The 52444-nt window shown below is 31.3% G+C and overlaps 4 protein-coding genes and 2 pseudogenes across 7 annotated transcripts; 2 read left to right on the forward strand and 4 right to left on the reverse strand.

Annotated features, from left to right (window-relative positions):
• The first annotated feature begins 1318 nt into the window (after positions 1-1318).
• Positions 1319-2361, forward strand: LOC111625060 (annotated as a pseudogene).
• Positions 2362-6533: 4172 nt separating this feature from the next.
• LOC111625069 lies at positions 6534-13184 on the reverse strand. The gene is made up of 6 exons (XM_023368100.1): positions 13175-13184; positions 12854-13081; positions 12511-12777; positions 12286-12402; positions 11834-12202; positions 6534-6643 (listed from the first exon to the last, which is right to left on the reverse strand). The coding sequence occupies exons 1-6, from the start codon at positions 13182-13184 to the stop codon at positions 6534-6536; spliced, it is 1101 nt and encodes a 366-aa protein (XP_023223868.1).
• Positions 7811-20655, forward strand: LOC111625061 (homeobox protein Nkx-2.2a-like). 4 transcript variants are annotated; one of them, XM_023368092.1, is made up of 6 exons: positions 7811-7937; positions 13169-13304; positions 14702-14906; positions 18465-18549; positions 19250-19383; positions 19721-20655. In XM_023368092.1, exons 5-6 carry the CDS (start codon positions 19335-19337, stop codon positions 20371-20373), a joined length of 702 nt encoding a protein of 233 aa, XP_023223860.1. In that variant the 5' UTR covers positions 7811-7937; positions 13169-13304; positions 14702-14906; positions 18465-18549; positions 19250-19334; the 3' UTR covers positions 20374-20655. The 4 variants fall into 4 exon arrangements, with proteins under 4 accessions (XP_023223860.1, XP_023223861.1, XP_023223859.1 ...); XM_023368093.1 differs by lacking the exon at positions 13169-13304 and having other exon boundaries at positions 7820-7937; XM_023368091.1 differs by lacking the exons at positions 7811-7937; positions 13169-13304; positions 14702-14906; positions 18465-18549 and adding an exon at positions 17540-17795.
• A 6390-nt stretch (positions 20656-27045) lies between these two features.
• Positions 27046-29849, reverse strand: LOC111625057 (homeobox protein MSX-1-like). Its single transcript, XM_023368088.1, has 3 exons — positions 29513-29849; positions 28679-28842; positions 27046-27207 (listed from the first exon to the last, which is right to left on the reverse strand). The coding sequence occupies exons 1-3, from the start codon at positions 29706-29708 to the stop codon at positions 27046-27048; spliced, it is 522 nt and encodes a 173-aa protein (XP_023223856.1). The 5' UTR covers positions 29709-29849.
• Positions 29850-30176: 327 nt separating this feature from the next.
• On the reverse strand, positions 30177-45804 carry LOC111625047 (cyclic nucleotide-gated cation channel alpha-3-like). Its single transcript, XM_023368071.1, has 27 exons — positions 45769-45804; positions 36011-36075; positions 35775-35887; positions 35367-35548; positions 35224-35264; positions 35063-35150; positions 34933-34995; positions 34783-34860; positions 34586-34681; positions 34401-34506; positions 34287-34334; positions 34146-34206; positions 33971-34070; positions 33844-33908; positions 33698-33776; positions 33494-33612; positions 32907-32999; positions 32733-32829; positions 32541-32649; positions 32313-32350; positions 32075-32184; positions 31945-32014; positions 31817-31872; positions 31633-31739; positions 31364-31422; positions 31250-31285; positions 30177-30789 (listed from the first exon to the last, which is right to left on the reverse strand). Exons 4-27 carry the CDS (start codon positions 35538-35540, stop codon positions 30271-30273), a joined length of 2412 nt encoding a protein of 803 aa, XP_023223839.1. The 5' UTR covers positions 35541-35548; positions 35775-35887; positions 36011-36075; positions 45769-45804; the 3' UTR covers positions 30177-30270.
• LOC111625048 lies at positions 45418-46477 on the reverse strand (annotated as a pseudogene).
• Positions 46478-52444: the final 5967 nt, after the last annotated feature.

Below are 52444 nucleotides of genomic sequence, written 5' to 3' on the forward strand. Positions count from 1 at the left end.
ACCCTGCCTCTATCATAGATCTATTCATCGCGCCAGAAGGGGGCGTTATTGCTTACTTTGAGAAACGCTGAGCTAAAATAAAAGTCAATGTGTTAGAAATATTCAAGTTGTGACCTTCAATAAAAAATAAAAAATATATAAAATGTCAACATTTTATATATATTCCGTCGAATTTTTATATATAGAATTTGTCTGCCGTCGCCCCTCTATATTTCCTTAACGCCCCCCAATTCTCTTTGAGCCTTCTACTGCCCCCCTGAAAGCCTCCAGCGCCCACAAGGGGGCGTTATTGCCCACTTTGAGAAACGCTGCATTAGATCATATCGAGAAATTGCTTTTGCTTTGGATAACTGAAAAACAGTGTGCCGGCGACAGCGTATCGGAAGAAATTATTTGCGAGAAAGTTAAAAGGATACATGCTGATCTCATTAAAATCAAGCAGAAACTAGCGAGGAAAGCGAGGTGTTTAAAACCAGCCATTTTTTTTACATGAGAACGGATTAATCATTTTTACGTTACTTCTTATGGAAAAGGTTGGTTTGGTATACGTCCTATTCGGTATAAGTCCAATATCCAGGAACGGATTAAGGTCGTATACCGAGGTTCCACAGTATAACTTTTTGGGCTGCAATTTGAAAACATTGTAGACCTATAAATTCTCACTATCCTTAATCTTGAAAAGGGTGTTAGATAAATGAAATTTAAGACCAGATATGGAAGGCTTACAGACAGGAAGCTTCGATTAACTACAGTATATAGGAACTTTCCATGCAAATCGAAAGTCACGTTTTAATTTAAAACTTTTCCCCTGAAAGGAGTTAGATAGATGACTGACACAACACTGCTAACGGAAAAGTATGATGTACAGTACAGAAGCAAGACACTACAGTACTAATTTGAGGTGGAGAACATATATTTTAAATTGAATAAATTAAAAATATGATTAAAAATTGCAGCTCGGCATTGTGACGATGACACAATAAATTATTGCTTGTTATATTTTTATTATATTTTTAATTATTATCGAATGGCAAAAGCTTAATTTTGAGGGTAGTGATGAGCTTTATTTTAAAAATTGTAAATATTAATAACAAATAACATTTTCATTGAGTCCGACCTCTCTGTGGGGATAGGACACATTAAACTCCTTTTAATTTGATAAAGAATTCTATAATATTCATGAATAGATATTTTAAAAAGTAGATATTTAACAATAAAAAAATAAATAAAATTATCTTTTTAAAATTGTTTTTTTAAAATCACATATTTTTAATTTAAAAAAACTGCTACGTCATCAGGCAAAGAAATCGAACACAATTTTTAAATTTAAGAATAGAACAAAATATTTAACGAACTTTTTAATTTACTCGGGTCGATATTACGGAAGTAAACGTTCCATTGTTAAAAAGTTTAAAAATTACTGACTTTTCGGACTTCTAAGTGTGTGAATTTCGTACGGAACTTCAAATTACGTGATATTTATAGAGATATAACGATATTTTCGGTATGGCCCGTAGACTTAAGTTGAAGAGGTTCTGCGAATGGGATCCATCGAACACAATTAATCGCAAACCAGCTAAAAGACGAAGACGTGGCTCCATGACATTATCGCCGGCCATTCCGCCGACAAGATTGCACGAAATCCAGCCATCACCGTTCGGAGATGTTTCTCCTAAACTTACATCTGAACAAATAGCCATAAATATTAGAGAAGAGATGAAAAGACTACAAAGACGAGAACGATTTTATTTTTCGTCCGGAGGATCTAATACACCGGAGAGTTCGTCAGACTCTCCCATCATGAATGTAGTAAGTCCTGGAAATGGCCTTTTAGCACCGACGAGACGCGATCAGCCGCTTTTTACTTTCCAACAAGTTGGCTTAATCTGCGAGCGTATGATGGAAGATCGTGAAAATCAGATCCGTGAAGAGTACGACCGCGTATTGACAACAAAATTAGCTGATCAATATGATACTTATGTTAAGTTCACATATGATCAAATTCAAAAAAAGTTTGGAAACAGTACACCTAATTATTTGTCTTAAACTACATTGGATAATTCAGTAGTGGAGCAGTAGAATGTTAAGAATTCAGTTGTACAACTTTTCCAATTCAGAAAACATGGACAACGTGAAAATAACAATAAAAAATAATAATAATAATAAACTTTTTTGTTGACCTTATTTCTAAGAAATATGCTGATTACAAATAAAGTAATAATTAAGGTCATAATTTTGAGAAAGAAATATTTTTTGGAAATACTGCTGTACGAGGTTAAAGATCTTTTATATCAAAAATACACAAAGAAAATTGTTGGGCAAACCTTCCAATAATGGCCAGTATAGGTAGTCTTGAATAAATTACTCGTATTTCATGTTGAGCGAGATTTTAGGTCACTCTCGCACCATTCATGTTTGCCGGTATTTCAGCCCGTCAAAACCGGATTCGACAGTTCGTGTGAATCCAACCTAACATTTTCTTATTTAAAATTAATATTAGCTCTTATAAATAGAACCCGTATATCGTAGTCACTTTGGGAGTAGCCCGTACTATGACAATAAGCGACAGATAACATGAAACGGGGTAAGTAAATAAAGCTTGTTTCATAATCGTGAAGAAAGCGGAATCCTTGAGATTCTAAAAGCGATATTTTGGCAGAATCGTCTGTACGATCATGTGCAGTTTTTACTTTCCGCTTCTGTTTCACAATCAACTATCAAGTTCCTTAAAAGGGTTCCTATTAGTTAAAGTCGATAGGGGAAATGGTGGCCGCCCATTATCGGAATGCTTCGCGATTTTCTCGTCCTCCGATTGGCTGAAATGTTTGGATTCGCTAGATTTCAAGCACGGTTTGACGTAGAAAATTCTCCCACAAACCGGTTGCGGAACCTTATCCAAACCAAGGTCTATGACCTTGGATCCTAACGCGATTTTATACGATTGAAACGAGTGCCAAAGCGAAAAACTTGCGATTGCAATGAGGATCCTCATACAGTGGCGTAGCGTAGTGGGGCGGCAGGGGCGGCCCGCACCGGGCGGCAAAATTTCACAATAAATAATAATATCTTGTAAACATTTGAACCATTTCATTTCATATTTTTGTCGTACCTACGATTAGGACCGATTGAAATGAGCACGGAATTTTTTATTACTTATTCTGTGACGAAACTGAATTTTAGTCTTTTAAATTGAGATACCTAAATAAGGGGGCGGCGAAATTTTCCTCCACTTCGGGCGGCTGACACCCACGCTACGCCACTGTCCTCATCCGCCTACTTTCCGCGTCAGAAAGAGTGATTGTGAAACAGGCTTAAGGGTCGAGTTATAAACTCCGTAACGTAACCGTATCCGTATTCGTAAATGTTTGCTACACTGGATATCTATAGCAATAGTTATAAACTACCGTAAGGGCTTATCCGTATCCGTAAGGGAACAAACTTTTCTTACGGTTTACGGAGCAGTCCATTGTGAGCATGCGCAAAATCATCTATAGTTATTGCCAGATCTAACACTATAATTATTTATTTATTTTATCATTTTTCTATTTTTTATGACCAAAGTAATTCTTATCTTAAAATTTTATATTATTTAGAAGTAGCATTGTCAGTCAAAAGTTACTTTTCAATCAATTTGTTATTTTTTTCTTTATCTGGCAACACTATCATCATCGACTACGATTAGCGCGTGCGCAGTTGGTCAATTTTCCGTATCGCCACCGTAAAAGTTTGATCGATCCAAACTTTTCTTACGGAATACGGTACGGCCATACGGATACGATACGGACTTTATAACCATGCTATACGGATTCGCTTACGGCTACGGATACGGTACGGTTACGGTTACGTTACGGAGTTTATAACTCGACCCTAAGGCTTCAATTACTGAAAATTCTGATTTTATTGACTCTGGTATTAAAATAATAATATATAGGCCTATATATATATGCTAATACAATATGTAACTTGAAGATTTATTAATTATAATTAATATGTTTACTTGCTGCTTTTTGCAGTATCTTTAGCAAGAGCAAGTGTATAATTGCAGTAAAAAATTCTATCCATTTAAATAAATTTATAAATGTTTTTTGCTTAAAAATGTATTATTAATTTTCATTAATTATTTAACATTTTTGTCATCATATTACATTATGTAACGTTTAATTTCATTTAAGTGCTTTTATAAATATTGATTACTAAAAATCATAAATTATAAAAATATTTATAAAAATAAATTTTTAAATCTAGTCTTAATATGTGTTTAAAGAATCTTATATATTTTATATATAGACAAGTAAATTAATAAAAAAATAAAAAATATAAAACAAGATGTCGAGAGTCACGGCAGTGTCTCCGTGCCAAGTAAAAAAGCACTGACTGACTATGTACAGGAATCAAAGTTGCCGATTTTCGGGATTCGATTTCTCCGCCCCCCAAACGCCTATAGTAATTCTGAATATCTCGTTCGAAAGATAATTGTTTTCTTAGATAATGTGCAAAATTTCAGATTTTTCTATAAAAGATTGCCGAAATATAAGCAATCGGAAAGTACAAAAAAGCTGTATTTTCTTTCTTCATCCGGCACTGCAGACGCTCTTACAGAAAAAACACTAATGAATCTAGAAAGCTCAAATTTTAAACTTAAGCTTCTCTCGTTATAAGTGAGATGCTGGCGAAACTTCTGAGCCGATAGGTCAAAGTTCCCCATAGAGTTATTTTACTTTTATCGCTTAATTTAATTCTTATGAGGATAAAATTGTATCGAGACGAATAATTTTCATTCAAAATGTTATCCAAAATAAGAATAGCTCAAATTTAAGCAAATTAAAACTATTTATAACGATTTTACTAAACGTCGTATTGAAAGCGTTCGGTCCATCGCCATTGCCGATCGCCGACCGAATCATAGTCATGGTCTTAGATCTTGATGTAATAACACAATCATTAACCAAATAACAATTGAAATCCAAACAAAAACATGAGATGTAAAAAATTGCTCCAAGTTAAAAATTATGACAATTTAGATGACAGTCAAATATTTTTTTTCTTAGGAGTTTTTCTTGATAAAGATAGATTTGGTGCTTGGAAGCGAAACGTAGAAAACATTAATACAGGAAATCTTGTGGATACCGTTTCGAAACGCCAAGCTTATCTTTACGAAAGAAAAACTCCTAAGAAAAAATTTGACTGTCATCTAAATTGTCATAATTTTTTACTTGGCGCAATTTTTTACATCTCACGTGTCAGATGTCCTTTTTGAATATTAATATTACATTATCTTTTAATGAAACTTCCCTTAGATGCCCTCTTTTTTTATGATTTGACTCTGTTAATTCTTATCCTTGCATAACATTTGGAATATTTCTTAACAAAAATTAATATCTTACAATAAGTAATCGTTTTATTATTTGCATATAAGTTACAATAATGTTATTAAATACGCAAATAACATACAGTATTTCAATTATGAACACATTTAATTACGGATAACTTTTTTTGGGTTCTTTCCGCCCAGTAGACACTAAGACGGTCTTTTCAAGCCCACAATGGAACATCCGGGTGGTGATATTACATTAGGACAATAAACAATAGTGATCATACAGAATACAGTGGTACCTCGGGATACGAAATTAATCCGTTCCAAAACTGAGATCGTATCATGAAAATGTCGTAAGGTGAGTCATTTTTCCCCATACGATTACATGTAAAACCAAATAATTTGTTCCAACACGAAAAACACACTCAAATTAAAGCTAAGTAGTACATTAAAAAAAATAATAATAACTATAGTAAGGAAAACACTGAAAAATGCGTTTTGTAGTTGTAAATGTATAAATAACCATAATAGAATAATAATTGATTAAAAAAAATGTAGTTTTATTTGCACTTTACCTTTGAGGATAGATGACGGTGGAGGTGTAAACTGGTGGCGGAAGAGAGGGAGAAGGGAAATGATACTAAAACTTAACTTATATAACATAATGTAACAATAACTTAAAAATAACTTAGAGAAGATAAAAAAAATTAGTGTTGTTTTATATATATTTTTTTAAATTTTTATTCACTGCTTTTTGCTTTCTTTCCTTCACTTCCACCAGCACTTTCACTGGATACAGGTCATTTGGTAAAATATCTATCCAAAGAGGTTTGGCTTTGCCTACTTTTTAAAGTGTTTCTAAAATGACTTAGGCAAATGTCATTACTCTGAGCAGCAATACAGCTAGTGTGAACCTTTTTGGAATGTTTCTTTTCAATAAAATCAGTCACTTTCTGATAATACCTCAAGATTTCCTTTATCGAGCAAGATACTTCCACGACGAAGCAAACACGGGACTGAGACCAATGAACAGAAGTGAATAAAAATTGGCGCTGCGAACTAATGTAACGACGTATGGTGAGTTATTGTTCGTATCGTGGAACAAAAATATGTTCGAATTTCATGTCGTATCCTGAAAATTTCGTATGTTGGGGCGTTCGTATCCTGAGGTACCACTATACCCTCAAAACACTCGAAAATATAAGGAGAGATAATATTATTAGTTATTCTGATTATTACATGGATGTTGTTGATATTTCAAACTGAATCCTCGTGCGTTGCGAGCTCCGTTTGATACAAAACGGACGATAAACGGTCCCGAAGTAGTATCTAAAACAAACACACATATATATACTTTTAATAAAATTTTAATACAAGAAAAATATTAAATCTTTATTTATTGAAATAATAAATATTTATAAAATATAGCGTAAATTTCAGAAATTATCACGTTAAAAATAATGAAAATAACATCGCTAGATGGCAGCAAATGACATTCAAGTGTAGTAATCTTTATAGAAATTCGAATAGAAAATTTATCACAGAAAAAAAAATTTATATCCATAATTATATTATCCGTAATAAATAATAAAAAAACTATTTTTAATATTTTAGCATAAAAATTTTTATATTTATTCATATAAAAAAGTATTGGTTACTTTTGTAAATGACTAAATTATATTAAATATAAGTTTTAAATTCTCTTAAAAACTTTTATATTAAGATTTTAAAGAGAAAATTTAAACATTTTATTTGAAAAATACTATAGTTTCTAAATAATTCGAAGAACTTAAATAAGATTTATCCATGAGATGTTCTTGCTATGTTTTTAAAAGTATTTAGATATTTTGTATACAATATACAGTTTTATACATAGTTTTAAATATTCTATAAATTGTTTCAGATACGTTTTTAAACAATGATATTATAAAACTAATGTAAGTGTATTTATTTTTATTTTGTAATATATTAGATCAAAATCTTTATATGATGCTTTAAATTTTAAAATGTATTTATTGTTAATCTTATTATTATTTAGATGTTAATATTAGGTTATTTTGTGGTTACAAAATTAAATTTATTTTTCTTCAATTTAATTGCTTTTAAAGAAATGACTTTTTCTTACTTTTTTAATGGACCAGGAACATGTTATTGATATTTAATGCTAATATATATTACATGTAAGAAGATATATACGAATGAAATTCAACAAAACTAGAGAATTAAAAAAAAAAAAAAATTATGAATCATTGGAATAAGAGTTTCTTAATTAATCAATAGCATTTTCAATGTTTCTAAATAGCGGCTTTTACAAACATATTGAATACTTATATCCTTGTTTCTTTGAAGACACCATTATAAACAATGTGATACAATACAGATTTTACAATATAGGAATATTATATTTGTTATATCACTTATAATTAAAAAAGCTGAATAAGAATGATATTGTTTAATAATAATCATAAACTGTTACATAAAGAAATATTTTAGATAATCATTCAATTATAAACAAAATATGCCAGAGCAATTGCAGAAGTGATAGAATGAACGTTCATTTCGCTCTATCAACTTTTTCCGGATGCGCGCTTCTTCTATTCTGTTTCTTAGCTTATACGTTTAGGTAAATAACAAATTATTTTCATATAAATTATTAAATGTATAATTTAATTAATATACCATCATCACCGTAGAGTAGCGCCAATTTTTTTTAAAAATATTTTTATTAATTTTAGCCGTTTATAGGTTACAACATTTTTCATTGTTTTTTGGATATTTTTTAATAAATATATTAAGCAGTTTTTAAAAAGTATAACTATAGATTAAATAAAAGAAGAGAATATTAAAATAGATAATAGGCTACGTGTTTACTCTGTGTTTAAGAATATTTGTTTTTACGTGTTTGTTCCCACACTGCTGGAAAAAATTTTTAACACTGGCCTAAATGTACAAATTTATACTTAAGTTCCAATAAATATATAATATAAAACATTTGGAATATATTTTATTTCATAAGTTTTAATATGTCTTTTTAAAGACGATTAGTGTATTTATTAACCTTAAAACAAATTCATAGTAAAAATCTACATTTGTCCTGATATCTCGTTTATTTTATCACTTATTATGAAAAGAATTAGAATACAGATAACGATTATATTAAGGATATTTTAATTTTGTCGTATGAAGTCACTATTTGAGCAGAATAAATATTAATACAGTATATGCTTTGGGAATTATGTTTTTAGTGCAATGACGGTAGTGTATTAAACTGTATACGAGACCGATAAGATGTTACTTCAGATATTTAAAAGCTTTATGAATTGCTACTTTTGATATAAATTATACAAATAAATTAAAAATTATATTATTTTAAAATGAATGTCGACGATAATTTATTAATAATTCAAATCATTGTAAGCAAGTGTAATATGATCAACAGACTAATTGTAGAATAACTTACTTGTAATTTAGGCATAAAAACTTTAAAATTCTGGCATAATAATCCAATGAAACTTGAACGAACACTTAGTTTATACCATTTGTTTTTGTACTATGATATACTTAAAACAGTTGTTTTTATAACAAATGATAATTTTTATACTTGTGTACTAATTTATATCTTTTATTTATATATTAATTTATTATTTTAATATAAAGTTAAAAGAGGATAAAAATTAAAAATAAATTATTGTAATATATAAAATGTAGACTAAATCATTAATAAATGTAATCATTTTAAGAGAGATGACAAAAGAAGCAAAAATTTAGTAAAAAATTTTCTGCTATAATTATTATTATTTGAATATATTAAAATTACATTTTAATATAAGCATAGAATTAAAGACATGAGCATTGCTGACGTTTGCCTTTTTTTATCTGCTAACATAGAATAAAAGGCCCAAAAGGCTTTTAAAGATTAGTTGGAGATACTCTTGCCTTACCGCCGACGGTTTTATGTAAAGATAGCCTAGATGTATCGCCGTCTTCTTTTACTTCTCCAGCCAATCTGCGTTCAGACAACCGTCACTCCATCTAATCTTTATTAAAATCTTTTAATCCTCTTATCTTCTAAATTTTACAGAGGAGTATTGATGTTCAGTGAAACTGTGACTAAATTTTCTCCCTCTGATTCTACTTCTTCCAAGGTTATTGTATTGATTAAGTGCATATTCTGCTTAATAGAGAATTTATTTTTAACTTTTAATTTTATTCAGATTTAGCGCAATATAAAATCAAAACTCATCTCAGTAGTCTAATTCCTAACACTGTTTTAATTGAAAATCACCTTCTATGCAAGTATAAGATTTAGTTCCTTACTCATTAGTCTAGTGGTAGTTAAATGTATTAAAAGCTAAACAATATATTTGACATTTTCAAGTATAAGTTTTTCTTAAAATTCTTAAAATATTTCAAATATACTCTATTTATATTGCAAATAATTCTATAGATTCTATGATGTATTTTTCTCAGATTTAAACTAACTTTTCTAATGAATGTGGTAAATATATTTTAGTTATAGCCTACATATAAAATTTTCCGAATTAATACTTATTCAAAAGAAAACTCACACAGGAATGACTCTAGAATTATAAAGAACTACGGCTAAACGACTAAGCATTTTCACATAATTACTAATAATGATAAAATTATATAATTTAAAAAAAAATTTCCAGATAAATCGGTAGTGTTTAACTTAAACTTAGGCCTATGTTCGTTGTGTCATCACATTATCCGTCTAAATAATCATAAGCAGTAGAGATGGCGTTGAGTAATATAAATGACCGCAAAAATTTCTCAGATTTTAGCTTCATCTAGGCCAGTGTTTCTCAACGGGGGCGGTATCGCCCCCATGTGGGCGTTTTTCCATGTTGAGGGGGCGATTAGTAACAATTTATATTTTGGGGGGCGAAAAACAATTTTCTGGGCGATATAGTAAAACATTATACTGTATTAAGAATAATTAGATATTTTATTCGTTATATCGTTCAATAATTAAACAAATAACATTATACTAGTCACTAGTCTATTCAATTCAGTACGAATTTGGCGTTAGCCTTGGCCCTCGACATCGGAATTTTGAAGTGAAGGGGGCGATACTACGTAACGGTTTTATTGAAGGGGACGATACTACGTTGAAGGGGGCGACGATTCGTTAGAGGTTGAGAAACACTGATCTAGGCCAATGTTTTCCAAACTTTTTCGGACTACCGCCCTCTTTTAGTGCACATATTTCACTGCCGTCACCATAAAATCAGTTAAAAATGATAAATTTAAAATTAATCGTAATAGTTAAGCGTGTCGAAATGGGAGAATAAGGTTCGCCTTGCCAGTGTTTCAGTTTTATTTAAATAATTAAAAGCGTAACAACACCATCTTATTTCATCTTCTCCTATATACAGTAGACTATTATTTGTAAGATCATGCTATCCCTGAGCTTAAATATGTGATAGTTATATGAGTTAATATCTTCGTAATAAGCTCTAATTTCTTCAATAATTAGTGTCAAAATTCTACAAAATTGAGGGAGAAAAAATATGCTTTTGAAATGTCTGGATGTAGATGAAGTAATAATACTGGTAATAAATAACAATACTTAATAAAACTAGGTATTGCTGATACTGAGACTTGATGAGCACCACAAAAATGTGTAATAGAAATAGTATAAGTACAGTACAGTACATGCACATCAAAGTGCAAGAAGGTCTGTGCACACAAAACCACGAAGGGCTAGCTAGTCTCATGAAAGTCTAGCTAGTCTCCTATATGATGAACAAGACTTATAGAACGTAGTAGCACTTGCCACGTCACGCAAACATTGGGCGTATTTTGTCCTGTTTAGTTCGCTCTATTCGTACGACTGCGACTTGCGTATTTCTTTATCATATTTTAAAAAAGAAGCGCTATTTCTATGCATCCTACGTCTAGTCAGATGTCTCAAAAATTGATTTTACAGTGTATCTGTTTAAAGTTCAATAGTAATATTTTTTGTTTTAAAGTGAATGTTTCCCCTTTGTCTTCCAGCGCCCCTACTGCTTCCTTGCCTCCCAGTGTCCTCCTTGAATCTCCTAATGCCCTCAGGGGGTAGTAGCGCCCACTTCGAGAATCACTAGTCCAGGCCAAAATCTGATATCTGCGGCTATTCGTTGATGATTTTTAAAATAAACCAAGTTAAAAAGTTTATATATAAGAGAAAAAACTATTTTAACATCTTAATCTGAAATTGGATTAAAATTTTTTTAAATATTTAAATTAGAGTTATTTTTAGATTAATTTTTGTTTAATTTATTTAAGTTTTCTATAATGCTTAAAGCTAAATTGACAATAGATCAGTAAAACGTATTCTTAAGAAAATAATACTCATATGTTATTTAAAATGTGGTATTAATTCTATTTTATGCTTATTTAATTTATATCATTACTAAATGAATCGAATACGTCAATAAAATCACAAGTTTCAGGACTATTTCATACCGATTCAATGGAAGTTAATTAACTAGATCAATCACCTGTTCAGCTTACCTGTGAGCAGTATGGGTGAAGACGCATTTACATTTCTTAAGGTTCTAGTAGGAGAAGGAGCCATTGCTGCACTACACAGTCTGGTGTCCCTTATGACTAAATAATCGTCTTTGCATTCAGCAGTCACAGGAGATGAAGAAAGAGCGGAGGAAGCCGCGGTTCCCACCGCAAACGGATAATGACCACCGTTTCTCCCCGTCGACAATTGATAAGTGACCGAACAATAACCGGGCATTTTTTTCAAACATATGGCATAATCCAAGTTATTAGGATAACCTTGCATCCTCATTGGTGCAGTATGCTCTTCGTAGTTAAAACTTTTAATTTCTCCTTGACTTTCGGTGTAATACTGTAGACAATGCGAAGGAGCTTCGAGAACAAAACAGTAACAAAAAAAAAAAAAAACTTATTTGGAGATCAAAATAAGAAATAAATCGAGATAAAATACAAACCTAAATCATCTCCGTAACAATATATTTGTGTGATTAATATGTTAAATTTTCTAGAATTATTTCCTATCATCATAATATGTAAGCCAAGTTCTCCGGACTCCCTGACATCGACGTAAACTAAATGAAATTTTTAAATTAATTTGATTATTTTTAATTCTATATATTTACAAAGATCAATAATTAATTATAAGAAAAAAAACTTGTGTAGAATGCTACATAACTCACTGTGCTGTCCATTATTTAATCCACAGATGCGCGGTATTCTATTATTTTCGTCGTGCCCAGTTATTATTAACACGTCGTTAGTACAGTTACCATCGACGGGACGAGCAATATCGAAATCTATATATTCCAGTTTGAATTGACATATGGTTGAATTTACTTTCTCAATTCTAATTTTACATATTTTTTCTTTATTATGCGATTGTGGATATCCCGGATTTCTAACATACACGGGACTTTGGCGTATAACGTCTCCACAACTGATCTGGACTAAGATAAAATAGAAAGAGTCAGGATAAAATTAAAATATTTTGGCCTATAATGTATATACTTATTGATTACTTACATATACAACAAACCAGATTCTGATTCTTGCATTGACCAATTGGTGTTCCTCTCCTTCTAACGCATTCGGAAGTATCATAACAGCTGCCTTTCTGACCGTCTGCCGCTACACAAGTCTCACCAATACTCAATATTAAATTATTTTCAAGTTTGTCATCGAAATTGGAATCGTTTGGAGTGTTAAAATAATATGTCGCCGCTAAAACTGGAGAATTTCGATTACGAGAATCTATAATTTATATATTGTGATATTTATTAATAAAGTTAATTAATATGTAAAGTTTAAAACGTATAAATAATTTTTCTTTGTACGCAGACTTACAAGGCGGCATTAAAGGTAGACCTATGTCGAATCCAAATAGATTTCGCTGATCTATATTCAATGACGATATTAAAGAGAACAAAGAGACCAAACGGAAAATTAATGACCACAAACTGATGCGGGACATTCTGTAAGACGCACAGTACAATACATTTATTATGAAACAATATAATAAATGTTTGTAACTTAACCTATAGTAATTGTATAAGTTTATTTCAAGACAAATTAGCTTGCCATTTAATTTATGTACGCGAAAACATTACTATTTAAATTGATTATCAGTTACTTAAACTGAGCAATTTTGTTCAGATTAAGAGTAACAGAAATACCTATATATATAGGTATTTCTGGGTTATTATATAGGTATAATAAAAGATATAATAATTAAAATCAATATATATATATATATATGTTAATTATTATATCTTTTATTTTCAATAAAAATGTACAGTACATTAGGCAATATAAATTGCCGTATATTTAATAGAAACATAGTATCATTAAAAGCAATCAATCAATTTGTGAATTTTTATACAAGAGATGTTGAATGGAAGCTTTAATTCAACTATATAATAACATATAATAAAATTTATAGGGCTTTTCCCGCCATTTGGAAACCTTGGTGAAAATTTAAGAACTTTAAAACTGTTATCAAAAATATTTTATTTGTTTATACATATTTATATCTAAACTCAATTGCAATATTTTTAAAAATAAAATTGATTTTTAATCTCTTAATTAACAAAATTTTATAAGTTAGAATTTAATAATAATCAGATATACTTAATACTTGATATAGACTTACCCGTCTATCAATGGTTGAGGTGTTATCAATAGGAAAGTTAGGCATTCAACTGACCCGCAGGCGAAAAAGAAACCAAAGAAACAATTTCGACCGCCCTCTCGTGGATGACCTGGTCAAACATGACATCAACTGACTCATTGTTGTCTGGATGGAGTACTTCCTGCGCTTCCAATTCATAACAGAGCTACTTTTACACAACTTTACAAAGTTTCGATCAAAATAATCGAGTTCAATTAGTTCGAATTAATATTTACTATTTTTTGTTGATTACCGTTATATTACTATTTATAGTCAAATGCGAACGGATGTCCTGACCACAAAACTGTTCCAAATTTCAGAATTGTGTTTTAAAAAATGTCTGATTACTAACGTTTTCTCATGCGAGTTAGCGATTTAAGATAAAATTACCATAGTTCGGTTCAATATTAAACCAGAAAAATTGCCAAAAAAATGAAAAAATATTCTTTAATAGTTTAAGAATTTTTAATCATTTCTATGTATTCATCTCTATTATAAATATGATTTAATTGTAAATAATTTTAATATTTATTTAAACAGTATATAATATTTTTTTAAAGTAATTTAAACAGATTATCTGATTGTGTATTATATGTGTATTATACAGATATCATCAATGATAATACAGCAAAGCAACGATAATCAATTTTTTAAATATTTTAAGCCTATATTAAATTGATATATTATTATTTAATATTGTTTAGATCCCGTATAGAATGCAAACCGATTTTAATACATAAAGATTAAAAAATAGATATTTTAAAATAAGGATATTCGGGACAAGTCTGGATACAGTTTAAAATTCGTGACATTAAGAGGAAGTTAGTTACTCAATACATCAAAGTAAAGGAAATAAATAATTGGACTCAACCCTTCCTACTAGAAATACGGATAGCCTATATACACACGGTAGCAAATATTTTTAATAATAGAATTTTTATAATAAAAATTTTAAAAAAAAGTCATATTCTGGCGTTTAAAATGAAAACTGTTACTTATTTAAACGTAAATTTTTATTTGTAGGATGAAGACATTAAAATTAAACTTATTTATATACTATATTTATGAATTTTAAACTATTTATGCATCAATATTTATTTGCAGAATAAATTTTTAAAAAATTAATTAAAATAAATTTAATTGAATAAAAGTTATTTTAATAATTTTATTTTTTCATATTCGGATGTGTTTCGAAGTTGTTAATATAAGTCAGGTTATTTATATTAAACTGATTATTTATTAAATTTTTATTTAATATGCTATAGAGCTTTAAGCTTATTTAATTAAAATAAATACGCTTAAAGTTAATTCAATTGCACAATATTATTTTTATTGAGGTTAGAACTTTTTTAAGCCGAGGACTATATTATTTACTTTAGTAATTTTATCAAGACGTGAAACTTACTCGTTATATTGTGTTGTTTATAATGTTAATAAATAAATTGCATTAATATAAAAAAATAATTCAGATCATTTATTCATTATACTCGTTTACGTTCAATAATTTTATAAAAATTTTAAGTTTGTATGAGCATACAGTATATTTATTTATTTTATACATCCCAAACCTAGATCTAATCATAGATTAGAAGAAATATTTATTATTTAAAATTTTCTATACGATTCTAAAAGATACATTACGTTTTAATCTTTGTATTGGTATATTTGATATTGAACTTTTAGATTTTAATAGAAATAACATAAAAAATTTTTAAATCATTTTTTTTTTTTTTGTTTTGGTCGGCCGGGTGGACGAGACAGTTAAGTCCTCTGAAGGATTCGGCCGGTCGAAAAACCTCAGGAATTTTTCGGGGAATCTGTCCCGGATATGTCGGGCCCTTACCCCACCATCTAGTTATCCCATTGTTGGCCCGGCCGAACCAATAATCAAAAGGCCCTTTCAGTGACTACAGGTTGAAAAGAGTTTAAAAAATTAATTAATTAATTAATTAATTAATTTAATAATCTAGAACAATATAATATGCAGGTTTAATTACATATATTTGGATATTTATATGTGTTAATCATTTTTATTTATAGTTTATTAAAACAAAAATTTTCAAGATATATTTATATTAAATTGAATTCAGATTTATATCTTATATCCACATTAAAAGATAAGATAAAAATTTTGTTAGAAGATATAAAACTAGATTTAAAAAAATAAATAAATAAATAAAATAAAATCCCTAGTTAAATGTTTTAAATAATAAGATTAATTTTAGAATATCGCTAATTAAATGTTAAAAAGAATCTTTTAATTACCTTTAGTACACATTTAATGGCTTCTAACATAGTTACTCCTTACATAAACGACACAAAACTATTTTGTATAAAATTATGTATTATTATTTTACAAGTGCATTTAGTCATATCAGCAGAAAAGTATCTTTAAAATTCGAAATTAATTAACAAAATAACTCAAATGCTAATTATGAAACTAGACAAAGATTATACGAAATAAAGAAACTGGAATTAGATAAATTTATTAAATTAGATCATTTATAAGCTATATGTAAACTATTTTCGTCTATGTTTATTTTTCATAATAGTTCAGATTTATTTAAACTCAGCAGGAGATAAAGAACGAAATAACTTCAAATTTTTGAAAATATCGTTACTATTATTATGTTTGTTGTGTAATTAAGTAAAGTGGATGATATCATTGACCTTTTGTAATTCTTAGCTTATTAAAATCAGATTTAGCTGAAGAACCACTCGGTTAAACAGTTGCTCCGAATGATTATTACTATAGTAGAAAGTGACATTACACAATTTCTCGTTCATTAAATAGCAATTGGTTTAGAGAAATTTAATTATTCCAACCGTACCTGTCATTCATTGGAGACGAGAAATCAAGCAACAACCAATAGATGGCCGTAAAAGCAAGCTGTGACCCGAGTGACGTCAACTAGCTGTTTATTTTGTAGCATTTCGGGTTCCCCGTGTTGTGTAATTTATGACATTCATCAGGGCAGTGGGGAGGTGCCATAAAGGCGTTTTAATGAAACGTCTGACTTTTAGTGTGGATGTAGTGTCTGTGTTTGTGGTCAACTTGGTGTGTTATAGCATCAGACTTTGGTGACAATATCCGTCTGCGTCGCTCCATTATTGGCAGGTCGAAAGGAAATTTGTCAGCCTGTTACCGACTAATTGATGACAGAAGGTTCCATAGACCTGATCCCATTTGTTACACATTGATAAAACCTAAAATCATCCTGGAAATTAAAAAAAGCCAACACGTAATAAACATTTTCGTGCAATCTTGGCGCAAAGATATATTACCGTCCGATAATAGTTAAATGCAGCGATTTTCTTTCGATACGTTTTAGTTAGACTTTATCTAAGACGATATTAAGTTTGATCAGAGAATTTCCGTTGGCATCTATGCGGTAGCAGATTGACTATGTATACAAAGACTAAAGATAGACTAACTCGATTACACGGAGAAATAACGGACAATCATATCTGCAGACTTTGTTCTACCCGCGAGCCAAACGGGGGGGTCAGGTGTCATTGATTATACAAGCATTCGCTATTATTTCTGCCTTGTTTCTAACAAAAATGCATTTATTATGAAAACGATTCTTCGGTAATTTAACTTCCAAACAGTTTAATTAATGGTCTAAGGAGAACAGATGGTTATCGGTTAGTGTAAAAAAAAGCTTTACCCGCATAAAATTAAACTGTCCCGTAGATAGTAACGTAGATACTGTTATCTCTTGGCGTTTCATATATCTAAAGAAAGGAAAACATGGACGGCTACTTCGTTCAGAACATCAGTTATGGCAATGATTGGTAATTAGGAATTTCTAAAAACTATATTCCAATTTCATTTTATAACAAATTAATTAAAATTGAAGAATTTTAATTAATAATATTGTAATTTATTAATATTCTAAGTGATTTTCTTAGAAAAATCTAGAGCATTTAGTTATTCTTAATTTATATTTGTTAATTCATTATTTAGAGTTATTGATTATATTATTTAAACAATAGTTTTTAGATTCTTCAGATTTTAGACGACTCGCTAAAGCGTTGTAATTTGGATTATAGCCGTAGGTTAATGAGAAAACAATAACTGTTAACCACACAGATTGGTTATAGCCAGAGATGATAATATCGAATCTTGCGAAGAAAAAGTTTCTACTTTGAGATTTTAGTAGTAAAATCTTAAAGAAATATTTGTTACTAATAAAAAGGTTATAGATTCTACTTAATACATTCGATTTCCATTTCTTCAAACGAGATTAAGAAAATAATTAAAAATTAATTAGATATTATTTATGTTTTAACGCTTAAATTCCATTAATTCAGGATTTCTTCTGATTCGTCTAACCTAACCTAACCCGAGTTAAATGACATTTTGTTTTAAACCTTGTTTAATAAATCTGTATTTCATTGTAAACAATACAGTAATTGAAATTAGCAAATTTTCAAAAGCGTATTATTTTTTATATTATGTAGCTATATTTTTCATCTATTCATCTTTACAAAATTAAAGCAATGAGGACAAATAACATAAGAACTACATACATTTAATTATTAGAAAGTAAGTCACTTTTATTTAATTTTATATTCTAGATTTATTTAAAAAAACAATTGCAGACCCTTTTTAATTTCCCAGATAAGCAAGGAACTTAAATAATCACTGTTTACATTTTTATTCTAGATAATCGTTTGCTTCCATTTAATATTTCTAACCAAGAATAACTGAAAATATGACTAGGGTTTATATTTTACGTTTATTTTTATTCATAGCCATTAATTACCTAATTAAAGGCATTCGGATGTACCTATCGAATACCGATGTTTTTAAAATGCCTAAAATTTAAGTGGGTGTAAATAAGGTGTTAAATATGGAAGCAATTTACAGGAAACGCCTCGATGAGTAAATCTAGTAAAAGTTCAACCCATCACATCCACTTCATCAGATGAAATGTCAAACTTCAAAGCAGACGATCCACTCAACGCAATTCCACTTGACCTACAGTTTGCAAAACCTAAATCTCAGATACAACTTTAAGTGGAGAGATTTCCCCAACTCCACCTTCGAGCTGTTGTCTCGTCCAATCAAACGAGGGCGGCTCCACCCTCTCCTTGATTCGTCTACCGAACCGCATGCGTCCGCGATCTTTCACCAAAGTGGGTCATGTTGGGTTCGAATTGGTTTGAATCACAGGCGTAATGAAGGGCGCGAGTTTCAGTGTAAGAGCCATTTTAGACTTACCAGACGTTTCTTCTGATTGCAGCACCCTCGAAAGCACTATACAAGAACATGTTTCTACTTATCAGCCAATTTATTACAATCCACTTACTTGCGAACCGACTTTTAACATGAGGTGGAATTCCTCCGATGCTTCCCCAACCGTATATCCTTCGTTTGGTAAGTTTTCGATTTAACTGTCTTATTATTTAATGTAATGTAATTTATAAAATATTTTTATTACGAATCGACTGCAAAATCAAGATTCTTTATGAATTGGGCAATCTATATTAAACGTAAGAGATATGACAATTGGGTTTTTAAATATTTTAATAGAAATTTACCATTAACAGGATCTTTAATATTCAGTGCTTTAATGTTATTTACCATGATGCTTAAGTATGTTATTACGTAGGCCTGTCGCTAAAATCATAAGTAACCCAAATGAAACTCGTGAAACCCGCGTTACTGACTTACGTAATTTCTCCTCAATATCGTTATTGTCCTATTTGTTTAGGTCAAGTAACAACGGATAATCCGGAATCATCTCTTCTGACCCCAGAACTGACCCTACCACCAATCCCTCCTAACTGTCATCTTCCGGACCACGATAGCTTCACATCCGACGATTTAGTACCAATGTCATCTGGCATTCAACTATCAAATCACGAAGACAGCGAACACTCTCTAGATGTAGATACAGGAGAGAAGCCAGTTGAATCGCCGACAACAATAAGAACAACCACATCGGATCAACCTCAGAAAAAACGCAAACGACGAGTTTTATTTTCGAAAGCTCAGACTTACGAGCTCGAAAGGCGTTTCCGTCAACAGCGTTACTTATCGGCTCCGGAGAGAGAACACCTTGCTAGTATTATCCGTCTAACGCCAACACAAGTAAAGATCTGGTTTCAAAATCATCGCTATAAAACCAAACGAGCAAGACAGGAGAAAGGAGTCGATTTAAATCCACTTCCTTCTCCTCGAAGAGTAGCGGTCCCCGTTTTAGTTAAAGATGGAAAACCTTGTATAGGAAACACTATTAAATCTCCCGACGGTGTTAATGACGCGTCGACTTGTGTAGCCGCAAACTGTATGACTAACTTCAATTTGGGTGTCCTGCCGACCACCTACAGTCCTACCCTGTTACCTCAACATCGATGGTGGTGACAATATAGACCAGAACTGTCCAGTGTGTGCCTTAGCCTACGGGATCCCCATTCCCTGTCGATAGTATCAGGTGCGGGAGTTTGTGGTGAATGTATTCATAGTGATCAATAGCACTGACATTTGACAAATGATTGCCTGATGGCATTGTCGCACTTAAGTGACAATGTTAACATTGCTCTCTTTGTCTTGTTTTTAGTTGTTTTTCTTCTGTGTAGAGTTAATAGTGTATATATATTAATAACTATGTAGATTAATAGAATAAACGTCTTTTAGTCAATATCATATGGAACGTCCGATCATTGCCACTCCAGACACGTGCTGATCAGTAACGAGTTTGTCCATGGGCCTATGGTCAGATCTGATTGACCAACTTTCTTAATTGTCTACATCGATACAACTTTGTTATAGCTAAATCTTTTGTTGAATAAGAAATAACGTGGACAAATTGATAATAAACTAAGTTGCCAATAGCATATTAATGGAGTAAAATCAAACTGTTTAAGTTAAACTAAATACAGTATTATAAATTTTATCCCGGTTTATAAATCTGCAACCATATAATAAATAATTTAAGAGAAATTTCACAGTTGAAAGAACTTTAATAAAGGAATTCCCCATACTAATTTATAGCAAGCATGGACTAAATCATTTAAATGTAGCGTATCGATTTTTCTAAATACTTGATTAGAGACGTTTCGATAAATCTAGGATGTCGACATGTTTAACAACTTTATTACCTTTAATAAATGTGCGCCACTTATATGAGCATGATCTCGTTTACTAGTAGGAGTGCTCTCATCGCATTGTCTGATAGATTCCATTACATGATAGACATTTCCTGTACATTAAACATTTCCGTGTCTGATAGATGGGCGCACAAATCACTTCGTAACTGTAGAAAGTCTTGTAAATCTATCGTCCCAGACAAGTAGATGGGACGAAGAGGTGTGCACAATCTACTGAGTGGATAGAGAAGAAGGCCGCTTTAAACAGATTACAGCACTTAATAAGTCTCAAATTAACTTAAATTAATCTAAAATTAAACAAAATTTATTTTTAGTAAAATCTGAAATTATTATAAATCGTCTATATTTTGTCAATTAATTATTATACATTTATTTTACAACACAGACTAACACAAATTATTAATTTATCAATATTTTATTGATTTAAAAGGAATGGATTCAAATACTCGAAGATGATTTAGAAAGTAAATATACAAATATGAAAATGTAGCTAGAAATAGACCTAAAAGTTTTAATTTCTTATTAGATGTTTATCGTGGATTTTAGAGAAATAGTCAGATCCTATAAATTTCAAGTTGCAATTCAAATTTTAAATTAGAAGTACTGTACATAATGCTTTCATCTTAATAATCCAAAGCTATAGATCAGTTTTTTGAGCCTAAAGTAGACCCCACCATCATCCGCATCATGAACAATATGGCCACAGGATGTGGAATACAGGAAACACGGACTTAGTTCCGATTCCGTGGTCGATTCTATCCCTAAGATACGAATCTGGAACCTTACAATAGACAGAAGCTATTGTCATGGTGTATAAGTCAGGACGGGATAGTGAATTCGACCGTGATAATCTCATTTGTTTCATAACTCCTTTGAATGAATAATCAGTTTCGTTTACACATGGATAATAATCAATAAGTAATAAGAATGAAACCAAAAAACTTTCCAACAGAATAATTTTATTTGTAAGACGTAAGAAAAAATATTATCCGACTTCCCGTATCAATAGTTAAATGTAAATATTTTAGAAAGTAAAGCAACTTTTACTTTTTACTCGACTAATTCGTGTTACTTGTTAGTCACAATCAAGTTGTGTAACGATAAATTTTTTTATAACATAAGTTAGAAGAAATGGATTACAGTTAAGACATAACTATATTGAAACATATAAAAATTTACCATTATTAAATAACTCGATAAAAGTTCAGGCTTTATCAATAATCTGCAACGATTTCATTTGTTTTAATGTTGAAATTCCTCACACCAAATAGGCCCTTCGTAGACTTAAACCTATCACAAAAAATGTATAAGATCTGTGGATTTATAGCTTAAAATCTTCTATTCGTTAATAATTTTAATAGTAAACGTATATAATCGATGGTAGATTTAAATCATAAAATATAAATTATGAATATATCTTGTAATCTTAGATTCACTTTAAAAAAATAAATCTCCATTTTAAAATTACAGATGTAAACATGTTGGTTTTTATAAGCTAAAAATTACATTAATTAAAAAAATATTAAATTTTTCTTGTTCTTATTTCCTAATATATACGTAACGTTTCTCGTAATTACATCTCAAATATTTAACAGGAAAATATTTGATCATATTAACATAGTAATTTCTGTTAAATAGGCAATCTTAACAAAATGCCAGGCAATAATGCTTTAGTTAATTGGCCTTTTAATTCAGTTAATTTACTTTTCAAAAATAAATTTAAATGTAGACTTAAATATTATAATCTATGTATTTAAAAATATCAAAAATTATTATTTTAAATATATTTTTATTTGGTTTTTTAAGTAGTGTCTCTCTCGATTATCAGATTAATTAAGAAAGATCTAACTTATTGTTAGAAATAATTAAATTTTTTATTAAATTTATATTAATCTTTATTACTTCTTTTTATTTAAAAGGATCTTCCTTTCACGAAGATACAGTTGGTATGTAATTTAATTTAGTAGGCCTATTCTGAAAGTCACTATTTTTTCAAACTAGGGAAGGTTAAATAATCAACTAGAGACTTCAGACGTCAAACTGTGATCTTCCATTATTGAAATTACTACGAATTTTCAATCAATTTAAAATGTTTCTATGGGAAAAAAATATCATATAGAGGTTTAAAAATTCAAAATTATTATTGTTAATAATATTAATTTACAGTTAATTAATTGGAATTGACTTCTAAAATAAATATGCTTAGCAAATTTTACAAAATTTCAAGTAAACTTAGCATACAGTTAAATAATAAAATTATGGTATTGTGATTCATAAACTATGAGCAATTTATAATTTTCTATGGCGTTTGATGATTATTTTTCAAAACTTAATGCTGTATATGTGAGAAGTTAGCCATGCGATCGCCAGTAAAAAGACCATTCCATTTTTAAAACGGGATGACATTTGTATTAAAAATTGAATNAAATTTAACATATGATAGAGTGAGATTTTATTCTTTGTTTAAAAGCTTACTTTAAACCCTTTACTTCATATTTTTTTTTTAATAAAATCAAGGTGTAATGTTTAGATAAAAAGCATATCAAGCATATTATACTTTATGAGTTTGAAAAAGGATTGGCAAATAGTAAAAAAAAAAGTTGTAATGTGTATGAGGAAGATGGTCCTAAACTTCCAACATACCAAATGTCATATAAAAAATTCCATTTGGAAAATTTTGAACTAAAGGATACAAAACAGAGGGCACACAAAAACTGTCAACAAAGAAAAATTGCAGAAGAAATTGTTAAAAATCAATAAATAACATACAATACAGTGTATTTAACTTATCATAAAAAATGCTTTGTGTTTTTATTACACATGCCTTTAATTAATGACAATTTATAGCGATTAAAGATGAATATCCGGAACCCTAAATTAACGTTAAACATGCATCGATTTTTTTTTTCTCTTTTGCTTTCTGTATCGGTTGATCAGAGCTCTCCTTGGATTTTACTGTTCTGGAATTCTCGAAACGGATGAAGATAAAAAAACAAAGGAAAAAGTCTCTTCGCACTCCGTCTGGAGAGGTTCGTTAGAGCATGATGTCTGACATTTGTCCATCCGGGTCGATGATTGAGTTTGACTAGGTCAAAGATGGACCGTGTCCACTGCGAATGTCACATAATTGAATCGTTGCCGTCTGTATCGAATTTCAATGGAGGTAGACGTAATCAAACTTGAGGTCTCGTGATTTGGTCAGGAGTGAAAAGGGTTAATCATGTGTGAAATGTTTGATTCGACCTTCGTTAAGATCTCCAACCTTACTGAATGAAAAATCATCTCCTTTAACCGTTGCTGAATTATAATTTTTTGGGGCAGTTAGCTGACGTTGGGTTCTATATGTGACTGGGTATCACTTTCATGCCGAATTAACCCGTGTCATACATCCGGTTAATCGACGCCCGCAGGAGTAACAACTTGCTGAGAACAATCAATTTGACAAACGACTACAAAGGTTATTAAATGCCTAACACTTCCCTTGCGGGAGTTACGAGAACTACTTGTCCGTTTCAACTACTAATCCGTTACAATTACCCGTTCTTTACGAGTGTCCGGTGTGCTTTACTAAGGTATATGTGATAACCCTGTGTGCCTGACTTTGTTTTTATGTCTCTCTCTATTTTCACCCTAATTAAATTTCGTAGCAAAATTGATCCATTAACAAGTCGTAAATTCTTAAGTATTTACATTGTAGAAAGCTGTTACAAGAGTACTTTTGTTGGCATTCTTACTGATAATGAGACCATTTTTCATTTTTTTTCCTAGGTAAAGAATTTGGCCGTTTTTAGATTCTTCAGATTTTAGACGACTCGCTAAAGCGTTGTAATTTGGATTATAGCCGTAGGTTAATGAGAAAACAATAACTGTTAACCACACAGATTGGTTATAGCCAGAGATGATAATATCGAATCTTGCGAAGAAAAAGTTTCTACTTTGAGATTTTAGTAGTAAAATCTTAAAGAAACATTTGTTACTAGTAGCAAATGTTCATTTATATACTTTCACTTTTCAATTTTTTTAATGATCATTGCTTTGTTATCTATTTATGAACAAATATTAAAAAAAATTTGTAAAATATATTATGCTATACATAACTAATAAATTCTCTAATATTAATTATAAACTTACTTTGGGATATGTAATTTATACGTTTTAAAAGTTTCCTATTTCTTAAAATATAACTAAAAAGAGTTTCCTTTACAGATAAATTAATTCAATAAAAAAAAATTAAATATTTTACAATTGGTAAATATAAATGTGAAAATTCTAAATAGAATCTTCACATTTCTGTCTCAGTATTACAGTTTTGGAGATGTTTCTAATCATTATAGTTTAAAATAAACTTGTGGTAAATTGTATTTTAGTAAGGCATTTAATTAATTTTCCGCTGTTAAATAAAATCACTGGTCGACCTTCTTCCCTTCGCTTAAAATTCAAAAAACGTCGCGACACTCAGACGACGACAAAATGCGATTTCAGTCGCCATATCGCTTGTGTTATGTGCGCTTAAATTCGCCGGCATTTCTGGTTTGCATCTAACATAAGTGAAGTGCATTAAGCTCTCTTAAAGAAAACCATTTACATAAGAGCGGAGAATACATCATCCGACTTTAAATCGAAAACTCAATAAGACGTGACGAAATTGTTACGATCTCGTGACCCTCTATTGTCGGGAATCAACTGACGCCGAAACAGATTTGTAAAAGGCATGACGTCACTGGCAATTAGATAGTTTTATGAGGTCCCGCTGTCCGGTTTTAGTAAATTCAGGAGCAAATGCGTGTGTGGAAATTTCCGAATTTCAGAATTGACAGGACTCATCTGTTCCCCAGACGATGAGACGTGACCGTTGTTGAGACCCCGCTGGACAGATTTGAGTTGACGTTTTGTCATCGAATGATTGTTCCGAGTTTCTAACTTGTTGGACTCTACTGGGAACAAATTTATAAATGACGCATTACAATGGCTTTTTCTGTATTCAGCACAACAAAAAGGAAAAATGTTTTTATATTAGCTGAAGGAGGGGAAAAAATAGACCTATGCGGAAGCCGAATCAGCTTAGAAGTCTTTTCGTTAAATATTTAAAACCGTATAATTGTTTTGAATATTTAAATAATGATAAAACAAATGCGCTTTTCAATATGTAAAGTCGACTTTCCTGCAATGGTTGTGTGAATTATTGAAAGTTCGCTTTACAGTATATGAGCTGAGGAGTTTGTAAAGTGATATTACCTGTTCGGATGCGATTTATAAAGAAAAGCGAATGTGTGAAATAGTTTATATCTCGGATAGGAAACACTTTACAGTTTTTAGCGCGAGATAAATGCGAAAATTTATCACATTTCGATTTTCTTTCTTAAAAATTTTTTAACGTCTACCTGGTCAATCGTTCTTTTTTCATAAAAAAGGATAAAAATATTTTCGCTTGAAAGAAATAAAATAGATGGCGTTTGCATCGACAGTTTGACGTCATCTCCTTGCCTCTATTGAAGCCGCAAAATCGGCTAGCCCGAGGCACACAACTGTTCAGGAAATCACTTGCACATAATCGAGTTGATAGAGAGTGGCTGAACACAATTCTTTTTTCTAGATTGATCATTCTTAGAAGCGAAAAAGGGACCGTCTCATTCACAAACCCCGTTATAAATGACGCGCGGTTTCGTCTCTCATCCGGCAGACCATAAAAAGCAACCAACACCGCTGCCTCCTGGTGATGGAAATCTGTTAATGCTCTGACGTTAGATTTTTTATATTTTACAACAAGACGATTCGACGTAAGAGTCGTTTTAATTAAAATCACTTACGATTTATTAATAATACGAAATCATAATTAAAAAAACACACACACAAAACGCTAAATTACTACTTTTTAAACGCTAAATGAAAAGTAAAGTAATGACAAAAAAACGTTAACCAATTTGGATTACAAGAGACGATTACAAGAGACACCGTTGAATGGGTGATATAACTTGGGTAACGATTCCTCGTAGAAGTTTATATTCATCTGCGACGACACCATTTGACGAATTGTTGTCTGTCTTTCTCTTCTTTGCCTAGCTCTTCTGTTCTGGAACCAAATCTTCACCTAAAAAACAAACAAATAAAAGAAATACACTCTTATAACCGCTTAACATTTCGGTTTATTCGTCCCAAAAAAAAAAAAAAAAAAAAGGTTTATGTCTTTCGAATCCGACGTTCACCCGAGTTCGAGAAGTGTTACGTCCTAAAAAAAAATAGTTGATGGAATTTATTAACTTCTCAAAAATCGAAAGACCCTTTTCAAACAGAAAATGTCACCTGATAGAAACAAGAGAAAAACGAAAACGCCTATTGTGCAGAGACGATCAAATTCCGTCTAAAACGACGCGTAACTTGCTTGGAAGTGACAGACATGTCTTCATTAGATAGTTTCAGATTACGTCTTACAGTTAACTTCGTCACTTCTTTAAGACTCTATTCGAAGGATCAGAATATACCCGCCAGCGGTATTTGGTTGATCTCATCGAGATAGACAACCACACCAACCGAAGCAATGGGATCGAATGACTACTTATAAAGATATTTCTTAATCGCATCATCAACTATGTCTAGGTAACCATTGCAGTGTTTATGTATGTAATAGTATTTTTATTTTTAAATATATTTTAAAACATAAGTAATATATAATAATCTCAAACATTTTTATCTTCCAAACTTTAATTTTCGAATCAATTAAATTAAATAAATGTTTACTATTTTATCCAAATTAAATTACGCAAAAATACTAAACGTATAGTTAAATATAGCTTGAATTTTTAAAATTTTTATATATTTAATTCTAATCCTTTTCTAAGTTTTTAGACCAACGAAAATCATTCTAAATAAACTTTAATTTTAAACTTATATATAGCCTATAAGTTAATTTTAGTTATAAATGTGTTTTCACATTACATTTCACATCAAAAATCTCCGAAATTAATATAAAAGAAGTAAAGAATTGAGGCTACAGGAAAAATTTAATTAAATTAATAAGAATATAAGTCATCTTTAGTATCTAAATCCTTTGTTACTGAGACAGTAGGAAAATTCACTTGAAATGTTTCAAACTCAGCATTTTAAAGTTTAACTATTAAACTGACGCTTAACAGAAAAGTATTTCTAAAATTAAATAATAGTTATGATAAATAAATAGTAAAAATTTTTATATTTTTAAAAAAAATTTATCAATAAATCGTATTTAATTATTTGAAATTTCTTGTTAGTACATAGGTTATGTCTTGTTGAAAATTACGGAACAAAGAATCTAGAATCGAGTCAACAAAAAGTCTTTGTTGATGTCTCAATGAAGATCACAGATGGTTGGATCCAGGTATATCAGCCTGACGTAACCTAACCTGATCGCTTTGATGAACCATCGGCCAGACAATGACAAAATGGTTCAACGAGCAATATTCATATAAATGAAGTTTTGTAGGTCACGTGCCTTTTGAGACAGGACCACAACGGAAAAGGTTTTTTCTTCCTTACAAAAAATATTCTTTTAAGAACTTCAAAAAGTGAAGATAAAATTATTTTACCCGAATTTCCGATATTCCCAAAAGATGACCGAGTTCTGTCACTTCGTAACTGCTTAAGTACTGTGTTAATCGGAATTTTTCTTCGAGAGCGGCTACTTGGTGACTGGAGAATGGTATTCTGGCACTTCTTCCCAAATGGCGCCTCTTGTATATTTCTTTCTTCCCTAATAAATACAAATTTGATTTTTATAGTAGACGATAACAAATGATAAAAAGTATCGAAATTTTAATGTACGTTTCAAATTTTATTCCATTAGAATAGAAGAGTTTGGTAGTTTTATTACTCCCTAACAACTCAAGATCTTTGTATAAGTTTGTAATTTGGATGGCATATTATATATGTCTTTTTCATACATCCGATTCAGTAAGAATGAAAATAAATATTATGAAAAAATTAGAAAATAATAACTTATACGAATTATAGAATTTGTATATATTTTATAATTACAAAAAATATGATACAAGCCTAATATTGCTGCTCTGAATCGATAGGATTTAGTTTAAATTTAATTTGAAGATTTAAGAGATTTTACAGTTATGAAATTTAAAGCAAAATTTATTAAGGATGCACTTCATTAATGAATTGGTATAGCATTAATATTTATAATCATTTTCATTTTTTCTAACTAATTTTGAAATATCAATAATATTTTATTTAAATACAATTTAAAATCCATAAATTATATTTGTTCGAAGTGCAAGAACTTATTTATTATAAATGAAATGTTCAATTAGAAAATTTTAGGCTTCCGATACCAAATTCATTTCTCCATTCGAGCTCTTATCATAACAACAATTTAATACAAGAAACTTTTAAACGAGATCTATACTTACTTGGTAATTTTGGTGGCTTATATCTTGAACATTTCAACCAAGCAAAACGAGAATCAAGTTCTTCAGAAGGTCCAACCTGATTATCGATCTTTTCGGACTCTGATTTTAGTATAGCATCGATAGAAAAATCAGTAAGTTTCTTAATTGACCCAGTTTGGTCATTGATTTTTGGCAAGTTGGACTCTTTAGCAGTCATGTTAAACGGACAGCCGTGGTTAAACTGAAGCCACAGACTCGGATATCTTGCTGTACCTGGTGTTCAATGGAGCGAGTTTAATCTAAACTGGCACCATGAACAGTCCCTTCTTGGGTCGCGTGGGTACTTTTGGATAAACCGCTTAAGAGACTGATTAGCTTCGGGGTAACGATTATGATCTTTTGTAAGATTTATCGAATTGTTAAATAATACAGCGAATCTATGCATAATCGGAAAATATCGGATTAATACGATATTTAATACGATACTGGTTAGTATTTAAGAACAAATGTTATTTACGTTTTATAAGTATTAAATCGGAGTAACGCATCTCCATTCTTCGTCATTTAAAGTTAATTTAAGAAATTTAATTTTTGATAAAGTCTATTGACAAGACAAAATATGTGATTATTATTAAATCAATAACAACAAACTTCAAAAACTATGTTAAAAAGAATAAATCACAAATTTATTTTGAAATAAAACATTGACCAAAACAACCATTTTCAAATTAATAAAAATAACAGCGAAATAAATGTTAAATAAGCGACATTGAATACTTTTAGTTTAATTCTTCGGGATCACTGTTTGTACAAGAACTTTGATAACTACTGCGCCTAGAATTTGATGTTTCCGATAAACTAGTTATAGAACTGCATCGACGACGACATTTCTCCACCATACAAAGACGAAGAGGGTCGCAAGAATCATCGTAATCTGCAAGAACATTATCATCGACCACAATTATTTTAGGAAGTTTATTTATATTCTCGTCCATTACATCGGCATCTTCAAAACAATCTTCGCTTCCAATTGTTTCGTACATGTTTTCATTTTCCTCCTTACATAATGCAATTATTTTCTTTTCTTCAATAGGATCACTTCTTTCTTCGCTGCTAGTCAGTTGACACATTTTTAATGGCTTAATACTTCGACGAGGTCGCCGAATAACATCGCTTCTTCTATAGATCCATTTATGGGAGGTGACTGAAGATTTCCTTGATTTTAAATGTCTTATATTCCATTTTAATCTAGTTATCAGTTGCTGCGCTTCTTTTACTTCTTTTTCCTTTGAAAAAATCTGATAGAGAAGACGTATCACATACTACACATTGACATGCTTTTTAATATAGCATGTTGTGAACTTAAAACAACATATTATTCAAATTACAACTAAGTATTAAGTCAACTTTACAATCAACGGCTTTAGCAGAATTTAATTTAGATGCATTTAGTTTTAATGTGAAAATAAAACCAGATTTTAAAAAATTAAAAATGTTTTCATTTGTGTTAAATCAAAATATAAATATTAAGAATTATGAATAGATTTAATAAAAAATGAAATTAAAAAAAATGTGTAGTATATTTTATCATTAATAATTACAAATTCGTAGTAAATTTGAATAATAATTTAACTAATTATTAAATTTTAAAAGAAGTAAAACGTTTTGATCTTATTAAAAATGTTAAATGATCTTATTAATTAATGTTTTAATTTAATTTTTTAAATAAAAAGCTAACTTAGATTTAATGATTTTTACCTTTTCGTTTAATTCGTTTAATCTTTGACCGGTAACCTAAAAATTAATCGGCGTTATTATTATAAAAATTCGTTAATTTAACAAAATAATCCACCATTTTATAAATTTAATTACCATTACTTGAAATTGTTTTAATTCATCTAATACAGCTCGAAGTTCAATAATCTCTTTTTCTAAACACACAAAAAGTTTTTTTAAATGAAAATCTCTTAGTAACTTTAAATATATAAATCTAATTTATTTTTCTGAAAATAAAATTTAAATTTCCATTTGTTAGATTCCTACTAAATAAAAATAAATATTTTGAATGTTTGGCTTAATATTTATACTCTATAATTATGTAAATCTGTTATTTACATATAAATAACTTTTTCTTTTTTTACTTTTATCGTCTCTATACATTCTTCCGTTAAATTTCTCTGTTTCTTCGCTCGATTCCATAAATGCATCTACACTAAATGTTCTTTTGGCTTGCATATTTGTTTTAATCCTTCATAAAAAAAACAACATATTTAATTATATAGGCCTATAACAAATATCATTGTTACAAGTAAATGAAATTTTAACCTTTCTCTAGCTTGCAATTCTAAAATAGTTTTGGCCTCTGGATATTCAACGAGAGCCTGAAAATAATTATCTTTTAAAATTAACACGTAACTAAATAACGTAACAAGGACGTGGATAAAATACTTTACAGCCATCAAATCTTTCCTAGAAAGACATAGAAGTTCTGAATAACCAACAGATCTGACATCAGCAGTCCTCCTGTAAGTAAAGATAAATAAATAATAGTTTTAAAAGTTCAAAATTTATTATTTTACTCACCGATTCTGCACTCCTTCTATCCGAAGTAGACTAATTTCACCAAAATAATTTCCTTCTGAAAGAAGAGCCACTACCACTTCTTCTCCAGAGGAAGTATTGGCAACCACAACCTAACAGGAAGGGGGGAGAAAAATGGAAAAACTTCTTCAAGTAGTTATTTTAAAAGTTTTACGTCTTAGAAGTGTTTTTAAAAAAATTTAATTAAAAACAATAAATTTAAGAAATAACTGGTACTAACTTCAACTTTTCCGTGATTGATGATGTACATTTCCCTACCTTAAAGTAAATATATATTATAATTAAATATATTTCAGCAATAAAGTATATTAAAATGATTTATGCTATTTAGCCCAAGTTAAAAACATATATAAAAAAGTTTTATATTCGTAACAAAAATTTAGGACGAAACTTTTAATTTGAATTGTTTCTAAAAGAAAAAGTTCTCGCACATACATAAAAAATGTACCTGTTTCTCCAGCCTTACAGATGTAATCTCCCGGAGAATAAATTTGAGACTTTAACTTCAGAACAAGTTCACAAAGAAAACCATGTTCACATTGTTCAAAAATTTTCACCTTTAGGAAAAAATTAAAAAATATATATATAATAAAATATATGGAAAAGTAAACATTCTATTATTGAGGGTAGAAAAGATCACCTTTCTCAAAGTATCCAAATGAACGTGAACTGCTATTTCAGCTCTTAATCTTTCTGGCAACATATGCAATAAACGTGATTCATCCGTAGCCTGAGTTCTAAAATTACAGCAAATATTACATTTCGATTATATTGATTAAATACAAATCGATTTGAAATTATAACATTGATTAACCTTGACCAGGAATATTCTGCCCATTTCTTAACTTTAATTTGAAGAGAGGGAGGAACTTTCTTATGAGTTAAGTAAATTTTAATTTGGTCCATCCTATTTTTAAAAAAAAAATTATCAATATCTTAAATTCATTATTATTTATAAATATACAAGGGAATTTTTATTAGCAAATCATATTTTCTTTGTCATATTTACTACTAAAAAGATGCATTCGTAAGAGATGACATCGAACTCTTAAGCGTTAAGCAGTAGAGAATCCAGAAGAATCTGGATTCTCTACTGCTTATCCAAAGGGAAATAACTCAAAAATTAAAAAAATATTTTAATAATTAATAAGGTCCTTTCATTTATTCGTGCACGTTTAAAGTGACGCAATTTGTGACACGGTTAAAGTGACGAGTTAAAAAGTTTAAAGTGAAAAGATTTATTAGTATGAATAGTAAAAAAAAACTAATTATATGGAGTATTTATAAATCTATTATCTGAAAGGAATGCCAAATACGAACGACGAATTTATATAAAATAAAACCGCGGGAAAATTAGAAACACGTTATTGTATAATTAGTTTTAAATGAAAATCTGCGTACTTAGCCTGGAATTCTTGCCTAGTAGCGTTAATATTTGCTATAACATCACCCACATTCCCAACAACAGTGGCAAAAATGAAAACACCGATTAAAAAAGTTAATCCAGTGAAAATATATTCCTAAAATAATAAAAATATATTAATAGAATTAAAATATTTCATGAAATATTTATAAGCCTGTATGACTGGAAGTATGCTTTCTTACAATATCTGTTTCCGGAGGATTACTTTCACCTATAGTTGTAAGAGTCATAGCCGACCAATACATACATACAATGTATTTTCTTTGTAAAAAAAAGCAGGGAAAGTTAGTAAGTTATATGACAAAATACTATAAAACAGAACATTTACCTCCAAAATCTTTGTTTATCAGCGAGATTTGTATAGACCCAGTTATTAATACCTAAACCTTCGTACTATAAGAATAAAAGTTGTAAGGTAAAAAATACAAAAACTGTTTCAACTTTTTACAACTTACCTCCGATATTATATAATATAAGCAGCCAATCCAATGTATGACGATGACTAAAGTTAAAGATAATCTAAAAGCTCGAAGACAATTGGGATTACTGGTTCGACTGGTTCAAGAAGTCAAGTAAAATCAAATATTTAATTTATAAATAAGATTATAAAGGAATTAATTTCTACATTACCTATCGGCCAAATCGTAGAATTTGTATAAAGTATGTAATTTCAATAACCTGTTAAAACGGGCTGAAAAAGTTAAAAACGCTTAACGCCATCTGCTTTCGGAAAATATTACTAAAAATGTTTTCAAATAAATAAATGCTCACTCATATCTATCTTAGAATAGACGACGAATATCGGAAAAACATTAAATCCTATAATAAAATAAAGAAATTGCTTATTTATAACCTTTATATGTTCAAAAAACATAATATTCAAACCTGAAAAAATCCTCGAAAGTGTATAAAAAGGCATAATCGCCATCACATCACGAATAAATACGTTTTGACTCATATAGTGTTGTCTTAATTTTACCACATCAAAAATCTAAAATAAATACGCAAGAAATTATAATAATAATAATAATGCTGACGTTTTCATCTTCTATAAAAATCTATTTTCTCACAGGAATTCCATCCATCAGGTATCCTGTTCTTAATTGAAAAGCAATGTCACTTAAGTAGATGACGTCGCAGACGGCATCTATATATCCTACAATTTCCTGAAAGAAGGGAAAAAGTATACAAGTAAAAATGTAAATATTAAGATACGTAGTCATAACAACAGATTCGTTTACATACAGTCTTCGAAAATATAACTCACTTGTTGACTGACATCCTGAAAAGCTACTCGAAGAATAATAATCCAGTAGTTGTATAAAACCGCTAAGGATGTCAAACACTAAAATATATTGTAAATTGAAATTAAATTCAAGACTATTACATACGATGTATAAAATACATTTATACGTACAGTCCAATAAAATACGGTACATCCATCTGGATCGAAAACAAATTTTGGTAATTGGTGAGACTTCTGAAAGAAGGATTTCTATGCTTTAATTTCGATTGCTTGTCGATTAATTCTCTGCAATACATCTCACCTTATTCGCCATGGATATCTGATGATAAAATCGAGCACGAGAAACGGACGAAGCATTTTCTGACGCTCTTCTCGATTTTAAATCTAAACTGAACAATTCATATTTTGAGTATCTCATAATTCAAATTACAGTCCATGTAAAATTCGAAAAAGAATACTTACTTCTTATCGCCGTTCTCCAAAATAGGAGGCAAGCGATTACTCTGTGATAATTCAAAAATTAAATTACTAAGAATCATCTTAATTACTATTTGCTAAGTTAAAATGATCCGATGTTTAAAATGAATCTCCAAAATTTCACTCACTTGTTCGTTATTTAATTCTATGACGTCATGGCCCGGATTTTTGCATCTGAACTCGGAGAAAGAAGCTCTTCTAGGTCTTTGGACGCAATTCGATGCAAATAAATCATCATCCTCTATACGAGGGAGACGAACCAACTTCTTACAGTTTCTGATTGGTTGACTTCTGTCTTCCATTGCAACGTCTACTTAACAAACAGAACACATTGAGAACCGTGTTGACTTACTTTTCATTCGATAAATATTTTTCTTTCAGATGTAGTTAAACAATATTTCACACGTATTAATTCGAAACTAAACGTAAATATTATTTTCTTTCAAATCGGTTAACAAAGATGGAAGTGAAAACCGGAAAGGCACGTTTCCGCAATGATTAAACTATTATAAATTAACAAAAAAAATGGTTATTACCTGTGTTGTTTGACTTGTTCTCAAAATTACAGATGATAAAATTAAATATTTGATAGAAAAATCTCTACTAAGATCCGGTTAATGGAAAATAGAAGCGAAGACAGTTTTCATACCTTTCCGATTTTAATAAAGAATGACGTGACATGACGAGTAGAGTTTAAAGCAAATATGGTTTAGTATCTAATTACGTAAATAGAGATAAACTTATTGAAAAAATTACATCTTTATAAACTTACCATGTCTTAATTTTCCGGTGACAGTGACGTTCGACTGACATTCTCTTCGTTTCAAAATTAAATATCTACAAGTACAAGAGTGTATTGTTTGATTATAATAGGCGTATCGATATTTACATCACAGCTGTATCTAACTCTTCCTTAATTCTCACTTAAGATATGCCTAAGGTTAATTTTAAAAAACCTATTAAAGCTTACTCATCAAAATCTTTAAAAATTTATAACGTAGCAATTACTTAAATATCAATTTATACTACGATGATAAATCATTCGAAAATTTGACATAATGGAAATTATTTATAAAGANATAATTTTTAACGATACAATAGCCATGGTTATTATTTTAAAAAGTATACGTTAGGCTTAACATCGACGAAAATTCAACGCGAAGCGACACGCAACGGAGAAAAATTTCAACACAGGATAGGTTAATATATTTTTACTACACAATCGGTTATCCGAAAAATAAGTTATCCGAACGACCTGTCCCCAATTGCTTCGGATAAACGACGCTCTATTGTATTTCGGCAATTCCTTTACAGAAAAATCTGAAATTTTGCACGTTATCTAAGAAAACAATTATCTTTCGAACGAGATAATCAGAATTACTATAGGAGTTTGGGGGGCGGAGAATCGAACCTCGAAAATCGGCAACTGTAATGTTTGTACTATACGTAGCCAGTCAGTGCTTTTCCACTTGACACGGAGACACTGCCGTGACTATCGACCTCTTGTTTTATATTTTATTTTGTTATTAATTTACTTGTTTATATATAAAGTATATAAGATTCTTTAAACACATAGTAAGACTAGCTGAAAAAATTTATTTTTATAAATGATGGAACAAAAAGTACTTTTAAAAACAGAAATAAACATCTTATTCATATTTTTAAAATATTTGTAAATGGCATCTTTAATATCAAATTAAAGAAACAAATAAGTTTGATACATATATTTTACTTTGCAGACTTTTCCTCATCTTAAAACAAAATAAAACGCGCAGTTATTTATTGTAACATCGTCACAATGCCGGGCTGCAATTTTTAATCATGTTTTTAATTAATTTAATTTAAAATATATGCTTTCCACCTCAAATTAGTAGTGGCTCGCCTCTGTACATCATACCTTTCCTCTAACAATAGAATCATGCTGGTCATCTATTAACTGCTTCCAGGAAAAAAGTTTTGTATTAAATAACGTGACTTCCGTTTTGCATCCGCAAGTTCTTTTATAGTTAATCGGGCCTCCTGATCCTAAGATTTCCATATCTGGCCTGTTCTTACATCTATGTAACTCCTTTCTAGAGATTAAGTAATGACAGACGGACGGCCGGACGGATTTTAAGATTTTGATAAAATATAAATCTTATATTCCGATGCCTGCTTTGAATATAATACCGAAATGGAGTAGATATTTATTTATTTATTAATAATTTCCAATTTTTTCCCTCCTGGTTGTTATATATAACAGAAGGAAAGTATGGCAATCGGCCAAACAATGATCTCCCCGAGATTTTTACATTTTTGAAATTAGGACACCTTAAAACGTCGAGAAATGCAAAAAAATTGGGGGTAATTTTATAGTGAAATTTGTTTATTAGGGGGATTGATACTATTAAATTTTGGTGGTTAAAGGTCGAGGGGGTGGGAGATAAAGAAGGTCATATGTATCTCCAGTAGGGTTGAACTTAATGACGATTTTACTCGTTATTAACATTTACAATTTTTCTATAAAACTCATACCTACCCTCAAAATAAAGCTTTTTGACATTTTATAATAGTTGAAAATATAAAACGTTTTTAAAACAAAATATAACAGATGGCGCCACCAAAATTTTAAATGTTACCAGGAAAGTTGAGCAACTCATTGCTGTTTTTTTTTTTTTTTTTTTTTAGATTTAGTTCATAGAATATTGTATACTAGTTAGACCATTCTGGCATATTCAAACTCGGTGTTATCTAGTATCATATACTGTAGAAGTGTAAAAATATAATAAAAAAATATTTTACGATTTTGATAAAATATAAATCTTATATTCCGATTTTTATAACAAAATCTCCTAACAGATGGCGCCCAACAACAAATTTATTTATTTATTATGATTAATAATATAAAAGTTATTTTTTATTTTTTGTTCATACAAAACTCCATAGACAATGGTGATTCAAACTCGGGCTCTAATTAATGCACTGACACTGTTTAATTTACGACTTCACCCCTGTTTTCAAACCTTAAAACTTGTGTGTAGTTCTCATAACTATATGCAGTATAATTCTATTGTTTGATGTTATTCAAACAATAGAATTATAGATTTTTCGACCCGTTTAGTAAGTAATATTTTACATACATATTAAAGAAAATATTATTTAATATTGCAGAATTTATTGTATATAATTAATAGATTATTTTTCAATACACAGTATTCTCGTATCAATGATTTTTATTTTTATTTGTTTTGTTTATCAAAGAAAAATTTTGTCTTATTAGTTAGGCCTCCTCGGACCCTATAACATCCGATATTTAAGCAGGACGAAGCCTTTGTACACTTGTAAACATCTAGGTTTTTTATCTAGGCCAAAAAAACCCGAGAAAATTAATTATTTCACAATTTTTGCGCTTTTTTTTCTTTATTTTTAATTAATGCACAAAGTACATTCCTAGCACAGCTGGGCTAGAAGGTACAATATATGAGTACAAGGTAGCGATAGAATAGACAAAATATACACATTGGTAAACGTATACAAATACAACCGATGCATGAAAAGTACAGTAGAGCGTCGTTTATCCGAAAGTCAGTTATCCGAAAGCATTCCAGTCGGCAAATTTAAATTTTCGCTAGTGCTGTGGCGCGGCAATCTTTGGCTATATCTTGGGCTACTCCAATATTATTTTTGTTGGTGTGTTTTTTTTAGCTGGCAGCCCTGGCACTTTTGTGTGGTGTTTTTCTGAAGACTGTGTGGTGCTGAATCGAACGTTTTTGATACTAGATCATCTTCTAAAGTATATATTTTTTGGTTTTTATATTTTTCAATATATTTATTTTTGTTTGTAAGAAATAAATAAATAATTTTTAACGATACAATAGCCATGGTTATTATTTTAAAAAGTATACGTTAGGCTTAACATCGACGAAAATTCAACGCGAAGCGACACGCAACGGAGAAAAATTTCAACACAGGATAGGTTAATATATTTTTACTACACAATCGGTTATCCGAAAAATAAGTTATCCGAACGACCTGTCCCCAATTGCTTCGGATAAACGACGCTCTATTGTATTTCGGCAATTCCTTTACAGAAAAATCTGAAATTTTGCACGTTATCTAAGAAAACAATTATCTTTCGAACGAGATAATCAGAATTACTATAGGAGTTTGGGGGGCGGAGAATCGAACCTCGAAAATCGGCAACTGTAATGTTTGTACTATACGTAGCCAGTCAGTGCTTTTCCACTTGACACGGAGACACTGCCGTGACTATCGACCTCTTGTTTTATATTTTATTTTGTTATTAATTTACTTGTTTATATATAAAGTATATAAGATTCTTTAAACACATAGTAAGACTAGATTTAAAAATTTATTTTTATAAATATTTTTATAATTTATGATTTTTAGTAATCAATATTTATAAAAGCACTTAAATGAAATTAAATGCTACATAATGTAATATGACGACAAAAATGTTAAATTAAATAATTAATCAATACTCATATTACATTTTTAAGCAAAATGCATTTATAAATTTGTTTAAATTAGTAGAATTATACACTTGATCTTGCTAATGATACTGCAAAAAGCAGCAAGCAAACATACTAATTATAATTAATTAATAAATCTTCGAGTTACATATGTATTATATATATAGCAAAAGAAAAAAATTACCATTTAATTACATTAATAATTGATGCATTTATAAAAATTAAATGTTATTTTACAAATAACTTATAAATATTTTGAAACATTCCTAAATGTATATTTTTATTAGTACAGTATTAAAACTTTTATATAGGCCTAAATAACTTTTGAATGTGTATTCTGTAGGCCTATAATTGCTAAATTGAATGTTTGCATAAACAGATTAAAAGGAATTCTAAGGATGTGAAGTACAGTACATTTAAAAACTGATTTTACTTCTGTATACTATTGTAACAATTTTTAGTCTAGATTCTAGAACTACAGGATACTACTGTATTCATATTTAATGGTGGAAAGATTCTAATATTTGAGACTTGTGTCAGAGATGGAGTAGTATTCCCAGTTTCTTCTAATACAAAATTATTCTAACCTGACTGTTAAAGGATTAACACGAATCCAAAGCGGCTCGTACCCGTGCTGTAGCACTCTTTTTGAGAGCTCCGTTGCAGGTCTGTTTGCGATGCCATCTTGACGCTTCTCAACACAAACTTGCAACATTCTAGCAGTAGTGACCCCACTGTACTGTACATTGTCATAGATATGTTAAAGAATGCTTCAAGGGAATTACATAAACCCCCGATTTTTCATATAAAGTAACACTGTCCCTGTCATTACACAACAACCTACGTAAAATGGGTTGAATAACAATTGATAAAAAAAGGTCATAAGTTCTAAAGACATGGGCTATGAGTAAAGATAAAGATCCCACAAAGGAAATTGGGGGATATGCAATGTGGCGATCATGTTTATTACAGAATGTCTGTGGAAATGTTGACTTCCTAACGCGATTAACGAAAAAATTAAACTTGGCTGGAGAATAATCTGCCACACGGGAGAGAGGGCGCTGGATCCTGAGAGATTGGTTGTGAATATTTTGCTCTTGTGTTTTTCAAAGTTTTTTGCTATAATTCTTATAATTTGTCAGGGTTGTTATATATTTTTGGAAAGCATTTTTTTCTTACTGATCAAGAATATATCAAGTTTGTTAAGATTGGATGATTTTCACGATTTCACACGTTTTTGAAAACCCCGATTTTTCCGGCTTGATTATCCGGACCATCTTAACCAATCAACCGGAATTTATTCAAGATTTTTTATTGCGCTAACAACGTCAGTACATTTTTAAAATTTCGAGGTTTTAGGTCCAGTAGTTAAGGAGTTATCTCTTACTTCCGGTTAAATTTCGGTGGGTTATAACTCGCCTCCGACTCGTTATTTCCAAAAAGTTTTTGGGCGTCTCTTAGAAGATACCAAATGTGACTTTTTCCAAAAATTTCATGCTAATATCTCCAATAGTTTTTAAATTATCGCTGTTCGACAAAATTTTGGAATTTCAACACTACTGTTCCATTTCCGGTAGTCATAGCAACGCTCAATGACTTCTACAGGAAACTTCTAGAACTTTTTCCGGAAGTTACATTTTCTCCGTTAATTTATTATTATTATTTTTTTAATTTTTAAACCTATTATTTTGATTGTATGGAATCTGAGGTCAAAACATTTCACGACACTGCCTATGGCATTATCGATGAAATTAAACAATATTTCAAGCATAACCCGAATGCCAAATTAGGAGTTGAATGTCACTTAACGTATGTACTGACACAATTCATCAGAGTAGTAGAACTGGCGGAAAGTACTTTTAAGAAAAATAATCTATATGATTATATCGAACAGACACTCTCAGGATTAGCTACTAAAGATGATTTAAAGAAATTCAAAGATGCTCACGTTGATGAAACTACAAAAATCCTAATGGATATTCTACAAACAGTACAAAATCAGAGGAAAACCTCTTTTGATGATCTAACTAGTAAAAAAGTTCCTAGCATTCCTAGCTATATATAGATATCTTACAAAAGGGAATAAAACAAATTAAAATTATAGACGAACCACCTCTACCTGCATATACTGTATTAATATATAGTGATAATAATAGAGCCACTTCTGATGAAACGAAAAGTACTTTAATAAGTTTAGACCTGTTAAGCTTGGTGTAGGCATACGTCGAATAAGGAAAATTAGGAATGGTGGAATTGCAGTAGTTTTAAACCATAAGAATGAGGTAAACTACTTTAAAGAGAATGTCGAACAAATTCCAGGTTTAGTATCACGTTTGCCAAAAAAGAGACTACCATTTGTCAAAATTGCTTCCGTTCCGAAAACCATTAATAAAGAGGATCTTGCATTAGACATTTTTGAGCAAAACCCGTACATTTTTCCCACCTATACTGAACACACTTTTGTTGAAAACGTTAACATAAGGTTTCCGCTTAATTAATTTAACCAAAAAAAATGAAAATCATATTTCCTGGATTCTTGAAGTATCTCCACAAATTAGAGAAAATATGATAAAAGCAGAAAAAATCCATCTTCTTTGGACAACCTGTCCTGTCTTTGACTTTCACAGTGCTATCGCTGTTTATCATTTGGACATTTTGCGAAAAATTGTTCTTTAAAAGAAAATGTGTGTAGCCATTGTAACGGAAATCATTTATATAAAGATTGTCAAAACAAACATGACTCACCGAAGTGTACTAACTGCTTAAGAGAAAACAGAGTACAGAATTGTCACAACACAATGGATAAAACTTGCCCAGTGTATCTAAGAGAAAAAACTAAATTCCAACAAAGAACTGACTACATAATACAGTGATCTGCGAGGCTACTTCACAACTCAAGGATTAACCGATGTCTGGAGATGGTGATCTGACATTTGTATTTTGGAACTGTAGAATGAATATCGCCGTATAATATTTGATTATTGTATAATTTTAATTAATGATCTTAGTTCTTTCTAATAATTGTTACTAAGGACCATACATTTTGTCATATAAATTGTATGTACTGTACTTAGCATACTTTGAATTTCCTTTATTGTTTGTACTTTGGTGTCATTGACACACTTTTAATGTCAAGTATTTCTCTCTGATTGGCAAGTTGCTGATTATTGTACTTATTTATTGCGTCATATGTATTATATAATCAAGTATATATATTTGATAATAATGGTGAACTTTACATGTTTTTCAATACTAACAGCAGCTTGTCATGAATTTGTACATAGTTGTATATAGACCAGTTAACTTGTTTTGTTTTTATTTTGATTTTCATGTTATTGATGTACTATTTTATGTATTTTATTTCTTATGTTCTTTTAATTCTTCATCATTAGAGTTATGTGTACAACATCTATACCTGAGCATTGTAATTTCTTTGTGTACAACCGGTAATGCACCAAAGCGGGCCGGTCTGTATATATATATTATATATGTAAATCAAATAATGAATGAATGAATGAATGAATGAATGAATGAATGAATCTGCCACACGCACCGCAGTAGAAATAATCTGTAACTCTTTGTTTACTAATGCTTGATTGGATGGAACTAAGAACGTTCTACCTATGAGAGTCGAAATACCAGAATTTACAAAAGACGGGGGTTGGAAAGCAATGGAAGGGACAATGTGTGGCACTTGTAATGCAATAACGTCAACAAAAGTTTATTATTATTTTTTTATTGTTATTTTCACGTTGTCCATGTTTTCTGAATTGGAAAAGTTATACAACTGAATTATATCTCTAACTGCATTATTATTTAGAAAACTCCGCCATACCTTTAAAATGCAGTCTATTTTAAACACTTATCGAACGTTTTCGGTCAGATTAACAGACCTTCTTCAGGATCGAACTATCAGAATTTAAATTTGCAAAACGGAAATTCCAAAATGCACGTTCTATAATCTTCTCAATTGCGCATGCCCATTATTATAATTTTAATGTCGCCGCTTTCCATGCCGATGCTATTTTGTTTGATTCACGAAAATTTANTATGGCACACCCAAAGGCTTTGGAAAGGTTACAAGCAAGAGTAAAACGTTTCTCTACGACAACGTTAGCTAAGCAACTAGGAATGACGAGGATAATAATTTCATCCCCAGCCATGCCGAGGCTATTCGGATTTGCTAAGATACATAAATCAGAAAAAAGCTTGAGGCCAGTAGTGGATAAATGCTGTGCTCCTACGATATTATTAGAACGAAAGCTTAAGGAATTTATTAATGCGAACATGCCTCCACACGTATATAGCGTAAAGCAGCCAGTAGAGGTGCTCCAAAGGTTGAAACAATTGAAAGTTAACGAAACAAACTACATGACAGTGCTCGATTTTAAGGCTATGTACCCTTCAGTTAAGCTTGAACCATGCTTTTGTCACCTAAGAGATTTTTTATTGGGCAATGTAAAGAACGCAGTAAAGTTAAGAAAGCAAATTCTAGAACTGGCGCATTTGGCTACTTTCTCGTCACTTTTCGCCTTTGACGGTACTGCATACTCGCAGCTTAGAGGAGTACCAATGGGTAGCCCGGTCTCAGGCTTATTGTGCGAGATGGTAATAAGATCTCTGGAAAATAACGTATTACAGAAATATGAAGATAGTATGATAATGTATGCAAGGTACGTCGACGACGTATTTATTATTTGGAATAATAAACCAGACATACGCCAATTTATTAGATATAAACAGCAATAATTATGGCCTGGAATTAGAACTAGAGCAGCAAAATCAAAAAATAATACATTTCTTAGATATATAGGCCGAAGTAGATGAAGAAGGGGTAATCAATACGAAAGTATATAGAAAGCCGACGTACGTTCCGGATTTGATACCATGGTCCTCGCATGACCCAACAAGCTACAAACTAGCAGCGTTTAGAGCACTAATTAAAAGAGCATACACTCATTGTAGCAGGATTCATGATACGCGTAAAGAGCTTGAATACATCGCAAAGCTAGCAAGAAATGTAGGACTTAAGGAGAATAAAGTAAAAGCCTTAATACGAGCAGAAAAATAAAGCAATAAAAATAAAGATAAAAGAGAGAAAAAGGAGTTCACCGTAATGGAATACAGGGCTCACTTAAGTAACATATACAGAACAATAGGAATAGAAAGCAACAAGAAAATAGCGTATAAGAGAAACACGACAATATTCCAAATGCTAAGAAATGACAAAATACCCGTTGACAGGAGGCTGATCCCAGGTGTATACAGAATACCATTGTATGATAAGAGGCTGAATAAGGAGATATATTATATAGGAGCCACTAAAAGATCATTAAATGAAAGATTGAAGGAGCACGAAAAGAATGTAAGATTTAAACAACCAATCACGGCTTTGGCTAATTATGCGATCGCAAATCCAATAGAGATCGAAATCAAATGGAGCAAGGCAGATGTCATACAAAAAGTGGAAAATAGAAAACATCTAAAGTATGCAGAAGCCTAACACATTTACAAGTGCAAAGAAAAAGGGCAAAATATAAATTTTCGTGAATCAATCAATCATTTTCGTGAATCAAAATAGCATCGGCATGGAAAGCGGCGACATTAAAGGTATAATAATGGGCATGCGCAATTGAGAAGATTATAGAACGTGCATTTTGGAATTTCCGTTTTGCAAATTTAAATTCTGATAGTTCGATCCTGAAGAAGGTCTGTTAACTGACTGAAAACGTTCGATAAGTGTTTAAAATACACTGCATTTTAAAGGTATGGTGGAGTTTTTATACAACTGAATTCTCAACATTCTACTGCTCCACTACTGAATTGCCCAATGTAGTTTAAGACAAATAACTAGGTGCACTGTTTTCAAACTTTTTTTGAATTCGATCATATGTGAACTTAACATAAGTATCATATTGATCAGCTAATTTTGTTACTCTTCACAGATCTGATTTTCACGATCTTTCATCATACGCTCGCAGATTAAGCCAACTTGTTGGAAAGTAAAAAGCGGCCGATCGCGTCTCGACGGTGCTAAAAGGCCATTTCCAGGACTTACTACATTCATGATGGGAGAGTCTGACGAACTCTCCGGTGTGTTAGATCCTCCGGACGAAAAATAAAATCGTTCTCGTCTTTGTAGTCTTTTCATCTCTTCTCTAATATTTATGGCTATTTGTTCAGATGTAAGTTTAGGAGAAACATCTCCGAACGGTGATGGCTGGATTTCGTGCAATCTTGTCGGCGGAATGGCCGGCGATAATGTCATGGAGCCACGTCTTCGTCTTTTAGCTGGTTTGCGATTAATTGTGTTCGATGGATCCCACTCGCAGAACCTCTTCAACTTAAGTCTACGGGCCATACCGAAAATACCGTTATATCTCTATAAATATCACGTAATTTGAAGTTCCGTACGAAATTCACACACTTAGAAGTCCGAAAAGTCAGTAATTTTTAAACTTTTTAACAATGGAACGTTTACTTCCGTAATATCGACCCGAGTAAATTAAAAAGTTCGTTAAATATTTTGTTCTATTCTTAAATTTAAAAATTGTGTTCGATTTTTTGCCTGATGACGTAGCAATTTTTTAAAATTAAAAGTATGTGATATTAACGCCGATTTGCTGTTTTTCTAATGACTGTCATAAATAAAGAATACCCAAGTGATATTCATAAATGAAAAATCCCGTGTTTATTTGTATTGTTTCAGTTCTTTTTCTCTTAAAATATTCTTCATGTTTTCTATTTACTTTAAAAAGAAATATTTCAGCACTGGCAAAAATTTAATTTGATGTTCATTTTTGTAATTTAATGCTTTTTGATATTGAATGCAAGACTAAAGAAATGATTGTTATTTATCTCTTAAATTTTTATATTAAATCTAGTCTTAAAATGCAACATTTTTTCATCATTTTGCAATTTAATGACATAAATGTTTTCCAACTCTTTTGATTTGTTTAATATCAACTTCTTAATCAAACTTTAAACGGATATTAAAAAAAATTTATATTTAAAAAATGAGAAAATTGATTTGATTTAAGATTGCTGTATATAACAAGCTAGAATATACTACATTGAATGGCTATAGCGACGCCACGTTGGATGAAACTTGTATACGTGTCCTCCATTTTACCTTTCAGTCAAGGGAGCGTGGCATTTGTGTCGTGTAAAGGAACGAGTTACAATATTATAACTCGTTGAGTAAAAGTGTGCTGCTACACATACATATACATACATACATACATACAAGTATCTCTCGTATAACACGGTAGATACGTTCCGAAAAAGTGCTGTTATACGAATCTGTGCTATAGGATTAGGTTCCAAAAGTTAACAAAAATCTACTATTTTTTTTTTGTTATTAAAAGAAATATATTCATTAAAGCAATCCATACTTTATTTCCAACCAATAATTAACTAACAAGCACAATTGAAAGTACTGTTAATATCAGGGCTGTGGAGTGGGAGTCGTCAAAAATCCGCTGACTCCGACTCCATTTTACTTTCCCAACTTGTTACGTATATAAAACGGAAAAGTATTGGAATCGTGTCATATTTGACCCAAGTATTTTTTGCAAATTTACACGTTTGGAGACCTCCCGAACCCAAAAAAAAATGTCAATTAAAGGGCGCAAATTCGTGTGCGAGCGCGTGTTAGCGTCTAATTTAATTTCTTTATTCTCTGTTCTGAAATATTAAACAATGTCCCAGAATGGGTATAAAGTTTAAGAAATGAAATTTGGCACGGTAGCTTGTGTATAAAGAGGCATTAATGCTATTAAATTTTGGTTCTTAAAGGTTGACAGGATGGAGACAATAGAAGGGGTCATATGTCATATCTGCAGTGTGGTCGGACTTAATATTTTACTCGTTATTCGCGTTCACATTTTTTTTTTTTTTATAAAACCGTCTCTACCCTCAAAATTAAGCTTGCGTTTTTAATGATGAAATTTAATGATGATTTTTTCAATGCACTGGAAAAAGTAAATCACATTGACCTTTCTTCAAATTTGGATGTTAAAACGGCGATATTGCGCGATCCAAGATACAGTATTGCCACCAACGCAAGTTTCAGTAGAACATTTATTTTCCTTTCTTAAAATTATTAAATCTGAATGATAAGAATAGAAGCGATTCTTTTTTAAGAAGTAATTCTCTTTATAACAGAGATGAAAAATAATAAATTAATCAACATGGCAAAATAAGCAACCTTTTTCTTTACCAGTCTACATATCTTGTTATATTTCTTATTCTTGACTTATTTTAATGTACCTGCGTACTTGCATTGTGGCGACAGCTTTGATCATAAATCCAAAAGTCGCCACCAGGAAGAACTCTGAACTTAGCGGACCTGGAAACCTGACCCTGTGACCTCACATTTGGTTCGAACTTTGCCAGGTGTACACTTGTATCGTTCTTATGTTCACTCGGTAGTGTAACATCGTAACTAGGGTTTCTCATTTCCCGGTCTTTTGCTTGTCCCGGGATCCCGGGATAAAAGTGAACTGTTTCCCGGGACCCCGGGAAATCCCGGGATAGAATCAATTATTTTTAAAGTATACAAAATATCTTGAAATCAAATGATATAATTATTTTCCATTTTTAAAAGTAATTTTAAAGTTCTGTAACCTCCAAAATCATAATAATGCTGTGTAAGGTCTATAGGCCTATAATAAAAATTACCTTTAAATAACGTAGAAATTTTCACAAATAGAAAAAAATTAATTAAAGTTTGCTGGAAACTGCATACAACAACAACAAAAAAAATGTTTTGAATTGAGTTAAAAATTAAAAAAATGAACTTCTAATTTAGAAGGTAATTTTCGTTTTTTAAATAAAATATAATACAAAATATTGCAAACTTTTATAAGATTTTAAAAAGCAAAGATGGTCAATACTCCGATAACTCACTCTAATTCTTATTTTAGTAATGAAAAGTCTTGCCACCGAGAATGCCCTTTCCGATTCAATTGATGTGATTGGAATAGTGTTTAATGCATTTAAGAGAAGACAGATATTATGTGTTTTTTCACCTGTAGCCTGGAAGATTTCGAGTTCGTTTTCGAGATTGTAGTACTTCTTTCGCTCTCTAGTATTCTTGATTTGTCTACCTTGGCTGCTTTAATAGCGGCATCAAGCTTAGAGCTCGATAATTCGGCAATTCATTTGGCTTTAATAATCAGGTTTATGAAGAAAAACTTCATACTTGCAGACTTTGTACTCGTTTGTATCCTTGCCCAATTTGCACAATCTGGCGTCAGGCATTTATTGAAGCTACTGGGCATGGTTAAAACTCAAGACAGCGTAAGCACAATTATTCCAGATATTACAGGTTCCGACAAGTAAAGAATTTTTATAGTCCTGCCACAAATAAGCTATATATTGATTATTGACCATTTGTGACATGCTATAACGAGCAAAAATTTAAAAAAAAAACTAATAGGTAGGTTTAAAATTAATAAATACAAATGTATTTTGACAGTGAATGAGTTAATTATGCTTTCTATTTGCAAAATTCCTCAACCTTAACACAAAATAAGAAAAAAAGTGAATTTTTAAGAAATTTACGGGATTTCCCGGGTTAAAAAAACAACCGGGATCCCGGAATCCCGTTTGAGAAACCCTAATCGTAACCTATGTAACATACGGAATTAAAATACAGTTTTCGAATTATTTTGTCCGTAGTCTAATACTGTATCGTAAGGTAATTACATACGAATTAGCGCTGCATGGTATATTATGTACTGTACATTCTTAATGTTTAATTAATTTTTTAAAATCGTTTTATTTTGCATTTTTTTTAAGTAATCAGAATCGTCGCCATTATTACTTTCCTGGCTGTTATACGTAACTAGCTGTTACCCGCGACTTCGCCCGCGCGGATTTTGCAAGCAAACCCCATTTATATTTAGTATATCAACAACTATAGTAATTGTTATATAACACCTACCGCTGAGAATACTGAGGATTGCTGAGAATAGCGAAAATCAAACGAACTATTTTCAATTTGATCAAATTTCTGGAACGTTTACAATCATTCCATAATCGAACCAATATGCAATAACAAATTCAAATTTAAAACGGTTCGAACATTCGGTTAAAAAATCGAAATACATAAAAATATTTATAACAATGTCTGAAATGTTATCAATTTAATATACCTAAGCACTCAATGAAAACTAAACATAGTTGAAAACAAAACAATCGTATCTAAAATAGTACAATGGAAGCCGTTCTTCAGGTTAACACTTAATTCTCTCCCTCTCTCCCCGCGGGGAGAATTTCGAAAATCCCTTCTTAGTGTGCGTACACACTAGGCGTTTTTAAACGCGCGTTTGACGAACCAAGAGTTCTGCATAGGCGTACACACTCAAATGCGCGTTTATAGATTTTTCTTAAAACGCGCGTATTGCGGGCGTTAGCCGAGCGCTTTGAGATATATGTGCTGCCATGTTACCGTACATTCGATCGCGCGTTTTGCGGGCGTCAGCCGAGCGCTTTGAGATATATGTGCTGCCATGTTACTGCACATTCGATTGCGCGCTTTCGGATAGAGTGGACGTACGTTGGCCGAAATGGAGAACGATCATTTCGATACTGATCTATTTATTGATGAAATCTAAAAGAGACCAACCATTGTCAAAGGATTTTATAGATATTTTAAAAGAATTAAAAAACTTGGGTTTATTTTGTCTTACTTTTGGATGGAACGTCGCAAACATTCTATGTGTTAGTCTATGAATATTGGGTGCACCCAAAATTCTCTTTGCCTCTGCCATCGTCTTTTATAGCGACGATGGAGGAGGGCACACAAGCAATTATTTTCACGTTTATTTCCAAACTGAACCAGTGCGTATGCTCCACTAAACGCTCGTCTAACGCCTGGTGTGTACGCTGCTATCGCGCGTTTAACGCCTAGTGTGTACAGAGCCTTAGTGTGCATTTTCATCACGTACACTAACTGTTTACCAAATTTCACCTCTTTAGGTTCAGCGGTTTGCTCTGGGCGATGATGGATTAATCAGCCAGTCTTTCTTTCAGTTTATATGGAGAGTATAACTCTATTTAGGTTTTTTCTCCGATTGACGTTATTATTGATCACTATGCGACCGACGAGCCAGCCATATCCGAACGGCCTAAACGCGCGCGCGGGGAACAACTGCCTTCAGGGAGGACTTTTATGGGGAACTGACCTCCTATTTAGTCGTTATTAGCAAGGAGAAGACCCGGAAAACTCCAAACAGCCAGCCTGTCCGATCGCGGCGCGAACCTACGATCAAATTTCCCAGTATTCAGGGCGGGGACGAAGACCGCTCGGCCACTGGTGGGCGTCAGTCAGTCAGTCAGTCAGGACAAGTAATTTATATATTTAGATAGGCCTATAACAAAGGAAAAGAATGACGATCAGTCAAAAACTGACTTCCCCAGATTTTTATTCTTTTGGACTCGGAAAACCTCAAAACGTAGAGAATTGCAAAAACATTCAGGGTTTTTCTGTATGCACGGAATTTTGAAATGCGTGTGGGGTAGGTTGCCACCTTTTCAAAATCGCTGACCTGGACGGCAGGTGAGGTTTGTTCGAACAGAAGTTCCTGACGCATGCGCAATGTCATTTCGCAATGCGAATAAGTGCAGTACATGCCTGTTCTAAATCAGTTACAGTTAGGGACTAGCAGAGCCAGCCCATAGGGCGAACGGTGCAGCCGTTCCAGACGCTAAGTCCTAGGGTAAAGAAAATTAAAGGGTATAAATTAGAGGCAACCAAGGGATGCGCCATAATAGGATCTCGCTCCATCCTGAAATTTGCCTCGGGCCGGCACTGGGGACTAGGGAGACTTGGTTAGGAGTAACGTAAGTACAGTAACCTAATTAAGAAAAACAACTACAGATAACTTAGCTCTATTGGATATTGGAGACGTGTATGAATACGAATCGTACAAGTAAAAAAAAACAAAAACAAAAAGTTCGACAGGGTGCGCACGATATTCCCCGGCAAAATAAATAGATCACCCGGACAGTGAGTCGATTCCCGGACTGTCCGGGTGAAAACCGGACGGGTGTTAATACTAGTGTGGGGGCGTGATTTAGTTCGTAGTTGTTGTTGTTGTCAGGGGTGTCGTTTCCACTATGGAAGGTATGGAATGCCGTACCTCAAAATATTGAAAAAATTATTTATAATTTAATGCAAGGCAAGCCAAGGCACTTGCTCTCTGTATGAAAACAAATTTTTTCCTTGGACGTTGACCAATCGAACTCACATAATCCAAAGTATCAAAATTCTTCTAACTCTAAGCAATGCATCACCATTTTGTGAAAGTAGGGTCCTGCTTTCACAAAATTCCTTATCCAACTTTTAAAAACCGACACCCATGGTGGTTGTTGTTTAATTTATGGCAACTCAACACTTGAATGATCTGCCTGGGGCTATGCCTTCCGGGAGGTGTTTTTAAGTAAAACAGGCCCCCATATAGGCATTACAGACGTGGAGAAAACCCGGAAAACTTCACGTGGCCAGCCCGTCCGAACGAAGCGCGAACCAACGACCGAACTCCCAGTGTTCAGGGTACGAAGACCGCTTGGCCACTAGTGGGCACGATTAAGTTCGTGCCCACCAGTGGCCAAGCGGTCTTCGACCAATTTGAAGCTTAATAACTCCTGTGTTAAACCATCCGACTCCGATTCAAAAACCACAGAAGTTATTAAGCTTCAAATAGGGTGAACAAAATCGTGCCTCC

This window comes from Centruroides sculpturatus, unplaced genomic scaffold (assembly GCF_000671375.1).
Source record: "Centruroides sculpturatus isolate CEXI.00-Female unplaced genomic scaffold, Cexi_2.0 scaffold40, whole genome shotgun sequence".
NCBI classification, from domain to species: Eukaryota; Metazoa; Arthropoda; class Arachnida; order Scorpiones; family Buthidae; genus Centruroides; species Centruroides sculpturatus.

What these genes read in the sequence shown, in the direction of transcription:
- LOC111625069 (XM_023368100.1), bottom strand. An exon ending in GAATCTGGTTTGTTGTATAT is followed by an intron (nt 12,778 to 12,853) that starts GTAAGTAATCAA and finishes ATTTTATCTTAG; the next exon opens with TCCAGATCAGTTGTGGAGAC. An exon ending in TTGTTACGGAGATGATTTAG is followed by an intron (nt 12,203 to 12,285) that starts GTTTGTATTTTA and finishes TTGTTCTCGAAG; the next exon opens with CTCCTTCGCATTGTCTACAG.
- LOC111625061 (XM_023368090.1), top strand. Translation starts at nt 19,185, where the DNA reads ATGAAGGGCGCGAGTTTCAGTGTAAGAGCCATTTTAGACTTACCAGAC. An exon ending in AACCGTATATCCTTCGTTTG is followed by an intron (nt 19,384 to 19,720) that starts GTAAGTTTTCGA and finishes CTATTTGTTTAG; the next exon opens with GTCAAGTAACAACGGATAAT.
- LOC111625057 (XM_023368088.1), bottom strand. Translation starts at nt 29,708, where the DNA reads ATGACTGCTAAAGAGTCCAACTTGCCAAAAATCAATGACCAAACTGGG. An exon ending in TAAGCCACCAAAATTACCAA is followed by an intron (nt 28,843 to 29,512) that starts GTAAGTATAGAT and finishes TGTATTTATTAG; the next exon opens with GGAAGAAAGAAATATACAAG. An exon ending in TGGGAATATCGGAAATTCGG is followed by an intron (nt 27,208 to 28,678) that starts GTAAAATAATTT and finishes TTTGTTTTTTAG; the next exon opens with GTGAAGATTTGGTTCCAGAA.
- LOC111625047 (XM_023368071.1), bottom strand. Translation starts at nt 35,540, where the DNA reads ATGGAAGACAGAAGTCAACCAATCAGAAACTGTAAGAAGTTGGTTCGT. An exon ending in CTGTAAGGCTGGAGAAACAG is followed by an intron (nt 32,351 to 32,540) that starts GTACATTTTTTA and finishes ATTTACTTTAAG; the next exon opens with GTAGGGAAATGTACATCATC. An exon ending in TCAATCACGGAAAAGTTGAA is followed by an intron (nt 32,185 to 32,312) that starts GTTAGTACCAGT and finishes CCTTCCTGTTAG; the next exon opens with GTTGTGGTTGCCAATACTTC.